This window comes from Lissotriton vulgaris, chromosome 1_1 (genome assembly GCF_964263255.1).
Source record: "Lissotriton vulgaris chromosome 1_1, aLisVul1.2, whole genome shotgun sequence".
In the NCBI taxonomy this organism is placed as follows: Eukaryota; Metazoa; Chordata; class Amphibia; order Caudata; family Salamandridae; genus Lissotriton; species Lissotriton vulgaris.
Window position 1 is genome coordinate 1540663799 of NC_141685.1, and position 72089 is coordinate 1540735887.

Here is a 72089-nt window from a genome sequence, read left to right on the forward strand (position 1 = left end):
GGGTGGTTCGTTTCGTATTTTGGTTGTGTGGCTCACTCATATGTGACGTTTTTACGGGGTTCACGTGGGCTTCGTCAAGGGGGGGTCGTTTCGCATTTGGTTGTGTGGCTTGCTCATACGTGATGTTTTTACGGGATTCGTGTGCCGTTCATTCAGGGGGTTTGTGTCGTATTTGATTGTGCGGCTCGCTCATGCGCAATGTTTTCCGTACAAATCGCTGTTCATACACAACGAAGTTTTCCCGTACAAATCGCGTTCTCGGTCCCCGGACTGGATCGTACTTGTCGGGTCGTACGGCATGTTTACGAATCTTACTGTTCACTTTCCGAGTCCGTATCATACGGATTTTCGCTTGTTTTTCATACGGTTCGCACGTATTTTTTGGTAACGGATCGTACTACACGGTTTTCTTTCCGAATCGGATTCGACCCCAAAATATAACAATATAAAAATATTAAATTACATAATATATAACGAAAACTTTTCAAATAAATAAATTAAACTATACATACTATACTATTAATTAGCATTTTCCTTATTTGGAAACTAACCATGCCAAATAAATGTAAAATATACAAACTAATCAATAAAAACACTTTACATTCAGATTGACCAATAATAAACTTCAAAAACACTATATAAACAGTTAAAGATCAAACACAATCCACACCCAAAAAATAAACTACTGGAGAGAAAACTCTGGATGACTTCAACTACATATAGAAGAAAATCAACATATAACAGAAAATAACTGCATTAAAAGTAAGTAATTAAATTAAACTAAATAGTAATAACAGCTAAAATGTATAAAAAGCACAAAAATTATGTAAATAGTAATGAATGTTTTCTTTTTATTATCTCTTTCTACTATCTACAAACAACCAACCAACAACAAGAAACCACAAAAAAGGATACAAATTAAGTATTTACCAAACCATTAGAAAACAATAGATAAAATCAACTACAGTTAAAAGTAAAATAAAAAAAGCTAACTGTCAACTATAAAATTATAAGAACAATTAATCCAAACAAATGTACTTTTATTTTTCAGAGAAAGAAAATACAGAACGATAATACAACAACTAAAAGAGAAATACCAGCAAATTCAAAAACAGAATTACCATCAATGTAAGTATATAATATAAAAATGTTTGCATATTTAAATTTAAATGCATATAACATTTTAAATAACTATAATATATATTTTTTATACAATAACATACAACAAAATGACTGAAGTAGCTGAATTCATAACAAGCCTTCAAATTGTTACTTTGTTATATGGGGTACACTTATACTAAAAAAAAACAATTTGGTTTAAAAGTGAACTGGAAATGTTGTAAATATTACTCAAACAAATGTTACGGAAGAGCAACAACTAGGGAAACAACTGTACTTTATACTAGGGAGCATAACCACCCACCAAACGTAACAGAAATTGAAGTGAGATCTGCTTTAGAAAATATAAAAGAAGCTAGCACAGGTTCCAAGAAACCAATAAGTGTCATTTTAAAAGAACAAATTCCCCAAATCCCAAAGAAAGCCGCCACACTAATGCCAAGTGTACCTTCAATATAAAGAACTATTTCACGAACTAAAAAAAACACTACCACTACCACTCCAATTCTCAGAACATATAGGGGTCGATTCGTATTCGGGAAACGAATCCGTTCGACGATTCGTATTCGTAGCTGTTTCCGTCCGAATCGTACGATTCCGTCCGAATCGTGTAGTACGATACGTTCTGAGAAAATACGTCCGAAACATTGTGAACCGTAAGAAAATGAAGGGTAAATCCGTACGACATCGACCCGCACAGTTAACCATACAATTCGTAAAATTTATAGAGTGCACTATCACCTTGCAGGCATCCTGACGCTAAGCAACTCAATGGCGGAAGTGAATCAAGGTCAAGAACCGGCCAGCTAGTTCTTGGGGAATAGCCAGGTTTTTACACATCTCCGGAAGGGAAGAAGTTCCCTGATTTGCCTGATCTCCCAGGGAAGTCTGTTGCACAGTCTTGCTGCTGCCACTCCGAAAGATCTACCCCCTGACATGACCTTCCTAAATCTTGGTACCTTCACCAGTCTAGCCGATAACGAGTGGAGCAGTCTTGAAGGGGTGCACCATTCAAATTTTTTACGCAAGAACACAGGTCCTATCCCATGAAGGGCTTTAAAAAACAGGCAGAGGGATTAGAAATGCACTCTCTGTCTCAGTGGGAGCCAGTGAAGTTTTGCCATAGCTGCACAAGCGGAGGACCTTCTAGGCAGCCCTAAAACTAATCTGGCTGCTGCTGACTGGATCCTTTGTAGTCTTTCAAGCAGGAAATTAGGGGAGTCAAGCAGGAGGGCGTTACAGTAGTCAAGCCTACCGAGGATGGTACACCTTGCCACTTGGGCGCGCACCTGAGAAGGTAGTAGCAGGACAACTTGCGAAGAGACCTAATGATCGTGAAAAAGGAAGCTGTTGCTTTTGTAACCTGGGCTTCTAGGGTAAGCTTGCTGTCAAACATAATGCCCAGGTTACGGACAACGGATCCTGTTAGCAGCACACAAGATCACCTCAGTCTTGCCTGCATTAAATTGTAAGGAGTTGACCTGAAGCAAGCGGGCCGTGTCCTGCAGGCATTTGTGAAATGCCTCCACAGACGTTGAGTCCTCTCCATCAAAGGAGAGGATCATCTGAGTGTCATCTGCATAATTAATAATATCAATATTATGAGTCTTAATGATCGCAATCAGAGGTTTGTAGTAAATTTTATATAAAATAAGACTGATTGCCGATCCCTGGGGTACACCAGGGATCGGGAATGTCGCGTATGAGCAATTCATACGGAGGGCAACACTATCACATACGCACCATACCCTAAAAATCAAGGGGTGCACGCACAGGGTATACGTACCATAAACCTACGACACTGGGGTGTATAAACCGTACCCCTACGGCCTGTACACCTACAATCATGGGGTGTACGTACGGGGACATACGCACCGTACCCCTGAAATCTAGGGATGTACGCACCGTACCCCGATGCACCGTACCCCTGCAACCATGAGGTGTACGCACCGTACCTGGGGGGGGTCCGTTTTCTTCGCATTTCGAGGGGAAATCTGCTTTTACGGATGTTTTAAGCTTCCGTAGAAAAAGAGTTGTACGGAGTGTTGTCGATATGATTCATACTTGCTGGGTCGGAAAATGCAGCTTCGATCCGTACGGACATCGCGTATTGCGAGCTCTGAATGCGATTTGTATGGATTAGTGAGTTGTATGGTCTTCGGTACGATTCGTATGGAGAACTGCTTTGGGTACACATCGTACTACATCATACATACGGGTATGGTTCTGCATATGATTCCTATGGGAAAAACGCTCCGTACAGCTATTCGGAGGGCATTTTACCGAATCGGAAACAACCACATAGTGAAGTCATTCTAAATCCTGAACAAAGTATAATCTTACACAAACAACCATTTGTCATTCATGATAAGGAAAGCAATGACAAAAAAGTAATAATATTTGGCACTACTAATAACATAATAAAATTAGAGGAAAGCCAACATTGGATGATGGATGAGACTTTTAATATTTGTCCTAAACCTTTTTTTCCAATTATATACAATACACGGCCTATATCAAAATTGCAACATACCATTACTTTACGCACTACTACAAAATAAAAATAACTCCACATAACCACAATAAAACAGAAAACAAATGACTATTCCCCTGAAAAAATAATATTGGATTTCGAACAATCAATGCTTAGTACAATATTAAAAGTACATTCCCACACCTGCATGCAGGGCTGTTGTTATCATTTTAACCAATACCTATGGAGAAATGTGCAGAAAACAACACTTAGGGCCCCATTAGGATGTCCGGTGGATTGCTACCGCCATGCAGGCGGTGGCGATCTGCCCAACATCTTTCCCCGCCCGCCACCCAATTCCTCCCCCCATATTACTCTGGCAGAGGGACTTTGGGGGATGGAAAGACCGTCCGCCACTTTTCCAACCGGGAAAAGGAGTTGACTGAGCGGAAAAGGGTTTCATATGGTGGCAGTAATCTGCCATCCATATTAGGGTGAAGGCGGGGACATGCTTTTTTGTGGGCCCCCTGAGTGAAGGAGAGATGGGGGGTGCACATGGGGGTATCGGTGGTACCCCCCTTCATTTGCATAAACAAAGCAGCAGGCTTTGTTTATGCAAATGCATTAATGCATATAGCATTGTGGCGGGCGGTGCAGAGCGCACCGCCCGCCACAATGCTATAAATGCAGGATGTGCCTGCCACTGTGGTGGGCACATCCTAATACCCCCAACGGGACCCCCGCCCTAATGACGGGCGGTCCCAAATTCCGACCGGATGGCAGGCGAACAAAGTCCACCCATCATCCTAATGAGCCCCTAAACACTATCAAACGAATCTCAAAATTAATATGAAACACACTTAAAACATATAAAACAAACCTTACCTTTAGCGATGTGAAGTGTCTCCCAACCGCGAGCTTCTCTTCAAACCAAATGACGCAGAACGACCTAACGCGGTTACAAAATAAAAGACCTAAACCATAATAAATAGGTTAACATAAAAAAAGATATCATTTAATTTCTTTAAATGTTACTTGACATGTAAAAAATACAATACTATGTTAATAAAATTGTATTCATTTTTGTACTAATATTTAACTATGTTTCAAAATATACCTATGTTGTAAAATTATAAAAATAAATATTATGAAAATAATAATATTTATTATTATAATTTACAAAAGGTGATACAAATGTACAAAAAAGAAATATTTTAAAAAGAATATATGATTAAAGATCTGTTAAAAATGTGTTGTCAAATGTAAATATTGTTAAAAAAATATTTATATTTAACATATTAATATCAATTTTTTAATGTAATATGTACACAAAGCATGTATTCAAAATTGAAAAATTTACATTTGAGTTAATAAAATAATACTTTCTTTTAAAAACTGTATACAATACCTAATACTGTATGACATATAATTTATTAATAAATTGTACAATTTAATTTGAATTAAAAAAAAAGTAAAAATTTTAACAATGATGAAAAGTGTACAATATATGTTTCTAAATACTTGCATACATATATTTGTATATAATAACAATGTTTTTTGTTTCATTCCACACATATTAAATAAAAACAATATAACAACTTCAAAAAAAATTGTATTAATGGTATGTATTTTATTTATTTTACATTAGATACAATATACATACATAATATAAACACTAATTAAATATAATATACTACTCGCACTCCAGTATACAATAAGGGGCCGATTCTGACTCGGTAAAATCCAGTCAGGTGCGTATATCCCCCTGCGTACCACCCATGAATGTCGGTGTACGGTGCGTAGGGGTACGATCCATACCCCACAAGGACGTAGGTGTACGGTGCGTTCACCCTGTGTGTGCACCCCTTGAATTCAGGGGTACAGTGCATATGTTATTGTGTGGCTCTCCGTATAAATTGCCTATACGTGGCATATACCGTACGAATCTCGTACACAGTCCACGGTCTGGATCGTACTTGGCAGGTCGAACGGCATGTTTACGAATCGGATTGTTTTTTTTTGCGTGAGACCTTTATTTACAACAGTCAGGTTACACAGCCACGAGCCTACAACCCAGGGGACGGCTAGCAACGTATTAGCAGATACTTAAGAAAGTACAGTGACAAATAAAAATTCAGTGTTAGCAATAGTCGGAACCACCCTAGCTAAACCTCTGTTCTTGCAGCTAGCATTTCAACATGAGTCTTACATTTTGTGATTTTATAGATAAGAACAGTAAGAGAACCCAACTTTAAGACCTGTCATCGGAACCAACTATTTCTGATCGTGCATTCCTATCCCCGGATCTGGTTCTCACCTTAGGACTATGAAAGAAACATGTACAGCCAATGCATAGTATCGTACCACCTTACCATTTAACGGCAAATATCTCACACTTCGACATCCTCCTCCAGTGATCTAATATAGTCAGTTAGAAAGCACCAATAGTCCTTTGGTCTCGATTTTGCGGGAAGATTCTCTTCGTATGTCAACAGTTTATCTCTGCATACGGACATGTCGTGTAACCATGTGGATGTTTTGGGTACCTTTCGACTATGCCAGCACTGCGCTACCTGCCGTTTAGCTAACAATAAAGCGATAGCGCAGAACTTTCGCTTCCGTCCACGGAATTGTGGGACAATACCAAGGAGACAGATCTGTATTGTGCATTGCACCTCCTCCTCCAGCATGATAGTGAGTGTGGAGGTAACGTCCACCCAATACTCTGATATCTTGGCGCAATACCAAGCAAGGTGTATGAAATCCGCCCCTTCCCTATTGCATCTCTTGCACCTATCCTCATCCTGTAATCCAAATTTTAGTAGTTTTGTGGGGGTATAGTATGCCTGATGGATGAATTTGTAGTGTATGATTCTCAGGTTACCGTTTGGTGTAAGAATCTGCGTTAGGGCACAGGTTTGTTGCCAGTCCTCATCTGTTAATGGGGCTTCCAGCTCCGAATCCCATCGCGCCTTAGCCTTTGTGGTATGCCGTGCCATCTCAGACTGCGCTGCCGCGTATAATCTAGATACCAAATGCGATAAGTCCTGCGTGGTAATTATGAGCTGGAGTGGCGCCAGAGAATCCGGCTCCACTGGAAATGTTGGGTAATGTTCCTTTAGTGCCCTTGTCAACCTGTAATACGTGAAGTGGAACATGGGGGTCTTATTTTGTATATATGTTAACTGGTCAATGTCCAGGAATGTGCCTTCCTTAAATAAGTCTCCCATCTTGTCTATGCCAGCTTTCTGCAGTAGAGACATACCCACCGTCTCCCCAGTGACTGATAGTGCGTGATGGTGATGCAAGGGCATTGCTGGCGCATATAATGGGAATTTGTGGGCCAGTTGTCCAAGTTTGCGCCAGGCTTTTACTGTGGTATCTATGGTGTTTATGTCTTTCGCATGTAGTGGCGATCGGTAGTGTGTTATTATCGCTGACAGGGGGACAGGATCTGCATCACTCTCCTCTATGGCTGTGTGAGTGAGATACGGTATTTCGTGATACCAATAAGCCGCATACTGCGCTTGGGCACAAAGGTAATACAGGAGAAAGTCTGGTACTCCGAAACCGCCTTGTGTATATGGAAGTGTTAAGGTCTGTAGATCTATTCAGGCTTGTTTGCCAGACCATATCAGCGATAGTACTAGCGACTTAATGCGGCGAAAAATTTCTCCGGAGGGCATGATGGGGATGTTATTAAAGAGGTACAGCAACTTGGGTAAAATATTCATTTTGACTATCGCGATCCTATCAGCTATGGATAGAGGCAAATGGATCCAGCGCTGGACTTTGTCCTCCAGTTTGGAGATCACAACCCCATAGTTGGCGCGCATGACTTCCTCTGGGTCCCTGTGATACATGACCCCTAAATAGCGAATTGGATCATGCTGCCACTCCAGCGGGTAGTCGATCTCAAAGGGAGTGGTAGTGTCTGTTAAAGGTATGAAGGAGGATTTGGACCAGTTGATTGCTAAACCTGAGTGACCCCCGAATCTGATGTATTCTCTGAGCAGATTGTTCAGATGGGTGTCTGGATCGCGTACATATAGCAGCATATCATCTGCATACAGAGAAATGTGTAGTGGTCTGGCCGCAAATTGCAAAGCTGAGGATTTGTAATTTTGTTAGTTCCATGCGGCCAGTGTTGGTAGTTTCTGGCACACCTGTAATGTGCACATTATTGCGCCTCAAGCGCACTTCCAAGTCCTCCTTCTTCGCCTTAATCACCTCCAGGATACGTTCCATACCCGTGCATTTAGTGGTGGAAGTGCGCGCTTCGTCTTCAACTGCAGATATTCGTGTTTCGGCCTCGCCCAATCGCTCACCGTGTTTCTCTTGTCTTGCAGCCATACCATCCATTCTGCATGTCAGATTATCCAGTTTACCATTAATGTCCTGTAACTTCGACTGGATGGCCAGCAATATTTTCTCCATGTTGCTGTTAGGCGTTAGTTCAGCTGAGCCGCTGACGTCCGCCATTTCCTCTGAGGTCTTGCTGGTCTTTTTGTTCTCAAACGAGAGCTTTGGCTGTTGTTTTTCCGGTTTCCCCATCGCCCCAGCCCGAGGTGTAGCAGCCCTAGAAGCGGGGCCCGATGCCCTCGTGACTCTCGCCGCCGTCGCCGTGGTGTCCTCGGGGGGACAGTCGCTATTCACACGCGTGGATGCTAGGCGGCGTTAATCTTGTAATCCGTGCGTGTTTGTTCGCCACTGCAGCCCCACGTGTAGTCTGGGGGGGTCCGGAACGTCTCCCGACGCTGCGCCAGCCGCCACAAGTCAATGGTACTCCCCGTAAGGCAACTGAGGCTGGGGGAAGGCAGCAGCTGCAGGGGGGCAGGTCCGCTCGGTGCTTTTGGTGGATTCTAGCCACAGCCCCCCCCCGCGCTCCACTCCGCTGCCCGGGCTGCCCTATACAAGTGCGTTCTGGCCGTGTTTCTCTGGTCTGCCTCCTCTCTTGTGTGTCGGCACAGAGCTGCGCAGTACTGCTTGGTGGCGGGTAGTCGCAGTGCCAGTGTCTGTGGCGCTGTGCCCCTCAGTGCAGCATTTGATGCCGGCAGGCCGCCACGGATAGTCCGGGTCCGCTCTCAGGAGCGCGAGGGCGCAGGCAACAACGCTGGCTTCACGTGCGCCGCCATTTTGTCAGGCGTGCGGTTCAGGACAGCGTTGAGAGCGGGTGGCGGGGCTTGCGTACAGGTGCGCCTTATCTCGTGGATTTGGGGCCGGGAGGACGTTCCTTACCCGCAGTGAGCCTGTCTATTCGCCGCATGCCTTTCCCTGATCAGACAGGCGCCGCTGTCTCCAGTCGATCACCGAGTCGGCAGTCCGCCATTTTGTCAGGCGAGCCGCGCTTCTCCGCGATTTTCGCCAATTATATCCTCCGCAGCGAGGGGAACGTGTCCTGCATTATTCCTGTGGGTGCACCCCACTTTCCCATGCACGAGGGGCCGTCTGGAAAGCAGTTTGGCGGGGTTTACGGCGGGGACAGCTCACATCGTTATTGATCGCCCGGCGGAGCTGTGAATCACACAGCCATTCCACTGTGCGCCCCCTAGCGCCTCCCCTACGAATCGTATGGTTCACTGTACGGGTGTATGTCGTACGGATTATCCCTTGTCTTTTGTACGGTTCGCAAGGATTCGGACAGAGTTTTGACCTACGGATCGTACTACGCGATTCGGACCGATTACTACGATTTGTATGGAAATGGCTACGAATACGAATTGTCATACGGATTTGTTTCCCGAATTGGAATCGGCCCCTAAATTGGGGTTGGTGCTGGACACTAATTAAAATTAATTTACTATTCCAACTTAAGTCTACATTAAATTGTGGTAGGTGCTGGACACTAATTAAAATTAATTAACTATTCCAACTCCAGTCTACATAAAATTGGGGTAGGTGCTGGAATTTAATTTAAATTAATTTACTATTCCACTCCATTCTACATAAAATTAAGGTAGGTGCTGGACACTAATTAAAAATAATTTACTATTCCAACTCCAACCTACATTTAATATGGAGAGGTGTTGGACTCTATCTAGAAAATAATACATTATATATATTTTTTTTAAATAATTTTCAAATTAGTATTACATATAAATTACATTTTTTTAAATATTTAAAAAAATAATATTTAAATTTAAATTGTTTAAAAAACACGCCACTCATAACACCTATAATCAAAAAATGTAACTCCTGATCTAAATTTCCAAAATATTTTAAAATATTTTATTTATTTTTTCAATTAACAAATTTTAAAAATGATTAGATTTTAAATTGTATTCATACATTTTTAAATAAATCACCACCCGTAACACATATAAACCCAACATACAACTCCTAAAATTAATTTTCAAATATTTTAGAAATAATTTAAAAAAATGTTTTTTAAATATTTATCAAATTAATTTAAAATATTAAATCTCAAATATTTATTTATTTATTTATTTTTTAAATTTATAAAGCGCGACGTATGCCCATGGGCGTCTTGGCGCTGAGACTCATTATGGCCTGGGGACTCAGTATGCTTTTTAATGGTGCAGCAAGGTGAAGGGCTTATTGGTTGAACAGCCACGTCTTCAACTGTTTTCTAAACTGTAGCAGTGTGGGAGAGGATCTAATTTCTAGTGGTAGTGTATTCCAAAGTCTGGCTGCGGGTATGGTAAAAGATCTGTCTCCCCAAGTGACTGTCTTTGTTCTAGGTACAGTGAGGCGGAGAGCATTCAATGACCTTAGTTGTCTGGTGGGGCGGTAGAGTATAAGCTTCTCCTTCAGGAACTTTGGCCCTAGCTGACGAGTGGCTTTGAAGGTGATACACAAAGTTTTAAACTTGATTCTGTTCGTCACCGTCAGCCAGTGATAGCTCCTGATAGCCTGTTTAATTGGTTGAAATTTAGGGGTGCCAGACAGCAGCCTAGCAGCCGCATTCTGGACCATTTGCATTTTAGCCACAACCCGGGCTTGAGCATTCAAGAACAGGCCATTGCAGTAATCTAAGGCGGACAATACTAGTGAGCTCACCACTGTTTTTCCTCCTTTGTCTGAAAGAAATGGGATGATTTTTCTAAGGAGTTTAAGTTTAAAAAAAGCTGTGGAGGCTACTTGATTAGCATGTTCGACAAAATTGAGTCTCTCATCAAAAATCACACCTAGATTTCTGACTTTCTGCACCGGGGATGGCAGTGCCCCTAGCAACGGAGGCCACCATATTGAGGACCAGATTGGGAAAAGTTTTCCAAAAATGATCACCTCAGTTTTCTCTGAATTCAACCTAAGGCAGTTACAAGCCATCCCCTCCTTGATGGCCAGCATGCCTTCCTGAAACCTGGCTGCCACCTCTTCGCCGTCGTCATTGATGGCTAGGACCAGCTGTGTATCATCCGCATAGGTGGTAAGGCTCATCCGGTAGGTATTGATGACCTTAGCTAAGTCCGCCACATAAATATTAAAAAGGGTCGGACTTAGGGATGAGCCTTGTGGCACTCCACATGGGAGAGCCAGGTCAGTTGATCGAAAAGGCCCCAAGGTTACTGCTTGGGTTCTTCCTGACAGGAAGGAAGCGAGCAAAGCTCTGGCCATGGCCTGGACGCCCAGCTCTTCGAAACGGTCAATCAATATAGAGTGATTGACCGTGTCGAAGGCCGCCGATAGATCCAGCATGATCAGAACCGCCGTGCCACCTTGATCTTTAATGGCCCTGATATCATCAGCGGCCTTGATGAGCGCAGTTTCGGTTCCATGCAGCTTCCGAAAGCCAAACTGCGACTCATCCAGCAAGTCGTTTTGATCAATATATTCCGAAAGCTGGGCGTTCATGACCTTTTCCACCACTTTTGCTACAAAGGGTAAACTTGCAATAGGCCTGTAGTTTTTTAATAACTCTTTATCTAGGCCTGGTTTCTTCAATAGTGGTTTTAATAGTGTAGTCTTCAGTTTATCTGGAAAAACCCCTGAGGTGAACATGGTGTTACAAATTTGCTTTACAAACGCACTGATCAGGCCCATCACTGGAGGAAAAGTCTTGGGTGGACAAGAGTCAAGAGCGGAGCCTGATTTAATCGATTTGATAATGTCTGTTATTTGATCCTCTGTAGCCTCTTTAAATTGGGTAAGTGAACATGTAATTTGTTTATCAATTATCGTAGGTACCGAATTACTTGGTGAATTGATCGTGGAAAACTCGGCATAGATATCGTTCACTTTGGAATAGAAAAAATTTGCTAAGGCGTCACAGAAAGTCTGCGAGGGAGGGGGGGCCAATTCAGGTTGATTTCCAGTTAATGACTTCACTACCTCATACAGTTGTCTGCTAGAATTTTTTGCGCCATTAATTTGTTCCTCATAAAAGGTTTTTTTGGCCTCCAAGATATATATTTTTTAACACTCCCCACCCTTATCCCCTATTAACTCAACACCCTGCACCTAAAATTGTTTTTCAATATTTTTTAATTTTAAATTAAATTGTAAAATGTATTATAATTTCTAAAAAATAATACATTTAAAATATATATTTTAAAAAATATCCCCTATAATCACAAAATCCCGCACCTAAAATTATTTTTCAAATTGTTTTTTATTTTTTTTAATTTGAATGAAATTGTAAAATGTATTAACATTTTTAAAAAATAATACATTTAAAATATATATTTTTAAAACCCTCCCAACCCTTATCCCCTATAAACCCAACATCCCGCTCCTAAAAATATATATGAAATTTAAAAAACATATACAAATTTCCAAAAATGTACAATACATATTTTCAAAACATTTAATTATACATATAAATACACTTACAAAAATATTACATATTATACTAAAACTGACAAAATAATACATATTATCAACAATTTTACACAACGATATTTTGTTTTTCGATATTTTTTACATTGATATTAATACACATATATCTAAAATAATATTATGACCATCGATATTTTAAAAATCGATATTTTTTACTATCGATAATAAAACTTCGATATTATGTCATTTCGATATAACAAATTCGATATTTTGACTACTCACCATATTTAATACCAGCCCTGTATTATATTTATTGAGATTGTAGATTGCAACTTGTGTGGACTAGGATTTGGAATTGAGGGCAGGAAAGACCTTGGCCTTTATTGAAATGGCCATGTTGCAGATATGCATAGCCCCAGCTTGGCTGGACAAGCAGGCACCTCTTTTTGTCATTGGCAAGAGAGGTTTCTCTCCATCTCTATTTTAGAGTCTGCACTTTGTAAGTGTAAGGGGAAAGGACCAAAGGAAAGGTGTTAGAAATGAGGGGCTCTAGTTGGCAATGGTTTGCACCTTTGTCCATGTAAGGACCCTTCTTCCTAGTCAGGGTAAGGGGATACACTTCTATAATAACCCCTCCTTCTCACCTCCTTGGTAGCTAGGCATGAGTAGACAGGATTATCTCAGAGGTAGTGTGTAAAGCATTTGTGCACACTTACAGGAATACAGTATGAATTTCATAGCGCGCACTGCATCGCATTTTGCGATGCAGGGCGGCCTACGAAATTAATTTTATTTATTAAATTGTTTACTTACCTCCCTACCCCACCCTGCCTCTCCCCACCCCGCCTTCCTGCCCCACCGTAACTCCCTTCACGGGCCGTGGCTGCCCACATGTAAGAAAAGGGAAGGCTAGGTCCTGGCAAGTGGGTGCACTTGCCAGGTCCACATGGCAGTACTGAACTGCACACAGACACTGCAATGACAGATCTGAGAACCTTTTGCAAGGCTGCTTGTGGGGGTGGCAAAATCAGTGCTGCAAACCCACTAGCAGCATTTGATTTACAGGCCCTGGGCACACACAGTGCACTGCACTAGGGACTTACAAGTAAATCAAATATGCCAATCATAGAAACTCCAATACATAATCCATACTAATATTATAAATAGAGAGCCCAAACTTTTGAGGCGGGTAAGCTCAGGAACTACAGCGCCAATCGGGACACCCAATACAGCATTGCAAAACACAGTATCAGCAGATGGACATAGGCTATACAGCAGCTCAACATATACATTCGAAGGGGAAAAGAACGTTTTGTGCAAAGTAGTCCGTTGTGGGCGTGTGCGTAGTGCTGTAAAGCGATGGACGCGGCATATGGCAAAAGCATGGATAATTATACCGCTTGCGAGAAGCATTCTGTGTGGGAAAAGCATTCCACTATGAGTGGGCGTGTCCTTTAGCATTGTTCTTCGCGTTGGACGTTGACGCGATGTTGTGCGTCTAAGTGGCGTAGGCTGGAGCGGACAAACACGTTCGGGGATGGAGCGAACACACACGTTCGCATATTGCAGTGGCGTCGGCTCGAGCGGACAACCACGTTCGCTGCTGGGGCGGACACAGTTCGCATTTTGCAGTGGCGTCGGCTACAGCGGACAAACACGTTTGCGGCTGGAGCGTGTTAAGGTACATATTGCAGTGGTGTCGGCTACAGCGGATAAACATGTTCGCAGCTGGAGCATGTTAAGGTACATATTGCAGTGGCGTCGGCTACAGCGGACAGACAGGTTCGCGGCTGGAGCGTGTTAAGGTTTTAAAATAACGTCGGCTACAGCGGACAAACACGTTCGCGGCTGGAGCGTGTAATGGTTTTAAAATAAATTAGTATTACCTCCTCGAACCATTAAAGACATTCTGTTTTTATGCTAGGACAACTTCGAGAGAGCATATGCACTTTAGCACTAATCAGCATTGGTAAAGTGTCCAGAGACATAAAACCAACAAAAACAGGTCAGAAAGAGAAGGCCAAAAAGCAAAAATTCTAGGGATAAACCCGCTGGACAAGCCAGGTCTAACATAAGGGTAAAAGGATTTGGGCCCCCTTGATCAGTGGATATATTCTCAAAGAAATTATCGTTGCACACTCACTTCATCTAGCCCTGTTTTCTCTGTATCATAAATGTTATGAACATAGAGTTAGATGTATTGTGTGCTTGTGATTGTAATTGTATGACCTTTATAGCCAATGCAAATGTAAAGCTATTTGATCTTTCTGTGACCTGGATTTATACTGTTTCTTTAACCGTACCAAATTTGTATGGAAAAAAATAAGAAATTCAAATACATTTAAAAAAGATAGAAATAAAGATAGAGATAGAGACAGATGTAGCAATAAATACAGAGTTAGAGACAGAGAGAAAGAGAAGGAGAACAAGAGGGAGGGGGAAGGGGGAGATGAATGTATTATTAAAATGTTCAGGGTTTCCAATAGGTGTATCAAGCTATCTTGGACATATCTGACTGTTGGATAGAAGTAGTTTTGCCTTAGCAAAGGCTGTAGCTACAGGTATGGCCACTACTACCACGTCTACAAAAGAGATGACAGTATTTCATTGTCTGGAGGACTGCCAGAGAGAATATTCCCTAGTTATAGTCCCAGGATAAATCAAGAACTGATGCTAAAGGCTTGTGGTTGCTGTGGTTCAAGGATAAGACGGTAGACTGCTGAGTTCACCGTAACAGTTTTACAGGAACAGCAAGGGCCCAGTTCCACTAATACTGCCAGGAGGACTGCTGTTGTAGACCCAAGATTGACTGGAGACAGAAGATTACCAATCATTACACAACATGAAACTATAGCATTGCTATTTTCATCAAAAGAGGCAGGTGATCAATTGAAAACCTGAGCCACCATGTACAAGAGGAAGAAGTCAAGAAGCCTCCATGGTGAACCACCTTTGAGTGCAGCTTGCAAAGTGCTCTTCCTTCTTCTCTGACGGAAGTCTTTGTATTTGTGGCCCAAAGGCTGCCTGTATGGTCCTCAGCAATCTATGTTGGTATGGGTGTTCTGCCTCCTCGACTGTAAAGGTAAAAGCTCCCCTTCAAATCTGCACATTCCCCCACCTTCAACTGTGACCAGCAAGCGTGCTAGTCTCCAGGTGCCTGCGGACAGCAGCCTTAATTACTTCAAGCAACTAGAGACATCAAAAGACAACCATGCCCCTGCTACACTAAAGCTGCATCTGCCATCTATTCGACCACTACCAAAAGTAAGAGAGAAGCCAAGTATCTTCAACAGAGACTCAAACAAGCTGACACAAGCACCAAAGACACAATAAGACTAAAGTGCCTGCAAAAGCTTTCGGAGTTTTCTCTTGCAAACCACACATAAACCTAAACATATTTTTATGGTATTTATGAAGTTACAACACTGTAAGAAGATTGGATTTACTGTGCACCTTTCATGTGTTTTCTGTACGTGAGTCACATAACCTACATCACAGTCCAGGAGTAATTCTTGACTGTTTCACCGTCTACACACAGAGAATGTAATTTTAAAGGGGCGATTGTTGCCATCGCAGGGGCATTTGGTTTTAAGGCTCGAGGCACAACTGATAGAGTTGACCTGGTGACATGTATCTGATTACAAAATCCTAAATCACTATCTAAGAGAGTGTTCCAACATGGCTGGCTTGTTGTTTTTTATTTTGAAATACCATCAATAAAACAACACCTTGCATGAACCAAAAGGATGTCAATTACGATTTACGTATGGATTGTAACCTTTTTTTCTGCACTGATTACCCGGCATACCTTGTTATCTTTTATCCTTAGGAAATGTTGAACTGACTTGTACATTCATTTCATTTCAATAATCTTTATTCGGTTGCCATACTTTTTTAGGAAACCATAAAAGCACATAAAGAAAACATTTCATGATATAAAACATTAAAATGAGGGCAGAATCAATTATAAATATAAACGTTTGTACAGTGCAAAAATGTCATAATTCATAGAGTTACAGACTACTCAAAGTGCTAGTGCGTTGAAAATTAATCATAATTATGACGATATTTTATACAGGCCTATAAAAAACAAGCAATTGATTTGGCACAAAGTTCAGTATCAAGGAATTGTAGTGCAAGGAACGCGGGACGACAACATCGCAGACCCAGGAGTTTCAGCAAGGGAATAAACCATCTCCTTCGTGGAAATTCTTGGGGGCCCATTAGGATGTCGGGCGGATTGCCTCCGCCAAGGTAGCGGTGGCCACCGCCACCCTGGCGGAGGCAATCCGCCCGACATCCTTCCCTGCATTCCCCTCCCGCCATATTACGATGGCGGAGGGGACCGCAGCGGTGAGAAAGACCACCCGCCTGTTTTCCGCCCCGGTCGCATAGCGGCCGGGCGGAAAAGGGAGAACATGGTGGCGGTGTCTATTAGACACCGCCAGCCATATTAGAATAGGCATTTGTCAATGCCTTTCGGTGATGGCAATGCCGCCACGGAAAGGCATGCGGTGTTCACTCGGGGGGGCCCCTGTGGGCCCCCAGAGTGACAGGCAAAGGGGGGTGGCACATGGGGGGTACCTGTGGTACCCCCCTGAATTTGCATAATCGCAGCGGCAGGCACCGCGCGGTGCCTTCCGCCTTGGTTATGCAAATGCGTGCATTTTGTTTTGAACATTGTGGCGGGCGGTGCAGTGAGCACCGCCCGCCACAATATTAACTTGAGGAATGCGCCCGCCACTGTGGCGGGCGCATCCTAATGCCATTGTCGGGACCCCCGCCCTTTAGGCGGGCGGTCCTGATCTCCGTTAGGGTGGCGGGCGGACTGTTTCCTCCCGCCATCCTAATGGACCCCATAGTAACTGCAGAAAAATACTATATGCAATGTAGATTGTTCTGAGATTTCATCGCAGGGACACAGTAAAAGATTATTAGACCAGTCGCTCTGCTTCGGGAAAGTTATCAAACGATGATAGATGTTAAATTGGAACCGAGTCAGTATGTATTTCTCATAGCTGTTCAGCTTATACTGTAAATATGGTTGTACCCCAGAAGCGATCTGGATGGCTACGATCTGGCGATTGGATTTTTTACTGATTTCTTGGGTTAGTCATAGCTCTCGCAGATGGGATAGGCATAACATTTTCAAATTTTTCCTTGTTATTTCTACAATAGTTTTTGGATGGGAAAATAAGATGCTAAATATAGGTCTTTCAGAAAATTGCGCACATAAACCAACCACGGGATGTTGTTCCATTTATCCAACCCAAGACAGTCAATAATCAATGAACGTGTTAATTTACAGTGTTCTGTTTGCCAAACGCGGTGCCATAAGAGAATGGGCTGGATGCTGATAATATCTGTTATATAATCCAAGCCAAATTCAATGTGGCAACCGAAGGTCGGTGAGCTCTGTGGGACTGCCAACAGTGTCTTATAAAACCATTCTCTACCCTCTGTAGGGAATTTACAGCAACAAGGCCCCAGACCCCTGCGCCATATGATGCTACGCTGAGGCATTTCGCCTGATATATTTTGATCATTTCTTGGGGAGGGCACTTTCCTAGCTTTTGGGCAAATGCTACCAGAGTGGTGGTAGCTCTAGGAAATAGTAGCTTCCTTGCCAAAATAGCTTGTTGCCAGCAAAACTTTTTGTCAATTAGAATTCCCAGGTATGGATAGCAGTTGGTACATTCCAATTTGATGTTGTCGATAAAAATAGCTTTTGTCTTTTTTACACATTTGCCTGTATGCATTACATAGGTTTTCTTGATATTAACCATAAGGTCTAAACTTGCCATAAAATGGCAGTATCTGTCGAGGAGATATTGTAATTTAAGAGGTGTTCTGGCCATGATCACTGCGTCATCCGCGTAAAGTAACACGGGTATTGGACGGCGATCGATTTCGGGCAGGTCCTGACTCCCTTCCAACATTGCGGTTCTAAACCGTTGGTATAAAGATTAAAAAGGAAGGGAGCCAGGACACAACCCTGTCTGACCCCCTTTGCCACGGGGAATGAATCGGTAAGTTCCCCTCCTAGGCCATATCTAACTCTGGCTGAAGCCTCCAAGTATAGTTCTTGTATGAAGGAAACCAACAGGGGATCTACACCCATTTTCAGAAGGATTGACCACAGCTTTGAATAGGAGACATAGTAGGTGTCCATTCTTTGCACCAAAATATTTTCCCATTAACAGGGAGAGGTTTAGTGCTTGCTCTACGGTTTCCAGACCCTCACGGAACCCATATTGTAGGTCAGATATTATATGATTTTCAGTGGCCCAGTCCTGTAGTCGTTGAAGTACTAAACGGCCTGCCACTTTACCAACAGAGTCCAGGAGGGAAATGGGGCTGTAGCAAGCTGGGTTATTTAGATCTCCCTTTTTGAATATGGGAAGCAATATTGAGGTGGATCAAGATTTAACTAAACCTACCGTGGTTGCAGCCTCGAGGACCCGAGTAAGAACAGGGACCATAAGTCTAGGTTATGGATAAATATGTCCACCGGCACTCCATAAGGGCCTGGAGCTTTCCCACCTTTGTAGGCCATCAGGGCAATAATCACCTCGTCATGGTCAAACAATAAATGAATTGGGTAAATTGGGTGGTCATGACAAACACCCCTCTCAACTAAATCTTGCTAGTTTGTTTAACAACTATTGATGGGCCAAACATTTTTGAGAAGTAGTTGACCCAGGCACTTGCGTCCACTGCTACTTCTATTTTTGGGATAGATTTTGAATCTGTAAAAAAAGGAGCTTTGACAACACGTCAGAAGGTAGTACTGTCATTCTTACAACAGCTCAGATGGAGTTGATTCCATAGGCCATTTTTTATATCCAGCTTACGTTTTTTATGGCCAAATTGTACTCCTTTCGTACTTTTATGATTTCATCTTTCTCTCTAATAGTCTTGCGTAATGCAGCTTTTAATCGAGAATATGCCTTTATACATTCAGGTTTAAACCAACCCTTATTATTAGCCTTCTGCGTTCAAAATAGTTCTTCCTTAATAATATTTGTAATGCCCAAAAAACTGGACAATATTAGCTCATGTGGGGAGTCTACATTAAGGCAAGCTTCCAGTTTTGGGCGCGCTCGACTCACCACTTTAGCTGTTGTCTCAACCGGGTCTACTTTAGCCCACTTTATTGAGTACTCGTTTAGCCTATCCAGACTCAGTGCTTGTTGTATCAGTAAGCTGGGCGTGTTACACTTTTTAACTGCATTTGGCACTGCCATGGTGATACTGTTTGGAAAATGATCACTACAGGGATTGTCTCCTGTAATAAAACTACGCAAGAGATCTTTCATATTTTGGGAAATAAATATGAAATCAATTATACTAGAAAAGCCCCTTCCATTAAATGTCGGGGAAAACTCTACACCGGGGACTAAAAGTTAATTAGCAAATCCCATCTCCAGGGCAAAGAGGATCTCATTTAAATGTTTCCCAATGGTGGTATGTGAGAAATGAGTTAAGTTGCTCCCACCTTCATCCTGGAATTCGCATTTTATGGTGTTGTTATGTTTACAAAGTGTTAGGTTGAAATCACCTCCACAAATCAAATTAAATGATGTATTCATAAATTTGTTCCACATTTCCATTAAAAAATAAAAAATATTATTTAAAACGTGGATTAAGTCCTGAAGGGACAGGTTATTATAAAAATTAACTATAAAAATGTATTTGCCACTATTTTGAGAATTTGATAATTGGCATCCAGCTTCATCTCAACTATATCTTTAGCTGGGATCTCATTAGAAACATATATTAGCAGGTCTCCTTTGGCCCTTTCCGAGATAGAGTGTTGAGCGAATGAATTATAAGACTTGTACCCCTGTAGATGAATTGGGGAAGTTACCCAGGTCTCTTGGAGTCAAAAAATATTATGTTTCCTTATCAATTTTACCCAGGAATGTAATCATTCTAAAATAACATTGTGAGGTTCAGATTAGGATCTTTTGAAGCTCCTAAATTTGGGTGGTCGGGAAGTACATCAAAAACCGATTCTGGGTTGTGTACAGATACAGATACAGGGAGCTCTGCCAAACTTGATGACGGTCCACCAACAACTGGGGTACTGTCTAACATTAAAAGTAGGGGATCCAAAAGTGGATTAGAGTTATCTAAAGAATTGTCTAAGATTAATGTTTCGAGTTGGGTTGTAATCTTACTAGAAAAATAGCAGAGGGACCCCCCGATCTGAATTTCTGTTACTTTTATTCATTCGTTATCGTCCAACCCTGATAATGGATTAAATCTATTCTGGGTAAGATAAGTTTGAGGCTGAATATGGGTACCAAATTGGTTTCTCCAGATAGGTATATTCAGACGTTTCCTCACCGGGGGGTAGAAGAAGCCTAGTGGTAGAATGTTGATCCCTTGCAGATCTAAAGTGAAGGTTGCACCTAATTTCAGGATCTCTTTAACTAAAAGAGGGGAAGCAAAAGTCATTACTATACAAACACCCCTAAATATTTTCTCCCTTGATCCCACCCACTTGACTCGCCTAACCATCTTAAATTCCTGGAATAAGTGATTGTTCAGGCCTACCCTAGTACTCAACCAGTGAAATGATTTGTTTTGTAATGCAGCCCAGGATTCTTCATCAGGGCTGGTTGCATAAGGTGCATTTGCCAATATTATAACGTAGGGAGAAACTTCAGGTGGCAAATCTAGGTGTTGGTCTGCTCGGTTGTTTTTTTCCGACGGGTAAGAACAATTTGAGGGATATTGCGCTTGACCAGGGGCATTTGATAGTAATTGGGGAGGACTAACCTGAATACCTGGTAGCCTTCTATCAGAGGAGTTACCTTGGGGATCTAACTGGTGGTGCAGTCGTTTGTCAGAAATTAAGTGAACAGAGAAGGAGGTTCCCCGTGGGTATCTTAGGGATGTGGGCAGGTAGTATGGGGGAAGAAGCCAAAAATAGAAAAGGAGAGTACCCTGCCTCAAGATATATAGGCCCTAACTAGGGGGTCCTGACTGATATGTATGGAGGGGTGGTTAACCTAGGGGTTGACAGGACATAAAACAATCACATGGTCGAATCAAGAGGACTAAACAGTTCAATTTTAAGAAAATATATTTTTTATTTTTATTTTTATTTTCTGATACTAGGAATTAAAAAACTTTTCTTTGGGAACAATATATTTTTTCTGGGATATATCATAGGTACATATAAGTCATAAATAAGACAGACAGATATGGAAACAATAATGTCACACCAATTCGTCCTACCCAGTAGCAGCCTATATTAACACGCACATCATCATTCACTTCATCCCTACTCACACTCTCTCTCCTAATTTCATACACCAATCGCTCTATCATTCATTCTACTTTTCCTTGCAATTATAGCACATAGATGGTCAAGTCGGGATGTTCATCCGGGTAGTTGGTTTTAGCTACGGGTCCTGGTGTAATGAGGACAATAACTGTGTTCCAGGAGACATACGCCGACGCGCGTTTCGGTGACCGGCCAATGAGGCCGCACCTTCGTCAGGGCAAGGGGCAGTATACTGGGGCGGGCACAAAGGTAAAAACTCTGTTTCCTTATTGGGTTCTGCTGTTCAAGGGTAGTAGACTTTAGAAGACATCATAGGGTGCATGAGCGTCTACGCTGTAATTATTTCACGAGACAGGCTATTTACAGTTCGATTCCAGAATAGTTTGACTTCTCTGCGTTATATTTTATAGCACCTTCCGATTTTAGCGTTCATCTGGGTTCTAGATAGCAGTTCAAGATAGCAGTTGGCAGACACAGGGCCTTTCAGGGTTCGAAGCGGTGTTAACACTCTGGAATGCCACTCGTATTCAAGTATATGTGTTCTGTCTCTAAGTGGGTTCCGGGGGCATAGAGATGCAATATTCCGGTAGGCACCTATAAGCCTCTTTGCATGCGGGATGGATAGCGGTTTCACTATTATTCTGTTTCCCTGCTATTTGATAGAAGTGAACGCGTCTCGTAGTTCCGGGCCACTTTCGTGTGGAGCTGACTGCTACTTCGCCTTTATCCCGGACGCCAATGTCCTCAAGTTGGGGTTCCGCCGACTAAGTCTGTCGGCCAGTTGATCGCGATGACGAAGGTGCGGCCTCATTGGCCGGTCACCGAAACGCGCGTCGGCGTATGTCTCCTGGAACACAGTTATTGTCCTCATTACACCAGGACCCGTAGCTAAAACCAACTACCCGGATGAACATCCCGACTTGACCATCTATGTGCTATAATTGCAAGGAAAAGTAGAATGAATGATAGAGCGATTGGTGTATGAAATTAGGAGAGAGAGTGTGAGTAGGGATGAAGTGAATGATTATGTGCGTGTTAATATAGGCTGCTACTGGGTAGGACGAATTGTTGTGACATTATTGTTTCCATATCTGTCTGTCTTATTTATGACTTATATGTACCTATGATATATCCCAGAAAAAATATATTGTTCCCAAAGAAAAGTTTTTTAATTCCTAGTATCAGAAAATAAAAATAAAAATAAAAAATATATTTTCTTAAAATTGAACTGTTTAGTCCTCTTGATTCGACCATGTGATTGTTTTATGTCCTGTCAACCCCTAGGTTAACCACCCCTCCATACATATCAGTCAGGACCCCCTAGTTAGGGCCTATATATCTTGAGGCAGGGTACTCTCCTTTTCTATGTTTGTCAGAAATTATTCTTGTATTCGTTTTGTTAGGTGAGCTGCCCTTAGAGGTAACGAAGACCTCCTGGGTAGGTGGATTCTTCTTAGTAGGGGGATGTGAGGTCCCAGTACTACTACCCTTAGTAGTTATGGAATTTGAGTTACCTTTTGAATTATCAGTAGGGATAGTAGATTTGGTTAGCTTCTCGGTGATGAGTACCTCAATGTTATCCAGTCTAGATGTTATTTGGTCTAGCCTAACCCTTACATAAAGGTCCAATCGTTCAACAAGTGAGACCAGACTCTTCATGTCTGATTGCGGGTTGACATTGGTAATATTTGAGGGCTTTCTAGTAGTTTGAAATTTTCTCTGTACTGGTTGTTTTTTCGCTGTTAGTGGAGGTTTAACTACTTTTTGCGGGTCTGGCTGAACGTGTACGGGGGCTTGAGTTGTATTGCTACCAGTCTCGTGGGAAATACCTTCAATTACACTAGGGTTTTTTGGGCGTTTTTGGGGAGGTTGGGATGGAGAATCATTTACGAGAGAGATAATCCCGTCAAGACATGCCTGAATACAACCATTATGCTGTTGAACTAATAAAATCCCTTGTTCTATTTGCACCCTTTCAGGTTGGGAGGTAGAATCCTGGCTTAATCTGGACGATGTTCCCTCAATTGACTCCTCAACTGAGAGAATCTGCTTATCTAGTACTCCCACCGCCCCAGTTAAATTATTCAGTAGTGTCTGCTGGGAGATTGAGGTAACCCAATTTCCCTTTGCTGGTTTGGGGCTCATTTGCTTCCTCTTTCCCATAGTAACAATCAAAAAGTCAACTACAATAGATGAGTAATATAAAGTCCACGGGACACAAATTACAACGAGGGAGCAGGTATGCAAATTACTCGATAAATCAAACAACTGGGAATACGACCTGAATCTAACATAAGTACAGCCAAAAGGACCCAAGGCTCCCCACCACACTTACTCACTCAAACTGCCCCCCCCCCACATAGTATAGTCAGGGTACAAAGAATCCAAAATAAAATGGAAAAGAGACGCAAAGTTGAAGAAGAAATGAGATGGACAGATGGGAACCACCTCCAATTATGGGCTGAACGATTCAGTACGAAACTATGTTGGCAGTTCAAGCCCTACACAACATCTGACAGATTGAATAGATGTTACCAGGGGGTACAGTTGTTTTATTAAATTCCGAACAAGTCCTTTAGTTTTTGCGACCAAGGGACCTGGCCCAGCCCAGCCTCCTCTGGCCTCCGATGGCCCGCCCTTTGCCCGCGCGCGTCCTCGAGACGCGGGGCTCTGCTCAAATTTAAGCGCCTCCTGGCACAAGAATTGCGGTGGCGGCTTCCTGCCGCAAAGGCTTTTGGGGCTTGTGGTCCCCCCTCTCAGCGGCTGCGCTACAGTGGTGAGGAGCTGCGGTGGCGGGGGGTGACCAACAGCAGGACCAGGAACAGCAAGCTTGTGAGGTAAAATGCCCCCGAGAGAGTCAATAGAGCGCCCGCTCCAGCAGGGCTCTGCTCAAATTTAAGCGCCTCCTGGTGCAAGAATTGCGGTGGCGGCTTCCTGCCGCAAAGGCTTTTGGGGCTTGTGGCCCCCCCTCGCAGCGCCTGCGCTAAAGTGGTGAGGAGCTACGGCGGCGGGGGGGTGACCAACAGCAGGACCAGGAACAGCAAGCCAGTGAGGTAAAATGCCCTCGAGAGAGTCAATAGCGCTCCCGCTCCACCGGGGCTCTGCTCAAATTTAAGCGCCACCTGGCGCGAGAATTGCAGTGGCGGCTTCCTGTCGCAAAGGCTTTTGGGGCTTGTGGTCCCCCCTTCACAGCGGCCGTGCTACAGTGGTGAGGAGCTGCAGCGGCGGGGGGTGACCAACAGCAGGACCAGGAACAGCAAGCCAGTGAGGTAAATTGCCCCCGAGAGAGTCAATAGAGCGCCCGCTCCACTGGGGCTCTGCTCAAATTTAAGTGCCTCCTGGCGCGAGAATTGCAGTGGCGGCTTCCTGCCGCAAAGGCTTTTGGGGCTTGTGGTCCCCCCTCGCAGTTGCCGCGCTACAGTGGTGAGGAGCTGCGGTGGCGGGGGTGACCAACAGCAGGACCAGGAACAGCAAGCCAGTGAGGTAAAATGCCCATAGTAACAATCAAAAAGTCAACTACAATAGATGATTAATATGAAGTTCCACGGGACACAAATTACAACGAGGGAACAGGTATGCAAATTACTCGATAAATCAAACAACCGGGAATAAGACCTGAATCTAACATAAGTACAGCCAAAAGGACCCAAGGCTCCCCACCACACTTACTCACTCGAAGATCACTCAAACTGTCCCCCCCCCCCAAACGTAGTATAGTCAGGGTACAAAGAATCCAAAATAAAATGGAAAAGAGACGCAAAGTTGAAGAAGAAATGAGTTGGACAGATGGGAACCACCTCCAATTATGGGCTGAACGATTCAGTACGAAACAATGTTGGCAGTTCAAGCCCTACACAACATCTGACAGATTAAATAGATGTTACCTGGGGGGTACAGTTGTTTTATTAAATTCCGAACAAGTCCTTTATTCAATTCAATTCAAATGATCTTTATTCGGAATTTTGATACATCCATAAAAGAACATACAGAATGAAACACATTAAAAACACATAAAAACCTATATAAAAGTTAAAAACAAAATTGGGTTTTGAGCAGCATAAATATCGTAAAGTGCATAATGGCAAGGGGCGACCAATCGGTCCCCCCGAACGTATGGCAGAGTACCACGATCCCCCCGGGAAGCCATCTTGGGCGGGAGGCGAGTCTCGGCTGGTATGCCCGAAGCGGCGTAGCCGGGGTGCGCCTTTTCCCGCCCTAGAGTGGGTTGGCCTAGACACTGACGCGGCTGGCCACGCCCTTGGGGCAGGCAGGGGCGGGTTTACGCCCGACCTGAAGACGGATAAAAGGAGGAACAAGACCAGAAAGCATCCTCTTGTTCCTGTGCTCTGAAGCTGCACCTCCTCGCTGCACGTGAGCTCGAGACGGAACGAAGAGCCATTTTTGAGCGTTGTAATCTTTCTCGTTTGTTTTACAGATACTCTGTCGAAGAATGCCGAAGAAGGCGGGAAAACGAATGACTACCGAACAGATGCTGCGTGTTCTCATGAAGGAGATGGCCGACCTAAAGAGGCGGATGGATAAAAATGAGGAAGGGGGCCCGAAACGTCCTTTGGAGGGAACGGCCCCGGGAGGAAAAGGCAAGAGGCCCAGGAGAGGAGCAGCTGGGGGAGATACCCCGGGTCCCAGTGTCCCACTCGAAGCACCGACTCCTGTGCCGGAGGAAGGGAATCTGATTCCCGTGGTGGTCACCCCCGTGTCCGGGGAAGATATGCCGCCCGAGCTGGCAGCACAAGTAGCAGCGTGGTTGGGTAAAAGTAGCGAGGGCACCACGGCTGTCGACGCGCAGGTGTTAATGAAGCAACTGCGGGAAACTCGTGAAGCAGCGAAGGTATCCACGCCGGCTGTGGCCGTAGAGAAGCCACAGGGGACGGTTTTAGTCGTTTGTTTTACAGATACTCTGTCGAAGAATGCCGAAGAAGGCGGGAAAACGAATGACTACCGAACAGATGCTGCGTGTTCTCATGAAGGAGATGGCCGACCTAAAGAGGCGGATGGATAAAAATGAGGAAGGGGGCCCGAAACGTCCTTTGGAGGGAACGGCCCCGGGAGGAAAAGGCAAGAGGCCCAGGAGAGGAGCAGCTGGGGGAGATACCCCGGGTCCCAGTGTCCCACTCGAAGCACCGACTCCTGTGCCGGAGGAAGGGAATCCGATTCCCGTGGTGGTCACCCCCGTGTCCGGGGAAGATATGCCGCCCGAGCTGGCAGCACAAGTAGCAGCGTGGTTGGGTAAAAGTAGCGAGGGCGCCACGGCTGTCGACGCGCAGGTGTTAATGAAGCAACTGCGGGAAACTCGTGAAGCAGCGAAGGTATCCACGCCGGCTGTGGCCGTAGAGAAGCCACAGGGGACGGTTTTAGTCGCAGAGACGGCGTCCAGTTCAGGTAAGCGGCCATTGCCGGTTGCGAGGGAAGAGTCGGCACCCTCTCGAAGGGAAAGGTTGGGTCAGCATGTTCCTTTAGCTATTAAAGAAAGGATATGGGCAGGGGAATATGTAAACATCTTCTCGTTGCTTACTGATCATTATGAGATGGAGCATGTTAAAGGTCAGAAGGAGCTCATGCATCCGAGTGTTTGGCGCGCAAAGATGGCCGCCTTTAAGGTTAATGAAAACATTGGCAATTGGGGTAAGGCATGGGGAATTTTCACATCGATCTTGGGGGAACGGAGGCCCGAATTGCTACCCGAATTGCCGAGTTATCAGTCACGGATCATGGGGTACTCGGTATCACACGAGGGTAATCATTGGTTTTGCTATGATAATCTTTTTAGAAAAGCAAAAGAACATGATAAGAACTTAACTTGGGATTGTTATGATTCTGTGTCCTGGTCCAAAATGAAGGAGACTGGTATGTTGAAAGTGCCATTAGTAGGGAGTAATGTGGGCGAATCCTCCCGTCAGTATGCGGGGACGCCTTTTCGATCAGGTACGGGTACCGACAATCACTCAAGGCCTACCGGTAATACAGGTAAAAAGGGGGTTTGTTGGAATTTTAACAGGAGTAAATGTACTAGGCCCCAGGGATCGTGCAAATTTAAACACGAATGTAGTGGGTGTGGGCAATCATCCCATCCTGAGTCCACGTGCAGAGCCAAAACGGGTGATAACGGGGGTAGAGGAGGTGCCAAACAGGTCTAACATAGTCCGAGGGGCGCCTTTACCTACCCCGATTGATACCTTGGCAATGATTCCCTGGCTCAGTGAATACCCGGATCGTGCTTCTGCTGGGGTGTTGCGGAACGGGTTTTCATATGGTTTCCGCATCCCAGTGGGGGACTTTCAGGGTGTGGAAAAATGCAAAAATCAGATATCGGTCTTGCAGCATACGACCGTGGTACAGGAAAAGATCCGGAAGGAGGTTACTCGAGGTCGAGTCGCCGGTCCGTTTAGTGTACCCCCGGTGGCTAACTTTGTCTGTTCGCCTTTAGGAGTGGTCCCCAAGAAGGACCCGGGTGAGTTTCGGCTGATACATAATTTGTCAGCCCCACGTGGTCTTTCCGTAAACGAAGCGATAGACCCGGAAATATGTTCGGTACGGTACGCATCTTTCGATGAGGCCGTGGCCATTTTGAATCGCCTGGGGCCCGGGGCGCTGATGGCAAAATCTGATATCGAGTCAGCGTTCCGGTTGCTCCCGGTACATCCAGACGATCAGCGTTTACTGGGCTTCACGTTCGAGGGTCAGTATTATATGGATAAATGTATGCTGATGGGATGCTCAATTTCTTGTGCCTATTTCGAGAAATTCAGTAGTTTCCTACAATGGGTCTTCACAAAGAAGACGGGTTTTCAACATGTGATGCATTATCTTGATGATTTTTTGTTCCTGGGGGCAGCCGGGGATCCGGAATGTGGGCAAGCTTTGGCTGTATTTTGTGTTTTAATGAATCACTTTGGCGTGCCATTGGCACCGGGTAAGACGGTGGGTCCTTCGACTTGCCTCAAGTTTCTGGGGATCGAGTTAGACTCCGGAGAAGGTTGTTTCCGTTTACCAAGTGATAAAGTGTTAAAGTTCAGGGCATCCTTGCAAATGTGTTTGAGTGAAGCTAAGGTTAAGCTGCATCAGTTGCAGCAGTTAGTGGGCCAGTTGAATTTTGCCCTGAGAGTTATACCTATGGCCCGCCCCTTTTCCCGTTCGATCGCTCAAGCCATGGTCGGATTGAAGGAGGGCCATCATCGCACGAGGCTCTCGGCCGAGGTACGCCAGGACATGCGCATTTGGTTGGCATTTCTGGCTGATTTCAATGGTCGAGTCGTCTGGAATAAACCAGCCGTGTCCTCTGAGGAGCTGGGGCTGTGGACAGATTCGGCAGGGAGTATAGGTTTTGGTGCCATTTTCGGTGCTCGATGGTCTGCACAAAAATGGCCGGCATGGTGGCATAACAGTGGGCTGACAAGTAACATTGCCTTCCTGGAACTTTTCCCCATTTTCGTGGCCCTGAGAACGTGGCCCGAAGGGTTCAGAGATCACTCTGTGGTATTTTGGTCTGACAATATGACCGTGGTTGAGTGTATCAATAGTCAGGCAGCACGATGCAAATGGGTTTTGAGACTGCTCAAGGAAATCGTATTACTGTGTATGCAACTGAATGTGTTATTCAAAGCAAGACATGTCCCCGGGGTAATGAACCAGGCGGCTGATGCCCTTTCTCATTTTCGTATGCAGGCCTTCTGGGGTTTTCTGCCCACAGCGGACCCGGAGCCGGCACCATTTCCCGAAGCTCTTTGGTCTCTCGGTGCCCCGAACTTCGTAACCTCGTGGGAGAGAGTTTAGCACCCAGGACGAGGAAGGCATATGAAGGGGCGTTCCGGTCCTATTTAGCCTTTTTGGGGACTGCTGGAGAGGAGCTTTGGGGCCAGGAGGAAGGGGTTGTGAACTTTCTGATGTCATTACATCTGGCAGGGAAAACGGTGGCCACGGCCCAGAGGCATCGGGCTGCCATTTCCTTTGTTGCTAGGGCTCATGGGATCCAGGACCCGACAGCGTCTTTCGTTGTGCAAAAAGCGCTACGTGGGTGGCAACGCCTTGAGGGTCGCAGAGCGGATGAGAGGCGCCCGATAGGTTTGGATAGGTTGGCCCAGTTATTATCCAGACTCCCTACAACATGTTCGTCTCAGTTTGAGACAGTGTTATTCCGAGCCGCTTTTACGCTGGCATTTCATGGGGCTATGCGGGTGAGCGAATTAGTGGCAAGGAACAAGCAGGATGTGACGGGAGGACTGTGCGCAGAGCACGTTCAGATCAGAGGGGAGACGATGACTGTCTCATTTGTGAGGTCCAAAACCGACCAGAGTGGGATGGGTGAATGCATAATTATACGCAGGATTCCCGGGTCGTCCATGTGCCCAGTGAAGTGTTTAGAGGATTATTTAACACAAAGGGTGGCATCATGGGGGGGGACCTTGTTGAGACACGCGGACGCCACCCCACTGACAAGGTTTCAGTTTCAGCGGGTGCTTGCGATGTCGATTACAGCTGCGGGCTTGAACCCGGGCGAATTTGGGACCCATTCATTTCGGATAGGGGCTGCTACTGAGGCTACAGCCAGGGGTCTGAATGTGGAACAAGTTAAACGTGTGGGGCGTTGGTCCTCCAATTGTTATAAAAGGTATGTGCGTTTGCACATGTTGTGAAGCTGTAATGATGTACTCACGCTTCCTGTTTTTGTTTGGTTTTCAGTTACGCAAGCCTACGAGGCGGGGCGGACTATGCAGTCGACCCAACACCGGGCCAGCGGTCAGACATCACCGGCTGTTAAAAAGGAGGTGTGGGTCGTGGGCCACTCATACGTGAGGCGTGCCGCGGACGTATTCAAGGCAGGTGACATGGTGCACGTGGCTGGGGAATACGGGTACAGTGTGTCCTTCTACGGAAAGGGCGGTCTCTGTATTGACCAGTTTCAATCATTTTTCGAGGGTTTGCTAGGGCGGACGAGGTCACCGCCGTCTGTAGTCATAGTACATCTTGGGGGCAATGATTTGGTCACCACTGGTAGACGACTTCTCCTGGAGGCGATGCTTTCCACTGTAAGTTGGTTAGCAAGGAGAGTTCCAGGGTGCACGATTGCGTGGTCCCATATGATCCCACGAAGAGTGTGGCGGGGGGCTTTTTCGGTTTCTGCTTTAAATCATTCTGTGCGGAAAATTAATAACAAAGTAAGTAGGTTGTTCCGTTCCAATGCACTGCATTCTATCGCGCATGGATGTATTAATGATGACAGTATGTACTTGGGGGATGGTGTTCATTTGTCTCGGATGGGGAATGAGTTACTCATAGGGGACTTCATAGCTTGGCTGAAGACGTTAAACATGACCTTTAGGTAGGAGTGTGGTGGGGGGTCCGGATAGCCGGTCAACTATCCGGACCTGTGGCGGTAAGGTCATGATCGGTGAGCACTAATTGGAAGATCCCTAGGAGTGGGCGTCACCCATTACGGATGGGGGCGCTCGGGGGAGGTGGCCATTGGCCCCTCAACGGGGAGGCGGTCCCTTCTAAGGATGGGTCGCCGAAAGGAAATGGAAGGCGGTCAAGGCCCCTTCATGGATAGGAGGGGTTACAGCCCCCTCCTGGGGAATTTCCCGGGGCCAGTGCGTCTGCGACGGCAGATGTGGTAAGTTGTGTGGGGTTTGGGGGGGGGTCTACGCTACCTTCTAGATACCTCACACGAGTCCTCGTACGACCTTTAAGTGGCGTCGAGTTTTATTGGGGCCCCCGTCAAGTCAAGGGAAATTGGTAGATGCACTTGAGGTATGCCTCCGTGCCGCCCCTCTCAAGTGAGGGGGATATGTCTGGGTTAGGGATCTTGACACCGGTTACGACCTTGCCGTTGGCCCTTAAACGTTAGGATGTACAATTTCAAAAGTTAAGTAAATATTTGGTAGGATGTTAGTTCGGCTAGGAGAACCTTTGTACTAGAGGATATGTTAAGGTTAGCCAAACATCGCAATGTGGTAATGAAATTGTACATAATATGAAACTGTTTATTTTATGTTTTAATTTTGTTTCATATTTTAATAAATACGGCCCGGGAGGGTCACTCCCTCCCGTCTCCAAAAACTTCAGAACTGTTTCCGGTTTCCCATCCTTGGGGATTGTGTTGAGAGGGGGTGGCGGGTATCTCAGCCATATGGCAAGGGGCGACCAATCGGTCCCCCCGAACGTATGGCAGAGTACCACGATCCCCCCGGGAAGCCATCTTGGGCGGGAGGCGAGTCTCGGCTGGTATGCCCGAAGCGGCGTAGCCGGGGCGCGCCTTTTCCCGCCCTAGAGTGGGTTGGCCTAGACACTGACGCGGCTGGCCACGCCCTTGGGGCAGGCAGGGGCGGGTTTACACCCGACCTGAAGACGGATAAAAGGAGGAACAAGACCAGAAAGCATCCTCTTGTTCCTGTGCTCTGAAGCTGCACCTCCTCGCTGCACGTGAGCTCGAGACGGAACGAAGAGCCATTTTTGACCCACCCACCAGCCCCTGAAGACAGCGAGTGGTTTTAAATAAAGTTTGATTGATAATTCTGATTTTCGTTTACAGGTTGCGGTATTATCATGAATATTTTGAGTATGCAATAAAGAATGATCGTTTTGTGTTATGTTTTGCAAATAAAGTGATTCTGCTTTAGTGTTCATCAGTAGGCATGCTTTGAATAAAGTTGTTGTTGCTACTGTCTGTTATTTAGTCTTTAGTTATTTAGTTATCATTGTCGTATTTATTTTGGTCGGGCGGTAAGGTCATGATCGGTGAGCACTAATTGGAAGATCCCTAGGAGTGGGCGTCACCCATTACGGATGGGGGCGCTCGGGGGAGGTGGCCATTGGCCCCTCAACGGGGAGGCGGTCCCTTCTAAGGATGGGTCGCCGAAAGGAAATGGAAGGCGGTCAAGGCCCCTTCATGGATAGGAGGGGTTACAGCCCCCTCCTGGGGAATTTCCCGGGGCCAATGCGTCTGCGACGGCAGATGTGGTAAGTTGTGTGGGGTTTGGGGGGGGGTCTACGCTACCTTCTAGATACCTCACACGAGTCCTCGTACGACCTTTAAGTGGCGTCGAGTTTTATTGGGGCCCCCGTCAAGTCAAGGGAAATTGGTAGATGCACTTGAGGTATGCCTCCGTGCCGCCCCTCTCAAGTGAGGGGGATATGTCTGGGTTAGGGATCTTGACACCGGTTACGACCTTGCCGTTGGCCCTTAAACGTTAGGATGTACAATTTCAAAAGTTAAGTAAATATTTGGTAGGATGTTAGTTCGGCTAGGAGAACCTTTGTACTAGAGGATATGTTAAGGTTAGCCAAACATCGCAATGTGGTAATGAAATTGTACATAATATGAAACTGTTTATTTTATGTTTTAATTTTGTTTCATATTTTAATAAATACGGCCCGGGAGGGTCCCTCCCTCCCGTCTCCAAAAACTTCAGAACTGTTTCCGGTTTCCCATCCTTGGGGATTGTGTTGAGAGGGGGTGGCGGGTATCTCAGCCATATACATGTGAGGAAAAACATTGGTCCATTAGTATAATTTTTACCATGAATTTCAATTTATCTACTCCTAAAATAATCATACAGATCCAAACACACATATAGTTTTTTCTTTGTGCAAATTGTATTAGAATGGTAAAGTGCAGTGTGCGTTCAACTGAAAATAATTATACAGATCCAAACCCGCATATAAATGTTTCTTAATGCAAATTGTATCAAAGTGATAAAGTGCAATGTGCGTTCAAGTACAATACCATTATCCATTATGCTTGTTCCATACTTGCCCTTGATCTTACACAGACTTTTATAAAACAGCTTACAGTGTAAATGATCTCGTCTGTTGACAACATTTGTAGGAACCTCAATGCCGGATTAAAATCCCTTAAGTTGTGTTTGCGGAGAATCGGCATTAAATAATGACGTGTACATAATTTGTAATGGCCACAGAAAAAGAAATAATGCAGCAAACTTTGTTTCCCACCTACGGAGCAGGGACAATCCAGCTCTTGTAAGCTTTTGTTATAGCCAAGTGGGAAGCTTAGCAAGTTGACAATGCTTCCGTCCCGGAACCTAAACAAAAGGCTCCGGTTCCATCTTCCTTTTGGGGTTGTCAAATATCTGCAAGGCCTGATTAAGTTGTCATTGCCTGATTCTGTAAGTGGCAAATATTTAATAACAACGGGTTTTACAAATTCGGATCTCATTCGTTCCTCCTTGTATAAATCAAGTAATGCCCGTTTTACGCTGTTCTTGTGAGTGGGGGCAATGGTATTAGGGGAACTGAACAAGGAGCCATGTCCCACACTCAACAGGCTATTCTTAACAGCATTTAACCATGGTATATGGTGAGATCTTTCGTGTAATAAACAATCAGATATTATGCTGCGTGTTAAGGATGCTGCTGGGTTTGACCATATTTTTATCCAAAAAAGCGCGGGCCTTGATCTGATAAAAACAATAATATACGGCAACCTCAGTTCGCTGTGACAGATAAATGTGGGAGCACAGGGAACTCCCCCCAGCACCTTTCTACAGAATCTATTTTCTTCCGCTTGGAGAGACGTGATATTGCAGTATCCCCACACTTCTGCTCCATATGTCCCTGTAGGATGACATTGGGTACGATAAATATTGAGCAGGGGGGTAATAACGTCGGCCAATTTGGGTTGTCGGAGGGATAAAATTGAATTTATTGATTTGCCAATTTTATTCCTCGCATAGGCAGCGTGTGGCTGCCATGAGCCTGTATTAGAAAATAGTAACCCTAAATAAGGGAAAGTGCTAGTGCATTTTAATATATTGTCACCTGACTTAATTGAAGTAATATTATATTTTTTTGGTCCACAGTTCATGATAAAAGATTTTTTAAAATTGGTGTTTAGGCCCAGATCGGACATAAAATCAACAAACCCAGTAATTAAAGTGCGTAAGGCATTTGGGGTGCGCCCCATTAATACTGCGTCATCCGCATACAGTTGGGTAGTAATGGGGAAACCGTTTATAATTGGTACATCCTTAGTAGTCTTGCTCAAGGTGCAGCTCAACCCATTAATATATAGAATAAAAAGCAGTGGGGCGAGTACTCAGCCCTGTCTGACTCCTCTGCTAATTAAAATATCATCAGATAATTCGCCATCATTATTAATACGTACTCTCGCCTTTAAATCTCTATGTAAATACGAAAGAAAATATACGAGTGATTCATCCAAACCATAATCAAGCAAAAGTGACCACAACCTAGAACGATTAACAAAATCAAAAGCGGAACTCAAATCCATGAAACCTAAATAAAGCGGGGACTTTTTAACAATTGTATGTTTGGCCATGATCAAATTCAAATTAAGCAAACACAACAGGTGATGGACCGAATGTGGATCAATGTCACACACTCATCCCAGTCCAAAGATCTGGGCCCAAATCCATCGTTATTTTGCACTCCACACCACCCTGGGTTAGACAATGGCGATATGCAAATCAGCTCTGACCCTGTGCCCCATGGGAACAGTCCAGTCCGAACTACAAAAGCCATGTCCTTCCCAGAACGGAATCAAGCATCCGAGGACCGGACCGGTTTCGAGGTAACACCTCTCATCAGCCCGGCTAGCTTGACTCCAGTGGTGTGGAGTGCCTGGGACCCACGTCTGGGCATCCCCAGCGCACTTAGGGCGGAATATGCAAACACAACAGGTGATGGACCGAATGTGGATCAATGTCACACACTCATCCCAGTCCAAAGATCTGGGCCCAAATCCATCGTTATTTTGCACTCCACACCACCCTGGGTTAGACAATGGCGATATGCAAATCAGCTCTGACCCTGTGCCCCACGGGAACAGTCCAGTCCGAACTACAAAAGCCATGTCCTTCCCAGAACGGAATCAAGCATCCGAGGACCGGACCGGTTTCGAGGTAACACCTCTCATCAGCCCGGCTAGCTTGACTCCAGTGGTGTGGAGTGCCTGGGACCCACGTCTGGGCATCCCCAGCGCACTTAGGGCGGAATATGCAAACACAACAGGTGATGGACCGAATGTGGATCAATGTCACACACTCATCCCAGTCCAAAGATCTGGGCCCAAATCCATCGTTATTTTGCACTCCACACCACCCTGGGTTAGACAATGGCGAAAATTCAAATTAAGACATTGTTCGACAGTGCCCACATGGCTTCTAAATCCCAATTGACTGTAGTGTAAAACATTATTATCCTCAGCCCAATTCCTTATCCTTTTAAAAATTACTCTTCCAAGGACCTTTAGTGTATTATCGATCAGTGAGATCGGGCGGTAACAGGCAGGGTCTGCCCTGTCGCCTTTTTTAAAAATCGGTACGATGACACTGTTCGACCAAGATTCAGGAATGGAGCTGTCAGTCAAGTTGTTAAATAGGTTACATAATAAAGGGGCCCAGAAATTAATTTTGGATTTAATCTGATCAATAGAAAGGCCATCCGGGCCGGGAGCTTTATTACTAGCGCTCTCGAATATAGCATCCTCGACCTCAGTTAATAAGAAGTTCAGTCGTTCTGCTGTACTAGATAGAGAGACAGTATCTAGAGAAGTGGCTGATATAGCATAGATTTTAGAAAAATGCTCTGCCCACACCTCGCCAGTTATTTTACAATTGATTGGTTGGATGTTAGAGCCAAAAGATCTGAGGGACTTGACTTCTCTCCAGAAACCTGTCGTGTCTTTTAATGAGGCAGTACGTGTGAGAGTTTCCCAATGATTAATCACTAGGGTCTCAGATCTAGTGCGTAGCACGGATTTGTATTTTGATCTTAATTCTCTCACAAGCTGGGCGTCCCTAGGATTAGTTTTTAAGGCCGCCCTCAGGTCCCTATTAGCCTTGGAGCAGGAGGAGTCGAACCAGCGAAGGCCATGATCTATATTGGGCCTAGCTGGTTTAGAAGACTCTCTTTTAATAGTCCCACAGAGATTACCGAAGGCAACAACCACATCGTCGCCTGGGCTAGTGTACGACAGACAAGTCTCTACCGTCTTAGGGTGTTTTTTAATTACTCTAGCTAAAATATCTTTATTGTCCACCCCTTTCCATATTAATCTTAGTCTATCAGTAGATAATGACAGATTTTGTGCCCCAGTCTCTACTCTCACAGCAGCCTTCGGGTTCTGTGGATTGTCAATATATATTCTAAGCGGATAGTGGTCACTATATGCGGAACAGATGACTTCTGCTTTAAAAATTATGTCACTCAATATCGGACAAATAAAAATATAATCTATCGTGGAGGAGCAGCCCTGGCCTATATATGTAGGTGTTAGTATATTGTTTAGACTAGAACCAGCAATTTCCATTGCGTTTACTAGGTCACGGGAGGCTAGATGGTTTTTCAACTCTTCACCGTTTCTACATAAGGGGCTATCACGATACATGTGAGCATTAAAATCCCCTCCAATGCAAATGCCATCAAAGGGCCCATACTTCTGCCCCTCCATAATTTCGTCAATAAAGTTAAACAATAAGATAAAATTGTCATTAGGACGAGTAACAAAATCATTATTATGAAAGTTAATTATACATAGTTTCATCCTTTTAGTGTACTTCATAGCCATAAAACATTTACCCGGTGTAGGGATCAATTTTGTTTGTACCCCGGATTTTATTTTAGTCCAGATGGATAGACCCCCACTGGGACGACCCATAGGTGAGGGGGAAGCCTGTAAATTATAGCAACAAAAACCCTCCATTGTGGGTGTAGTAGTGCACCAAGTCCCTTGTAACATCAAAATGTCACAGTTGTTATTAACCCAGTCTGACCATTCTTTAATTTTCAATTTAGAGTTAAGACCCGCTATGTTCCAGCTCACGAGAGATATATCAGAATCCTGGAGCATTAGTCTTTGGTTCAAGGGTTTTTCTCTAACTACAGTCCGTTGCATGGGTTGTGAGACTTCCAAAGTTTCAATGATAGGTGCCAGTGATCATTCAACTGAATTAGACATTGTGGGTCAGTCTAGCATATCCAAATCTGACAAAGGGGCAAATCTATTAAACATGTTGAGTGGGAATGGAGCTGGTTGAAATTGCATAGGGGGTGGCTGAAAGTGCATAGGTGGTGGTTGAAACTGCATTAGGGGTGGCCGAGATTGCATTAACGGTTGTCTGTAAAAATAGCTCAAAGGTAACATAGTTGCAACAGTAGAGATAGCAGAGCAGTTACCATTTCTACTGAGTAGGTGTCTTACAGTTCCGGGGCTCTTAAAATTGAGAACTATGCAGTCACCTTCCTTGTCTTTGAGTAAGGGCCCAACCCAAGACACCCTGCGGGCCGATAGGATCTCTCTTGAGATGTCATATCCGACACCTTTGTGTTTAGTTAGCCAGTCTATGCATTTGTTTCGCAGTTGCACCCATGATTCCCCCTGTTCCTCCCTCAACGGTGGTACTCCTGCAAGGACCAGGACAAAAGGACAAGCGTCCGGTGGCAGATGTAATACAGGCCCTTGATGTTTAAAAGGCCTGATTGTCCCTGCCTCCCCAGTACCTTTATTGCTAGCAGCAGTTGATCTTATTGCTGTAGTAGGTTGGGTCGGAACGTTGTGGTTGGTAGTGTTTTTATTAGTAATAACAGGAGGGGCGGTTTTTCTAGGTGCAGGTGTTGGAACAGATTTTGGGGGTAAATTAGATTTTGCCGAGTTCTTCCCTTCATTGGCGGGTCGAGGTTGAGTTGTAGGTGGTACAGTAGACTGTAGGGTTACTTATGCTCCCACCCGGTAAGGAGGAAGTTTCCTGTTTCTTTAGTGACAGTGTGTTGCTTACAGATTCAAGTTCTTTTAAGAGACGGTCAGCTCTGATTTGATCCAAGATAACAGACCCCTTTCTTTTTGCTTCTTCGTTTTTAACCAGGTTATCTAGTCTATCAAGTCTTTTAAAAACATTATTAAACTGGTTGATCATTTGTTTCTCTAGTCGATTAAAAATAGTGTCAACTATGGTTTCTATCAAATTCCCATTCTGTTTCGTGAGATAATAATTGTCTCCCATTAATGTTGTTTGGGTCCATATCGTGTTGGAAGTCCCATTTGAATTGGTAGTAGTTACGGTAGGGATATCATCTGCATCCAGTCTTTATCCACAGCAACAGTTTGTGCCCCAGTAGGTTTTTGTTTATTCCACAGACTCTGAGGCGTGGGCTGATTCTTGCTAATTAGTGGTTGCTTCCTTTTATTGGCACTTGGCTTAGCGATGCCTCTTTTGCGTTTTTCCCCTCCCTGTTTATTACCAGTTTCCATAGATCCCGGGATAGTAGCTTCATCCTGGGAGGCAATTGTAATAGTGGGAGCAGTTTCAGGCAACAGGGGCAGGGGAGGTTTTAGTACCAATGCCGGTTTTGTAATGACAACAGCTGGAGATAGTGGAATACCAGGACTATTTGACAGTGATATAGGCTGTGCAACATTATTGGTACAACTCATAGACATTCTTCTTTCAGTGTCAGCTATTTCATTTGAAACCAAGGTCAGTGCGTTTTCAAGTAGGGACTCAAAATGTAGTGGGAGGAAAAGGGAAATCAACCTGTGTAACACCAATGTTAGCAGACTCCATACTAGGAGAGGAAAGTAGGAAAGGAAGGTAGACTGACCACGGGCGAGTTGAAAATTTTAGAGGGGTGGCCCGACCGACCACTGCAGTCCACTGACGGCCACAGACGGCCTGCCCTCTGCCCGGGCTCCGCCCGGCGCCGCCCGCGCGCGTCCGCGATGCGGAGGAGGCTGTCTGATTTTATGCGCCTCCGTTCGCGCCAACCAGGAAGTGGGCGGTGATCTCCCAGGGCAGGCTGGGAGCTGTAGTCTCGACCCCGCTCCGCGGCCGAGCGATGTCAGCAGCTCGCCGTTGGGGAGACCACAGCGTCAGGAGCCCAGCTGTGCCAAGATGCCCAGTATGTCCGGTGAAGCAGGTGAGCAGGTAAGCTGCGAGCCCCCTCGCAGCGCGTCCTTAAAGGTCTTTAATTCGGCGTTCCCGCTCCTCTGTGGGGGCTGTCTGATTTTATGCGCCTCCGTTCGCGCCAACCAGGAAGTGGGTGGTGATCTCCCAGGGCAGGCTGGGAGCTGTAGTCTCGACCCCGCTCCATGGCCGAGCGATGTCAGCAGCTCGCCGTCGGGGGAGACCACAGCGTCAGGAGCCCAGCTGTGCCAAGATGCCCAGTATGTCCGGTGAAGCAGGTGAGCAGGTAAGCTGCGAGCCCCCTCGCAGCGCGTCCTTACAGGTCTTTAATTCGGCGTTCCCGCTCCTCTGTGGGGGCTGTCTGATTTTATGCGCCTCCGTTCGCGCCAACCAGGAAGTGGGCGGTGATCTCCCAGGGCAGTCTGGGAGCTATAGTCTCGACCCCGCTCCGCGGCCGAGCGATGTCAGCAGCTCGCCGTCGGGGGAGACCACAGCGTCAGGAGCCCAGCTGTGCCAAGATGCCCAGTATGTCCGGTGAAGCAGGTGAGCAGGTAAGCTGCGAGCCCCCTCGCAGCGCGTCCTTACAGGTCTTTAATTCGGCGTTCCCGCTCCTCTGTGGGGGCTGTCTGATTTTATGCGCCTCCGTTCGCGCCAACCAGGAAGTGGGCGGTGATCTCCCAGGGCAGGCTGGGAGCTGTAGTCTCGACCCCGCTCCGTGGCCGAGCGATGTCAGCAGCTCGCCGTCGGGGGAGACCACAGCGTCAAGAGCCCAGCTGTGCCAAGATGCCCAGTATGTCCGGTGAAGCAGGTGAGCAGGTAATCTGCGAGCCCCCTCGCAGCACGTCCTTACAGGTCTTTAATTCGGCGTTCCCGCTCCTCTGTGGGAGCTGTCTGATTTTATGCGCCTCCGTTCGCGCCAACCAGGAAGTGGGCGGTGATCTCCCAGGGCAGGCTGGGAGCTGTAGTCTCGACCCCGCTCCGCGGCCGAGCGATGTCAGCAGCTCGCCGTCGGGGGAGACCACAGCGTCAGGAGCCCAGCTGTGCCAAGATGCCCAGTATGTCCGGTGAAGCAGGTGAGCAGGTAAGCTGCGAGCCCCCTCGCAGCGCGGTCTTACAGGTCTTCAATTCGGCGTTCCCACTCCTCTGTGGGGGCTGTCTGATTTTATGCGCCTCCGTTCGCGCCAACCAGGAAGTGGGCGGTGATCTCCCAGGGCAGGCTGGGAGCTGTAGTCTCGACCCCGCTCCGCGGCCGAGCGATGTCAGCAGCTCGCCGTCGGGGGAGACCACAGCGTCAGGAGCCCAGCTGTGCCAAGATGCCCAGTATGTCCGGTGAAGCAGGTGAGCAGGTAAGCTGCGAGCCCCCTCGCAGCGCGTCCTTACAGGTCTTTAATTTGGCGTTCCCGCTCCTCTGTGGGGGCTGTCTGATTTTATGCGCCTCCGTTCACGCCAACCAGGAAGTGGGCGGTGATCTCCCAGGGCAGGCTGGGAGCTGTAGTCTCGACCCCGCTCCGCGGCCGAGCGATGTCAGCAGCTCGCCGTCGGGGAGACCACAGCGTCAGGAGCCCAGCTGTGCCAAGATGCCCAGTATGTCCGGTGAAGCAGGTGAGCAGGTAAGCTGCGAGCCCCCTCGCAGCGCGTCCTTAAAGGTCTTTAATTCGGCGTTCCCGCTCCTCTGTGGGGGCTGTCTGATTTTATGCGCCTCCGTTCGCGCCAACCAGGAAGTGGGCGGTGATCTCCCAGGGCAGGCTGGGAGCTGTAGTCTCGACCCCGCTCCGCGGCCGAGCGATGTCTGCAGCTCGCCGTCGGGGGAGACCACAGCGTCAGGAGCCCAGCTGTGCCAAGATGCCCAGTATGTCCGGTGAAGCAGGTGAGCAGGTAAGCTGCGAGCCCCCTCGCAGCGCGTCCTTACAGGTCTTTAATTCAGCGTCCTTTAGTTTTTGCAACCAAGGGACCTGGCCCAGCCCAGCCTCCTCTGGCCTCCGATGGCCCGCCCTTTGCCCGCGCGCGTCCCCGAGACGCGGGGGCTCTGCTCAAATGTAATCGCCTCCTGGCACGAGAATTGCGGTGGCGGCTTCCTGCCGCAAAGGCTTTCGGGGCTTGTGGTCCCCCCTCGCAGCGGCTGCGCTACAGTGGTGAGGAGCTGCCGTGGCGGGGGGGACCAACAGCAGGACCAGGAACAGCAAGCTAGTGAGGTAAAATGCCCCCGAGAGAGTCAGTAGAGCGCCTGCTCCAGCAGGGGTCTGCTCAAATTTAAGCGCCTCCTGGCGCAAGAATTGCGGTGGCGGCTTCCTGCCACAAAGGCTTTTGGGGCTTGTGGCCCCCCCTCGCAGCGGCTGCGCTACAGTGGTGAGGAGCTGCGGCGGCGGGGGGTGACCAACAGCAGGACCAGGAACAGCAAGCCAGTGAGGTAAATTGCCCCCGAGAGAGTCAATAGAGCGCCCGCTCCACTGGGGCTCTGCTCAAATTAAAGCACCTCCTGGCGCTAGAATTGCGGTGGCGGCTTCCTGTCGCAAAGGCTTTTGGGGCTTGTGGTCCCCCCTTGCAGCGGCCGCGTTACAGTGGTGAGGAGCTGCGGTGGCGGGGGGTGACCAACAGCAGGACCAGGAACAGTAAGCCAGTGAGGTAAAATGCCCCGGAGAGAGTCTATAGACTGCCCCCTCGTACATTCAATATTTTTCATTTTGAACTTTGGTGTAATTTATGTATTTATTTACTATTTATATGGTTTTATTTATTGTTACTGCGAATTCTTTTTTTTTCAATAAGCTTCTTTTGAACTGATAAAAGGATGTCAATTTGCACTCTATTTTGCCCAATAGCACATGATGCACAAGTAGCTCTTCCTAATTAATTCCATGTTCTGTTTACTTACCAGAAAGAAGTTTGCATGTCGTGAGAAGAGAGTAGGAATACATTTTTCAAACATATTTTTATTGAGTTTCATACATATGCTTACAAAGATAGTGCATCAATAACATTCTGTGATGCCCCCGCCTTGTTCCCAAACTAGTGTCCCATCTATGGAAAGATTTTTGGCAGGGACAAGAGGGTTTCATTATCGGTAAGTTCCTAAGGAGATAGTAGAGGTTACATTATGTATTCCAAAAGTAGGTGGTTCAGAAGGTTAGCACTGTCCAGTACCACAAGTAGATTCTCAAGTGTAAACAGTAACTTATAAAAAAAACTTAACTAAATTATCGACCGAATGGAGTCAGAGTAGGGAAGAGGTTCATTCTTTCCAGAGACCAGGTGTGGTGCAAATCGCTTTAGACGTTCCAGAATGCATATTGAGAGGGGTAAGAGAGAGTCGCAATGGGTAGGGGGGAGGCATCATGGTGTGGAGTTACTTGTGGAAATAGAGGGCCGTAATATCAATCTGATTCATCCACAGAACTTCCCAAGGCTGATAGAAGGGTGCCGGACTTGTTTATGTGGGGGCAGACCAGAAGAATGACATCCCATGCCTGTGCATGCTTCAGTGATTGGAGCCTTTGTGTAGGTTTGCACCCTTGAATTCTGTCTACTTGAGGACCTTTGCACACCAGTACATAATGTTTGGTTGCCTATGAGTTTTCCAGGGCATCACCAGGTGTTGACACAGTAGGACCAGGACTAAATCTGGAGAACAGAAGTGGTAATCAGTAAGTCAAGGATTTAAGCAGCGACGGCTCGTGGAGGGAGTTACGGTGGGGCAGGAGGGCGGGGAGGGGGAGGGGCAGGGTGGAGGTTGCTAAAAACCGGCATATGGATAATTGCAGGTAAGTAAACAATTTAATTAATAAAACGAATTTCGTAGTGCGCCTTGCATCGCAAAATGCAATGCAGTGCGAGCTACGAAATTCGTTTTATTAATTAAATTGTTTACTTACCTGCAATTATCCATATGCCGGTTTTTAGCAACCTCCGCCCTGCCCCTCCCCCTCCCCACCCTCCTGCCCCACCGTAACTCCCTCCACGAGCTGTCGCTGGATTTAAGCATATGTTGTACTGTGGCCTTAGTAACGTAGCATGTGATAGTGTGACAGTAGGAATGGAGTGCCGTGCAGGCACATACAATGTGGAAAAATCTGCTCCCTCCTCTGCACATTTGGGGCACGACATGTGTGCCTCCGTGAACATTGCGTTAATCCTCTTCAGTGTAAGGTAGGCTCTGGGGAGGAAAGACCATTTGATAAGCTTGAACCTAGCATTTCTGGAGACACGTGGTTTGGTGTCCTGAATGCTTTCCCAGTCTTTACAGATAATAGGGATGGTAACGTCTTCCATCCAGCTGCAGCAGAGTTCCCGCATGTGCATCTTGGCTTGCTGTACCAGTGCATTATACTGACTTTACCCAAAGTCGTATACACAAGCTGTAGGGTGGCATGCACCAGGGGCTCAGTAGTTCCAAGTCTCCAGTGGGCCCGAATTGTGGTCCTAGCAGAGCCATGGTAGAGGAAGTAGTGGGGTGAAACATTGAATGTATCTACAAAGACCCGAAGGTCTTTAAACATGTCATTCTCATGAAAGTCCCTCAAGGTAAGGATTCCTACCCCCTCCACTCCCTCAACCTAGTGGTTGATGATTGCCAGAGTCATCAGCGGTAATTGGCAGGTGTAAGGAAGTTTGCAATGTGTCTGCTGTAGGGCCTGGGACCAGGTGAATCCGAGTGCTTTGAGTGGTATGCTTTCTGTCCCGCCATGTCACCTCCCCGATGGAAATAGAATTAGCTGGATCAAGGCATCCCGGACAGAGGTCTCTGCTGATGTGGCTTCTGGGTCTCCCATGGGTGACTCCCACCAGCAAGCCACCCAGACTATGGGGCCGATTAGGATGGTGGACGGATTGCCACCACCTGGCTGGCGGTAGCCACCGCCGGCCCGGCGGGGGCAATCCGTCCACCATCCTCAAAGAAATTCCCCCCGCCACATTAGGATGGCGGGGGAGTCTGCGGCGGATGGCGAGAATTGCGGTGGCGGCTTCCTGCCGCAAAGGCTTTTGGGGCTTGTGGTCCCCCCTCGCAGCGGCTGCGCTACAGTGGTGAGGGGCTGCGGTGGCGGGGGGTGACCAACAGCAGGACCAGGAACAGCAAGCCAGTGAGGTAAAATGCCCCCGAGAGAGTCAATAGAGCGCCCCCTCGTACATTCAATATTTTTCATTTTGAACTTTGGTGCAATTTATGTATTTATTTACTATTTATATGGTTTTATTTATTGTTACTGCGAATTCTTTTTTTTTCAATAAGCTTCTTTTGAACCGATAAAAGGATGTCAATTTGAACTCTATTTTGCCCAATAGCACATGATGCACAAGTAGCCCTTCCTATTAATTCCATGTTCTGTTTACTTACCAGGAAGAAGTTTGCATGTCGTGAGAAGAGAGTAGGAATACATTTTTCAAACATATTTTTATTGAGTTTCATACATATGCTTACAAAGATAGTGCATCAATAACATTCTGTGATGCCCCCTCCTTGTTCCCAAACTAGTGTCCCATCTATGGAAAGATTTTATGGCAGGGACAAGAGGGTTTCATTATCGGTAAGTTCCTAAGGAGATAGTAGAGGTTACATTATGTATTCCAAAAGTAGGTGGTTCAGAAGGTTAGCACTGTCCAGTACCACAAGTAGATTCTCAAGTGTAAACGGTAACTTATAAAAAAAACGTAACTAAATTATCGACCGAATGGAGTCAGAGTAGGGAAGAGGTTCATTCTTTCCACAGACCTGGTGTGGTGCAAATCGCTTTAGACGTTCCAGAATGCATATTGAGAGGGGTAAGAGAGAGTCGCAATGGGTAGGGAGAGGCATCATGGTGTGGAGTTACGTGTGGAAATAGAGGGCCGTAATATCAATCTGATTCATCCACAGCACTTCCTGGGGCTGATAGAAGGGTGCCGGACTTGTTTATGTGGGGGCAGACCAAAAGAATGACATCCCATGCCTGTGCATTCTTCAGTGATTGGAGCCCTTGTGTAGGTTTGCACCCTTGAATTCTGTCTACTTGAGGACCTTTGCACACCAGTACATAATGTTTGGTTGCCTATGAGTTTTCCAGGGCATCACCAGGTGTTGACACAGTAGGACCAGGGCTAAATCTGGAGAACAGAAGTGGTAATCAGTAAGTCAAGGATTTAAGCATATGTTGTACTGTAGCCTTAGCAACGTAGCATGTGATAGTGTGACAGTAGGAATGGAGTGCCGAGCAAGCACATACAATGTGTGAAGAATCTGCTCCCTCCTCTGCACATTTGGGGCACGACATGTGCGCCTCCGTGAACATTGCGTTAATCCTCTTCAGTGTAAGGTAGGCTCTGGGGAGGAAAGACCATTTGATAAGCTTGAACCTAGCATTTCTGGAGGCACGTGGTTTGGTGTCCTGAATGCTTTCCCAGTCTTTACAGATAATAGGGATGGTAACGTCTTCCATCCAGCTGCAGCAGAGTTCCCGCATGTGCATCTTGGCTTGCTGTACCAGTGCATTATACTGACTTTTTCCCAAAGTCGTATACACAAGCTGTAGGGTGGCATGCACCAGGGGCTGAGTAGTTCCAAGTCTCCAGTGGGCCCGAATTGTGGTCCTAGCAGAGCCATGGTAGAGGAAGTAGTGGGGTGAAACATTTAATGTATCTACGAAGACCTGAAGGTCTTTAAACATGTCATTCTCATGAAAGTCCCTCAAGGTAAGGATTCCTACCCCCTCCACTCCCTCAACCTAGTGGTTGATGATTGCCAGAGTCATCAGCGGTAAATGACAGGTGTAAGGAAGTTTGCAATGTGTCTGCTGTAGGGCCTGGGACCAGGTGTATACGAGTGCTTTGAGTGGTATGCTTTCTGTCCCGCCATGTCACCTCCCCGATGGAAATAGAATTAGCTGGATCAAGGCATCCCGGACAGAGGTCTCTGCTGATGTGGCTTCTGGGTCTCCTATGGGTGACTCCCGCAAGCAAGCCACCCAGACTATGGGGCCGATTAGGATGGTGGACGGATTGCCCCCACCTGGCTGACGGTAGCCACCGCCGGCCCGGCGGGGGCAATCCGTCCGCCATCCTCACAGAAATTCCCCTCGCCACATTAGGATGGCGGGGGAGTACGCGGCGGACGGTAAGATCGTCCACCGGTTTTCCGCCCCTCGCCTTCACGACCAGCGGAAAAATGTGCTTACATATGGTGGCGGTGTCTGCGAGACACCGCCAGCCATATTATGATGCTGGCGGTCCTATGCCTTTCCACGGCGGCAATGCCGCATTGGAAAGGCGTACAGTATTTGCTTTGGGGGCCCGTTGCGGTCCCCCACGGTGAAATGGGGTGTGGGGGGTGCACATGGGGGGTACCTATGGTTCCCCCCTGTGTTTCAAAGTACAACATGGCAGGCACCGCTCGGTGCCTGTCATGTTGTGCTTTGAAACGCACAACATGCATTTTTAGCATTGCGGCAGACGGTGCTTTCAGCACTGCTCGCCGCAATGTTAAAAATGCGGGATGCACCCGCCACTGTGGTGGGTGCATCCTAATTCGACGCACTGGACCTCCGCCCCTGTGGCGGACGTTCCCTTCCTACAACAGGATAGCGGACGGACAAAGTCCATCTGCCATGCTAATCGGCCCCTAAATGTGCAGCCAGATAATAAAGAGCATAATTGGGGACAGCTAGACCATCTTTGATGGCCAGCAGCCGGAGTTTGCCGAAAGAAACCCCCACATCGTTTAAAAGTCTCCTGAACGTCAATTATTGTCCAAAATGCAAAAGCCCACTAGTAGTTGGTATTTCTATTTCCACTTCATTTTCAGTCTTCATGTGCCCCCAAACAATTCCAGCAGATCGTGTCGCTAACTCGTGTTTCGCCATTTTATAAATCATCAGGGCTCTTGAAATCCGAAGTAAATTCCCAAATATCACATCTAGTATATAATGCTAATATTTGACAAAATCTAAATCCTGGCATGTAACTGCAGAAGTGTATATATAGGTAAGTCTCCACTCTCAAATCTGTAGTATTATTGGCTGCAAGATCTCCTGGAATCGTTTGAACGCATGAAGTGGAAATAGAAATACCATCTACTAGTGGACTTTGGAATTTTGGACAATAATTCATGCTCAGGAAAATGTTTAATGTTTATTTGGAGGCAGCTTGTCTTCAAAAATAAGAGTGTTTTGTGGCCGCCTCTCATCCTTGGAGCACCTCAGCTACTTAACAGATCAAATACTTTGGAACACACGATTGTGTGCACTAAATAACTCAGCCACGTCCTCTTAAATATCACTCATGTTGTTTGTTGTGACAGAGAAGGGTAAACAATAATTTGGCCATTTCCCAGAAAACAGTCCAGTAGATTTGGATGGGTAAAATGGTGAACAAATGCATTAATCGTGGGAGATCAACCATGTTCGCAAGTGTAATGCTGCTGATGATGGACGGGGTAATGTGTGCCAAAAGGTGATAGAATGCCTCAGGGAGGTGAGCATTGCCTGTGTGTTGCTCTCAATCAATTTGGCTTTGTATCAGTAAAATGTGAATCCAGTATTTGTAAAGCGAACAGCTACCCGGAGGCTTCCCGGCGCTGGGGGCTGTCGGGAAAATTAAGCGAGTTATTGCCCAGATTCACATGGTGCTAGGCTGACCTGCCACCGGTGCTGGGGACCAAACCATGGGCCCCAGCGTCCGGTGTCAGTGGCCCTGGCTGCAGCGCCACACCTCTTCCAGTAGATTTGTACTCCTATGTAGTGGCGGGTGTGCGGTTCCCAGTGTATTACCTCTCCCAGTTCCGGCAACCTGTCCTCCGATTCCAGAGAGTACATAGCGGGGGTGATAGATTTACTCCGGTTCACTCCAAGCCCAGACACACCTGCAAAATCAGCAAGGGCCACATAGGTGCCTAATATGTCGGAGCATTCCTCCCGGAGGTACAGAAAAATATCATCTGCATAAAGAGATAACTATAGGGGAGTACTTCCCAGGTACAGCCCATGGAAGTAGGTACCCCGTTAATGTGTGGTTGCTATTGGCTCCACCGCCATGGCAAATATCATGGGGGAGAGGGGACATCTCTGTATGGTACCCATTCCTACTCCACAGGGTTCCAAGATAAGCAAACCAGTTTTGACAGGTGCAGTGGAGGTGATATATAGAGTTTCTTCCTAGTAAGGAATCCCCTACCCATACCATGATGATATATAAGACCTGATGAAGGGAGTCAAAGGCTTTCTCTATATCAACTTCCAGGATTGTTCCCTTGGGTAGTCACACAACTGTGAGTGTCTTGATGTGAATAAGTCTTCAGATGTTATGGACCGTGCAAAATGTTGTGATGAACACAAACAGATCCTGTTTTAGAGCCTGGATTTGGGGTGTGAGCTGGGTGACCAATATCTTACTCAAGATTTTATAGTCAAGATTAAAGATTGATGACTGAAAGTGTTCTGTATGAGAAAGCCTGGTCTTCCTCTTTGCCCAGTTTGAGCAGAGGTAGAGGTAGGGCTGCACACATTGTGTGTGGGAGAGACCTGCACTCCCTTATGGCATTATGGAGTTTAGTCAGAGGTGGGGCCAGTATGTCCAGGAAGATTGAATAACATTCTACCAGCAGCCCATCTATGATTGGTACTTTTCCCTGTACTAGATATTTTATTGCCTCTTTGACCTTCTGAACTTGGAATTCTCCACCAATCAGGGCAGGTATATTGTGTGTCTTTCTTTTGGTTGCAGCAGTCATAACATAGGAGTGACGTTTTTATCTACTAGTGCGAGGTGTAGTGGAGTATAGGTCGATGCACTAATTGCGAAAAACTTTGTTAATAGCAGCTAGTGAGTGCATCTTCTGGTCAGTATGATCTACCAAGGATAATATTTGTGTGTGGTGTCTATGTAGGCTAGTGATCCATGCGGGTAAGCATCCAGATTTATCGTGGTCATTATGCACCCTAATGTGATATTGTTGGTGGCTATGTGTTGGTGGTCCTGCCCCTGAAATCGTTCAATTAGTACCAGGAGTTTTACCTCTCTGTTACAACCTATCCACATGCCTCAGGGTCATGGGCCCTACCTTATTCAAGGTGTCTATCACTCAGTCCCTTTAAGTAATTTCACTAAGTAGTTACGTTCGGATCGCCAATGATGTAGTTTTGAAATGTCCCATGATCAGTTCCTTGAGTGCCTCACATTGGATCAGAGAGGCGGAGGTAGGGCCTACCTTTGCAGCTAGCTAATTGCAGCGAGAGCAGTTGCTAGGGAGTCCTACAAGGCCAGATTCTCATAGGTGGCCATTTCTATTTTCCACGTTGGGATTGGTGGTCTGAGGGCATCCCAAAACATGGTCAGTAAGAAGGGGTTGATGTCGAGTGGGTCTTAGTTATGTAAACAAAATGGATCACTCAACCACAAGAGAGTTTGTTGCAGAGCAGCCTGTCAAGTCATTCAAATAGGTCATGTAACCTTCAAATTAAATTTATTTTCTCAGAGTAGTGGATAATGCTGACTCAGTCCTGCATCCACCCATGGAGGAATTTGGCTGTAGCATGGGTTGAGACAGAAGGTAATGGTGGGTGTAACCTGTCCATGTTTGTTTATGGAATACAATTAAAGACGCTCCCTCTAATGAACCATCACTGCTTTAGCCACCCTCTTTAGTAGCTCTTTTAAAAATGGCTCAGGCCTGCCATTGCAGCCTGTGTGTGCAGTTTTAAACTGCCATTTCAACCTGGCAAAAAAATGTTTTCCCAAGCCAAAACCTTCATTTTTGTTTTTAACACATAAAATTCACCCCTAGTTTAGGCCACAGGGTAGGGTGCAGTGTATTCAAAATATTGGATAGGTAGTTTTAAGTTTTACATGTTTTGGTAGTGAAAAACTCTTAAATGTATTTTTCACTACTGTACGGTCTGCCTCTTCCAAAGTATAACAGTGGAGTTTCCTTAATTCCTTTAAGAAGTTGTAACTTCCAATTAGAAACAGGCAGACAGATTGAGTTTCGTGTGTCAAAAATTGTAATTACAAGCCCTCTTTCATGGTAAAGTTAGATTTTTAATCACAATTCCGAAAATGCCACTTTTAGAAGGTTGCCATTGTCTCATCCTAACCATTTGGTACCTGCAGCTTGATCCTCTGTCATATGACTAGGTGTGGCTTGCAGTAACTCTTTGACATGAGACAAAGAGAAGGTGGGTGTTGGCAAGGTGGGCCACTCTGAGTTCACAATAGAAAATAACTGTCAACTACCACACTTGCACTCTCACAAAGTAATTGTTCCTATTCTTTCTTGTCTCAGATAAGCTTGGGCCAGGACAGTGAGGATGGAGATGTCTAACACCTCATGGGGTTGGAAACCCCTAGAAGCTACCTCCACTTCAAAGTGGGCAATAGACATAACTGTTAGACCCCTAGAGTCAACTACTCTGTATGTTTCTGGACCTGTGGGAGATTTTGCCAGGAGGAAGGACCACTGTGCTGCTCAAAGGGCTGCCACCCTGATGAACTGCTTTCCCGAAGGGCTGCTCCCCTACTGTGCTGACCAGCTGCCTTACTTCCCTCTTGCTTGGTTGAGGAGAACTGGACCTGCATCTCTCTACCCAGGACCAAAGAGTGAGTCAAAGAGCATGTAGGCTAGCCCCTTGATCAGAAGCCTCAAGGACAGAACAGGCTTCCAACAACCTTCAAACCAGCACTAGGACTCTGCAATCTGTGAGTCCTGACCTGCCCAGTTGTGCCACCCCAGTCCTGAAACCTTGGAAGTAGTCCTGAAGGCGCCTTGTCAGCCATTCTGTAGATTTAGCAGCACTAACACATTTCATCTGTGGTGCGGCACATCTCGTGCAGAACCAGTGCAACACCCCTCTGCTCGACACACTGCCCTCATAACTGATACATCGCCTCTGCTCCGTCGAATTCCCTCACACAAGGACTTTACATCGTCCATTGCAGGCCATCTGAACGACCCCATAGTGATATATTTCCACACTTGAACATCCTATAGGAACCCCACTCTGTGATGCATCTCCATACAAGGTCATCATGTCACACTTAGCTGCTCTCCTGAACTTTGCTGTAATCTGCATACCTAAGTGGGTCCATGTAGCTGGCCTCTGCTGCATTATGGGCACCTTAAATCTATGACTTCTACCCAGACTCACATGACCAGACTCCTGCAAGTTACGGTTTGTGCTTTTTGATGCTATTTTCACTTAAATCTTTAAAATTGCAGATCTGCAGTTCTGCTAATTGGAATGTTGTTATTTTGGCCTTGATTTATTTAATAAAATGCACTCCTTTTTTTAAAATTGTTGTGGAACTTTTCTTGTGCAGTGTTTTTACTTTATTACTGTATGAAGTACTGCATCAATACTTTACATATTGCCTCTAAGTTAAATCTGACTGATCCTTGCCAAGCTACCAGAAGGTTAAGCATAGGCAATTTGGAGTTTTCCTGTGCCTTCACCCTGACAAGGATTATGGTTCCTGCTTGAGAAGGCTTTCACCCCCTCAACCAGTACCCGACTTCTTACAGTTATGCTTAGAAAATTGTTTTAAAATTCCTCGCATTGTGTGTGTGGTGGAGCACAGATGCAATGTTTGAAATATTAGGAGAGATAAAAACATTTCTCGGGCTTTACACTTGCCTCAAGAAGGCACAATTTTCTGTGCAAAGCCTGGTCTGGCAATCTTTGTTTATCCGGCTTTGCCTCACAAACCATGGTTGACAGCGCTGAAATGCCAAATAACCACCTGCTGTCTGTGCACTAGTGCAATGTAGCACAAAACAGCTCAAATCGCTATTTGCTCCCCAAAAAGGGAAACCTTCAAGAGACTAAAAAGGTTTCGCTGGTATGTAAATACTTTATCAAGACTTTGTGCCACTTTGCAGTACATTATGGCAGCATACATTCTTGATAAGTCTTCTCTTTGAATACCGGCTCCAAATCCTACCCATGATTCCTATTCTGAACATGTTTTCAATCAAAGTAGTTACTAGTTGATTATGGTTCTCTGAGTAAATATAAAAGAGCAATAAAACTGTTTCCTATGTCGACTATCACGCATCATTGTCTCTTTGCTGCTGTCGCACTGACATCTAAATGAGTGCTTAAGGAGCGGCGGCTCCTCAGCTAAGGCAGTGGAGCATGGCCACACTGCATTTTGAGCAGTGGATTACATGAAAAAAATGATAATAACACTATGTTATTATCATTTTATTTTTCAGGTTTACAGGGCGGTGCTTGGCTGTGTCACAGCCAGCGAGTTGAGGAGTGTTGGGCACTTAAGTGGGCATGACTGCTTGGCCGGCCGCCTTTGTTCGGTCAGTCATGCACACTTTGCAGGTTCCCTACCAGGCTGTAATGCAAAGTCTGATGAGGAACATGCATAGGCTCCCACTGCCTGTCTGAGCTCAGATCAATCTGTGATTGGCTGGGGGCGCCTGTTTCTGTTTCCAGCTTCATCCGGGAACAGACGAGGACAACGTGAGACGAGGCTGTGGTCAGGGAGCAAGGTCAAGTCAAGTCAAGTCAAGTCAGAATTTATATAGCACACTACATACCCAGAGGGTCTCAAGGCGCTTGAGGAAGGGGGGGAGGTTTACCTATCGAATATCCAGGTTTTAATCTGTTTTCTGAAGGCTAGGTGGTTTTGGGTAATGCGGAGGTGGATGGGAAGGGAATTCCAGGTTTTGGCCGCTAAGTAGGAGAAGGATCTTCCCCCCATGGTGGCCTTGTGGATGCGCGGCACAGCGGCAAGGGATTGGTTGGACGAACGCAGTTGGCGGGTGGGAGTGTAGAAGGAAAGGCGCGTGTTGAGGCAATCAGGTCCAAGTTTGTAGAGGGCTTTGTGTGCGTGGGTGAGGAGGCGGAACGTTATCCTTTTGTTTCTTAAATAATGTTTTCCTTTGCCTCACCTGTTCTACTTGGTGGCAGCTGCCACTGGCCATAAGATGACTAGAAAGCAGAAAATGAAAGATTTATGCTCAAATACATCAGAATTAGTAACAGAACAGGCACAACCAATAGTCTCTCTATTTGTCAAGGTTCACATTTCAACTTTGCAATGTCGGGGCATGTTCGTACTTGACCCGTTATAAACCCAACAAACGAGAAAAGCAATATTCACATCAGCACAGTATTAGCATTTCACAACAAGTTTGTGTGCGCGTCTGAATAACGGCAACTTTAATTTCTGCCTTTAGAGACTCTTAAAACATGATTTAAATGTATTTGTTTATTTGAGCAAATCACGTGTAGAGCTGGATATAGTTAAATAATACTAAATATCCCCCCTCAAGCCTGTTAAAAGATCATGGACGAAGGTTATTATACAAAGGTAGGTTGTTTGAAGGATTATTTACATATTTGAATATCTGCCTATGTGTTTCTACTTTAATTACACCCAATTCAACTTTAGATACATGATTAGCCCTTAAATGTTCGGTAGCGTACAGATGAAAAAATAGTAATACCCATGCATATTTAGGTTAAAAACAAATGTAGCCGAACTTAATGCATAAGAGAGGGAAAAACACTTTGAAAAGGTGCTTCAAAGATAGGCATGTTACCAAGAAAATCGTATTTTAGTGCTAGCCTTATCATTAATGTTTTTGTTCTTTGTTAATACAATGTGCCATTTGCTTACCAAAATGGAGAAATGTGGCCTAGCCTATGGAGCTACTGACTTTGGCAACTGGGGTCAAAGGTCACATATGGAAATCAAAGGCAGTTTTCAAAATGTAGGTGCATAATTTGTAACCACTTTTTATGACCTGTCTCTCAGCGCATGAGGTGCATAAGCATTTGCTGTAAAATTGTACTGTGTGAGCATGGGAATACAGTGTACAAACAAAATTCACACATCTGTTAAAGCGGGCTCATCTTCAGCATTCCACAGTTTGTGCAATCATTGTTTATGAATATATGTCATGAGTCGTAATACAAGCAAGAATAAGCACTGGCAAATTCAAAAGATGTAGGACGGCAAATACCGGTCAGTAACGGCCGATTTCGGCCGTTACCGACCGGTATTTGCAGATGGAAATGTAGGGGCCTGAAAATGTAACAAATCGGTATATTTACCGAATCTGTAAATTTACCGATTCGGTAAAATACCGAATCGGTATATTTACCGAATCGGAAAATCTACATGTAGTTGGCACTGTAATCAGTGCCACAGGCCGATACCGATTCGTTATTTACCACCAAATACTATTTGGTGATAAATAACGAATTCTTGTGTACATGCACATTTGTGCATGTGCACCTGTGCCACACATACATGCCCTAAGGGCATTTATGTGTGTCACATGGCACACAAGCCAGAATCTGGGGTGCAACAGGGTGTCAAAGTGACACCCTATCCCCCTTGCAAATTCGGTATTTTTGCCTCAAGGCCCATAGGAATCAATGACAATTACCGAATCGGTAAATACCGATTTAGTAATTACCGAATCCTACAGAATCGGTAAAAAAATATTTAACTACATCTCATTTACCGAATCGGTAAAATTCGGTATTCTAGAGTCGGTAAATGAGAATCACCCACATCTAGCCCCTTGTAATTTATAACGGCAATAGCTCTGACAAATGTGATACCTATTGCATTGCAAATGCTTGTTTTTTATGCCGGTGCAGTTGTCTCTGTCCCTGGGATATATCACAGTTTCACAGCTTCAGCAAAGTACAGGCAGGCAAACTGCTTGTAGTGTGAACCTGGAACCCTTTGTCCTTGTTGGTCAGTATGAGGTTACCGTTGCTAACGCTCAGAGGACCAAAGCTGGGGACTCCTTACCAACATCCTTCAAAGTGCAAATGTGTATTCGTCAAGGAAGGTAGTCTGCCCTCTTCTTATTTCTATTCAGCTCTCTCCCTTGGATTGAATTGCACGCCACTTGGAAATAAAGCGTGAACTCATCTGTGATTGTGTTAGTCCATAAGAAAATTAAGTCAAAGTTCTAGAGCATTATCTCCCTAACTATTACCACAGCATGACTTAATACGTGTCTTTCAAGACTGCTTCATTCCGTGCTGGTTTTCAAAATGACAGAACTAAGTATGAATTGCAGTCCTTCCTCCTACTCTGCTAGCTCCTCTGAAAGCCTGCCCACACCAGCCCCTAACAGGGTTAAAGTAAAAGCCCAAACCGTCTGGGCAACCCTGCTCCTATCCATGGTAACCATGGTATTCAGAGGCTCCTTGAAGTCCGCCTTGGCCCTTGCTCCGAGAGCAAAAGGGTGTTCTTGAATCTATTAATCAGAAGTTGCCATTTAAGGAGAAGCTTTGTACAGGAAAGGCATTGAAGTGAGTCAATTATTCAACTCTCCAGAGAGTAGACGAGTGTAAAAAAGAACCAATGCTTCTGAGCCACACGAGCCCCATCTGCTGGAGGTAAGGGTTGATGCCACAAGTTCAAGCTTATTAAACCTTTAAGCAGGAATTTGGCGTTTCAAAGGCAACATCGGCACTCTAGGTAGTTAAAAGGAATGAGATTTGTTTTGTTCCATTTGCTCTGACAATTGAAGTTTAATCTAGTTTCTGAAAATAGTATTGAAACTGAAAATGTCAGTTTATAACCTCTACTTAAAGTATCCTGAATTAGACAGCCCCTTAACTTTTTAGTTCGAAGTAGAGTTAACATTTAACTGTCCAGAGGTATGCCAAACTTGTAATGCGTACTTCCAACTTATTTACTACAATATACAATCTGGCATTTTTAGCTCAAAAACGGGTTTGCTGTCACCTTTGATGTCCAGGTCTAGCCGGGGCTGTCACAGGGCTGTGAACAACCGGGTTTCAGTTTGTTTACTACGAATGGAAAAAGCTTACTCTGTAGGCTTCTGTTTAGGATTTGACTTTTAAGCAGGCTGCACTGTCCGTGGACACATTACGGCTGATTTACAAAACGTTAAATATGCCATTTTATTTCTACAAATATTTTAATTTTAAGGGAAGGGCACATGTAGTTGAGAGGTTTAGTATCCCACAATTGCTCGAAGGCCAAAATGCCAACAAGTCAGACCACGCAATGGAGTAAATCATACAATGGATACATTTTCTGGAATATTTTTCACTTACCGTTCCTGTGATTTACATCTCGCATAGTTCAAAAGTGCCGTCCTCATTTCATAATGTAGCTATTCCATTCTATCTGCTGACCCCCAAAATTATTTTGTCTCTTTGGTCTTCCCTTGAAATCAGCCAAAGGTTTTGACCCTGTGCACACTTGTCAGAATCCTGTGTTATTTGTGCAAATAAAATCTATGTCTTTAGTATGAAATTGTTAAATAGAACATGAAATGTCTGCCTCTATCAGGAAATCATGAAGACTAAGGGTTGTGGCGTGACACAAAATGAGTCCATGTGCTATTTTACCGAGAACAGAAATCTAAAAGTCTTCCTTAAATGAAGAATGAAGGCCTTAGTTTGTAACTTAGTACCTAAGCTTGATTGGTTGCAAAATTATTTTTTTCAAAGTCTGGCTGATAGAGAGTATAGTGTGTCTACTGAGAAAGCCGACCTCGTTTTAAAATGTTCAAAACCGACCAGGCTTTGTTATCACAAACATAGTAACTATGAATGATTCTTACAGGCAAACAATATACGTTGCCTTTGTGGAAGGAGAGGTCTTTACCTAGAAACATTAAGGCCTGATTGCTAGTTACACTGTACGGACGCAGTGTTATATCTGCACCCATAAACCTCAGTACTACTGGGTAACACCCCTCCTTGTTATGTAATTTCGAGTTAAAACCCACCAAATGTGGAATAAGTATGTTAAAAAAGATTCTGCATTGGACTCCGTTTTCCATGTGGTTTAACATCTAAATTTACCACCTGCACTATGCAGACAGTAAATGTGTGCATATGAAGTAGTTTAAGGTGGGGGTGAAGAGAAGGGCATTGGGACGGTGGGGGAGGGAATGGCAGTATATTGGCTGTCAAATGGGAGTATAACAGCCCTTCCCCGATGTGTTTTCCTAGCCAAATTTCCATCTGGGAACATTAGGTCCGTTGCTCCTGTACCTGGTAAATCCCGGTATGAAATCAACAGCCCAGTCATGATGTAGCAAAGCAAAATTGTACATAATCAGCACCTGAATATTCTGGCACTTGCAAAGAGCCTTGAATCAACGGTGTCACCCACGTGTCACATGTATTTACATAAAGCCAAGAAGGACCAGGGTCGGTCAATCCTTTTCTAAATTCTCTCTTGGGTGCACAAATGTTTCCAGCAGCCAACAGGATCTTCTATTTGGAGAGAAGGAAGACAAATCCTATACAATTGGCATTTTCTCTTACTGTCTAAAATGTTGGGGGTCGCTTCATACATATCAAATTCCGATAGTTGAGATAAACTGTTTCAATTATATTATCCAGGATGAGCTGCTTCACTAGACATTCTTTGTGCCCAGACCCAACATTAGCTTAAATGTGTCTTACTTGTTAAAAGTTACAGCAGAACTGAATACCACTTCCAGGGGTAGACTGCAGAACCATCACTCATATCCTAGGCCACTGGGTTACATCTGCTTTACCTTTTAGGATGTAGATCATTCTTGGTTGCAGAAAAAGGTCCCTGGATGTCGTACATTGCACATTTGGTGTCTGAAACAAACTCACTAAATTAATTAGTGTTATTTTAGGAGAGAGGTAGTCAGAGGAGCTCCAATACATCCTGGGCTGTTGGATGTAAGTTAGAACAAGGGACAGGAACGCTTTGACAATGCTTTTTCATGTCTGCAAATGATTTCCCCTATATTTCCTGTCCATGGGTACAGAATTTCCTGTACAATACTCTTTGGGAATATATAACCACTGACAGGACAAGGCCAGCTTTTATAGATATGTATTGATGAGAATAACTGATTCTTGCTCTTTGGGTCAAAAACCAGACAATTCAATTTTTGGTTGCTTTTGATTCAATATATTATTTTGAATACACTCCTTGTTTGAATGGCTATACAACCAATCGTTCATCTGACTGTATCTGTTTCAGATGGGTATATTCTTTCCCGTAAAGGAGTCTTCTACAATTTGAGTTTGATGTCTTTTCTGTTGTGAAGCTTTGATTGAGCATTTCCCAATTTATTTTTGAGGTGCAAGTATAATTGATTAGTACTCTTTTTCAAAATAAAACCTGTGGTAGCACTGCTCCTTTGTTACTAACAATATTTGTTTATTCAGAGGCATATGCTTTTTAAAACATATGAAAAAGTTCATACAGAACACTCAGTACAATTTACAAAACCTTTGTGGACTAGGTGAAGAAGGTGACATTTTGTTGCACACTCCCGGCATGCCTGCTACAGTAATTTCATTCCTCATACAAGCAGCTAACTAATAAATGCAAGGGCAATGTAACTCCCATCTCTTTGTTCACCTCTGCCAATGTCTGCTACCAATAATAGGATCAAGGCGATGGAACTCTATTCAAACAGCATGTATGACACTTAAACAATCATTCCCTGCAGCACAGGCACACTTGCACTATGGAGCAAGAGTGCCTGTTTTGGAGATAGGCAGCAATTTTCAGCACTAGTGCAAGAAAAAAATCAGGGGTGCGCCATATTGTTGTAAATATGGCACAGCCCTGCATTTTTTAAAGGACTCAGCTCAGCACAGCAAAATTTGCCACAGTGCAACGCTGCTCCATTTCTTTGTAGATGTGACCCTATCTAATCTAACGTTTTTATTTAAAGAATCTTGTTGCTCAGTAAATGAGTAATAACCACACAGAATATAATTAAAACAGCAATAACGCATGTTACTAATCACAAGTATAATATGAATATTTCTTGAATGGTTGGAATGTCTTTGGCAATCTAACACCCTGAAGACTATTTCTATGTGCTACATTATGAGAGCATAGAGTAGCGGACTTGCTTATAAAGTTTTTTAGTATTCAGCACACTGCATAACTGTTCACAGAGGAGAAGCTGTGGTTATCAGACTTTGTCAGGAGAGAGTGTTCCATCTGGAGGAAAACAAATATCAGCTGCACTCAGCTCCTCTCCTCTCCTCTCTGTTTCGGCTCTCAGCACAGGAATAGATGATGTGGCAGTCTGCCAGGATCTCTTGTGATAGCCTAGGGTGAAGACCTCTGAATGAGACCTCTGGGGAGAGGATGTTGCCTTACAGCTAGTGCGGTGGACCTCAAAGCTGGGGAACCACATTCGAGTTTCGGCAATGATGCTCAACATCCTGTGAATCTGGGCAAATCACATAATCTCCCCGTGCCTAACAAAAATGAATGTTTCCCTCTGTAACAAAACTGGTACTCATGTAAAGCTCTCTGATACCCGATGTCTCGGGACTAGTTTGCGCTATATAAAACTCTAAAAAAAATCAAAAAAATCAGTGGTCACTTCATGTGGTTTTATAGAGTTGACCACTGGCTTTTACCCTACATTAGGGGACAGTCCATTTAGTTCAAGGCATAACTAGAATGACAAAAATATGTAAATTCAGACTACATGTTTATTTTCCACATTCACTGTTCAACCTTGAAATGCACATATCAGAGAACTTGCAACATACTTATGTCACCTTAGGTGTTTATCAAAGTTTCTGTGTGGCTGATTTGATACTTTCACAAGTTCCGCAAAATATAATGATTTTGAGAAAGATAATGACATGTAACATATGGACCAAAGTCAGACATGCTAACTTAATGTGTTCAAAATGGAATCTGGCCTTGGGGTATTCTTGACAATACCATGATGCAAATAATATACTTCAGGATTCACAACCGGGCGTTAGGTTCCATAGAGGCAACAACACAAATGTATTAAACATTCAGTAATACATTCTAGAGTCCAATGTTTGTTTCGGAAACCATCCTTCTTATTAAACTGTGGGATTAATCCACAGTGTCTCAAGCACTGCCAAGGTCAGAACATTGACTAGGTCCTCTCTATGTACCCTAGGTTTGTGTGGGTCATTTATCATCTCATGAAATATATCTGGTACTATCCTGGGCTCTTGTTTGTCTCTATTGCTTTCAACATACATGTTCAACTATTGCATTAACTTATAGTGAGCCTGGCGATATACTTTCACCATCATGCTGGATATTTTCAAATAATATATAAAATGTCTAGTTGTCCAGAACGAGGTCTGCTGCTTACTAAATCTGTATTGTTGGGACTCAGTCCTATATGAATTAGAAACTACTGAGTTTAAATAACTCTATTTAAGATGGCATCTTGTTAGATTTGGGCGTTTCTTGTTGGCAGAGGTAGATACCTTTGACGAATAGGGACCCTTGCGTCTAGTCAATGTAAGGGGGTGCACTCCTAAAATAACCCCTGTTCACACCCTTGGAAGCTTGGCACGAGCAGACAGGCTTATCTCAGAGGCAGTGTGTAAAGCATTTGTGAACACATACAGTAACCCAGTGACAACACTACAGATGGACACCACACAAGTTGTAGTATAAAAATAATTATTTTTATATAGACTTAACGCAAGAGCACAAACGACAAAAATCCACAATACTGTACTTTAAAAATGGCAGAAATAGCTTAGTTCTCTTAAGAGGAACACTTTCAGTTCAATGTACCTTAGGATGCTTAGCTCTATATAACGAAAGTGTTGCAGGGAAGATGATGCTTCGGTTCCTTACACACAAGAACAGTGATGCGTCGGGTCCCTACTGATGCGTAGGGGATGCTCGGTTCTTCCCTGCGAGACGAGGTGATGCGTCAGTTTCTTACTGTGCTTCCGTGGCGATGCGGCCCGCAATGCCGTGATGCGATGAAGTTCCGGTGCAACGAAACAAAGATGCCGTCTTCTCTCGGATGCTATACACAAAGTGGGAGACCCAATATACCCTTGAGGGCTTGTGCTATGTAAATGATAGGGTAGGGGTTGCCTCCAAGGGATTTTTTTGGCCAAAATATTTCACAAGTTATTTATAAGAAATAAATCATAAGCCCGAATACTTTTGGCCCAAGCTAAGCAATAATACACAATGAGACCCAATCCAAATAGCGAGCAAATGTATCAGTGACACCTGGGGGGTCAAAAACATCCTACTCCCCACTACTCTCTTATCCACATTATAATGAGATAGTGCACTGTGCTCCGCCCTGTTTAAAATATCTGTTCTCCAAGACAACACAGCAGAACGAAACGCTCAAAGTGACCCAAATCGTAGTGGTTCACAACAGTCCACACCACACATTGGACCTTACTCTAAATAGAGGAAAAATGTGCGAGGAGCAAGTGACCCCTCACGGAAACACCACCAAGCGGGGTAACTGGTATGCAATTTCCAGACAGGCCCCTGTCTCATCATCGGTGGTCACTCGCTCCTCGGGAAAATAAAGATGAAAGGAAAGAAGACGTGTCCAAAACAAACAACGTATAAAGTGCTACAGTGAAGTGCAGAAAACTCTGCTAGTGGCAAACACACACAAACATAATGGTAGAGTGCCTAAAACCACACACAACATACCAATCCCTTATCCACTTTTATTCATAGGGTGGTGATCGCGTGCTCTTGATTATTAAAAAGGCTGGTAGCTAGTCATGCATACCATTACCTACAGTGCCGACATGTTTCACTGCTGTATAGCGTAGAGCAGTTTCATCAGGGCTGCACTCAAGTGCTGCCACTTCACTTTTTTTGGACACTCAGTTCTGTAACGTGCTGTCAAAGGAGAACAGGTACGTAATTAAGTTAAAAACATGTAGACTCAGGCTGGCCAAAGGCATGCTATGAAGGTATGTACAGAGAGGTAGTGTGAGGAATATTTACCCAGGAGCAGCAAAGCTTTGCATACCAGCCACTCCGGTATCAGATGGGGACCCTAGCAACTTCAGACGTAAGTGTGCCCCTTGGTTTGTAATAAAAAAAAATTCTGCGAATGGAAGAAACAAATACACAATTGTAGTTTCCCTTGTGCTGTTGTACCCCGTAGCACCCCATATATATTACACCTGTACTTCAGACTGAGCACAAAGTGACATACACGCTAAACGCTGATCTCACAAACTACTGTCAGGGGTTAGTGCCCCATAGTAAAGGTACAACACTTGGGCGCTGGTTGTAAATACCATTGTACAGCGCACCAAACACATCGACCCACAGGTCAACAACAATACAGCCAGGGTGATCGGAACGTTCCTAGTCACGATCGTGACCTGCTACGATCTGAGCATGTGAAGCTGCGCGGAGCCGGCGGGCTCAAACATACTGTATTTAGCCTAAAGTGCAAAAGTCAAAAGCATACTTCCCTGGCGCTTGATTCAAGGTCCCCGTCTCACCGTGACAAGCTAGGAAGACGCCTTTCCTCAGCCGTGTCGGCAGCCCCCACCCGAAGCACTGAAAAGCGCAGCGCCGACGGAGCCACGCCCCTCGCGTCACATCACGTGATCGCGTGTCCATGCGTGGCGGCCATCTTAGCCTAGTCAAAGGGCTTTAATCACTCTAAAGGTATACAATGACACAGCCATAACTTGGAAGCAAGGTGCTATACCACTGCAACGATCACCTGGCAAGGAATCTAGATAATAGAACAAGGCTTGGAGTTCAGGGACAAAATGCTCAGAAATGCCTGTGGATCGACCCTATGCATAGAGAGTGCAGTGAGACCCAAAAAATTACTCCGGTTAATCATCATGAAAGGGAATGCTGAGCTGGATACGGACCTGTCCAGATACATCATATTTTAAGCAATTCACCCCCTATGTATAATGAAAGTAGTGTAGTGAGATCTAAGGTAACTCCAAAATATCACAGAGCCAGGGAGTGCTGTACTGGTTAAGGACCTAACCATCAGGAGGCATCTAATATAGCATCTATAGAGTCTAGATTATGGGCACAGATTGAGCACACATAAAAAGAAACACTCCTCAATTAGCCTGGGAGATAGTGAACCCAAGTGTTGCCAAGAGGCATGATCCATAGGCATAGAGGGCCAAGGCAGGCGGAATGGAAATTTATACCAGCATAGGACCCTGGTTCACAATTTAATCCTGTTCCATTCAATGATTTCGTTGAGCCCAACTCTATCAGTTTTCTCATTATAGATCCAGCGTGATTCTTTAGCTAACAAGATCTCATCAATGTTCTGGGGGGAGCCTGTGATCTTCTCAAGCACTGTCCACTGGAAGGTGTGTTTTTCAGTAGAACAGTGCTGAACAAGCTTAGTTGTTAATTTACCTGCCCTGATTGTGCTCAGATGTTCCTGTATACGCACTTTGATCTTGCGCGAAGTCAGACCTATATACTGCAAGCCACACTGGCACGTTAACCTATATACCACTTGTGTGGAGTTACAGTTACTAAACTGATTTTGGAACCACTCCTTCCCTGATGTGAGACTCACACTTTTGCTTTTCTTAGTGAGTGGACATACCGAGCATGTCCCACACGGAAAGTGGCCTTTGGGAACAGTGGAATTATGATCAGGTAGTGTCTGGGGGGCCCTTGAATGTACAAGTTTATCCTTCAAGTTGGTCGCCCTCTTAAATGCAAATCTCGGGGGTGGCATGCGGAAATCGCTATTGGACAGAATGGACCAATGCTTGCGGATGGACTGGCGGATTTTGGTGGCCATAGGATCAAACGTCATGACCACAGGTATACAGTCGTCCCTCTTCTTGATAACCTTTTCTAGAAGAGCACTCCTAGGGGTGTTGAGCGCTCTCTTTTTGGCTTGTTTTACTACCTTCATAGGGTAGTTCCTATTGGTCAGCTTAGATGTCAGACCTTCAGATTGTTCCAGGAAGGTACTGGTGTTTGAACAGTTGCGTCTATACCTTAGGAACTGCCCTACGGGCAAGTTGTCCCTCAAAGCTCTAGGGTGAAAGGAGTCGTATGAGAGCAAGAAATTTCTGTCTGTGGGCTTTTGATGTACACAGGTGTTAATGGTGCCCATGCTGTATTCAATGTCGAGGTCAAGGTACACTGCTTTGTGTCTGTCATATATCCAAGTGAACTTCAGGTTGTCATCTTGTGCATTCAGCCAGTTAAGGAATTCCAACAGGCGTTCCTCCGTTCCTGACCAGATGCAAAGGTTAAAGAGGCGGAGTTCCTTGTAAACACCAGCCCTAGGACTCCGTCATTTTACATCCTCCCAAAAATCCATAAGCCCACTCGTCCACCTCCGGGGCGCCCTATTGTGGCTGGTATCCAATCCATTCTGGAACCGCTATCCCAATACGCGGATTACTTTCTTAGAGAGTCTGGGGTCACCCAAAAGTCATTTGTCAAAGACACGACAGACATCTTAAATGTACTTGAAGACATCCATTATGACCCTGCAAATGAATTCTTTGTCACTATTGACATCGAATCCCTGTACACTTGCATTCCCCAGGACGCGGCGCTGGTGGCAGCGGCCCGCGCCCTGGGTGACCAGGAATGGTTCTATGACATTACACAGACATTCGTGCTGCAGTGTATTGAGTTAGCCCTTACTAAGAACTACTTCTGCTATAAAGACCAGCTTTATCTCCAGGTGTCTGGCACCTCTATGGGGGCTACTATGGCACCTAGCATAGCTTGTATCTATGTTGGACAATTCGAAGAGCACGTCATCTATCATAACAACAACCCCTTCCAGAGCCAGATCCGGCTCTGGAAGAGATATATAGATGACGTGCTTTGCATCTGGTCAGGAACGGAGGAACGCCTGTTGGAATTCCTTAACTGGCTGAATGCACAAGATGAGAACCTGAAGTTCACTTGGATATATGACAGACACAAAGCAGTGTACCTTGACCTCGACATTGAATACAGCATGGGCACCATTAACACCTGTGTACATCAAAAGCCCACAGACAGGAATTCCTTGCTCTCATACGACTCCTTTCACCCTAGAGCTTTGAGGGACAACTTGCCCGTAGGGCAGTTCCTAAGGTATAGACGCAACTGTTCCAACACCAGTACCTTCCTGGAACAATCTGAAGGTCTGACATCTAAGCTGACCAATAGCAACTACCCTATGAAGGTAGTAAAACAAGCCAAAAAGAGAGCACTCAACACCCCTAGGAGTGCTCTTCTAGAAAAGGTTATCAAGAAGAGGGATGACTGTATACCTGTGGTCATGACGTTTGATCCTATGGCCACCAAAATCCGCCAGTCCATCCGCAAGCATTGGTCCATTCTGTCCAATAGCGATTTCCGCATGCCACCCCCGAGATTTGCATTTAAGAGGGCGACCAACTTGAAGGATAAACTTGTACATTCAAGGGCCCCCCAGACACTACCTGATCATAATTCCACTGTTCCCAAAGGCCACTTTCCATGTGGGACATGCTCGGTATGTCCACTCACTAAGAAAAGCAAAAGTGTGAGTCTCACATCAGGGAAGGAGTGGTTCCAAAATCAGTTTAGTAACTGTAACTCCACACAAGTGGTATATAGGTTAACGTGCCAGTGTGGATTGCAGTATATAGGTCTGACTTCGTGCAAGATCAAAGTGCGTATACAGGAACATCTGAGCACAATCAGGGCAGGTAAATTAACAACTAAGCTTGTTCAGCACTGTTCTACTGAAAAACACACCTTCCAGTGGACAGTGCTTGAGAAGATCACAGGCTCCCCCCAGAACATTGATGAGATCTTGTTAGCTAAAGAATCACGCTGGATCTATAATCAGAAAACTGATAGAGTTGGGCTCAACAAAATCATTGAATGGAACAGGATTAAATTGTGAACCAGGGTCCTATGCTGGTATAAATTTCCATTCCGCCTGCCTTGGCCCTCTATGCCTATGGATCATGCCTCTTGGCAACACTTGGGTTCACTATCTCCCAGGCTAATTGAGGAGTGTTTCTTTTTACGTGTACTCAATCTGTGCCCATAATCTAGACTCTATAGATGCTATATTAGATGCCTCCTGATGGTTAGGTCCTTAACCAGTACAGCACTCCCTGGCTCTGTGATATTTTGGAGTTACCTTAGATCTCACTACACTACTTTCATTATACATAGGGGGTGAATTGCTTAAAATATGATGTATCTGGACAGGTCCATATCCAGCTCAACATTCCCTTTCATGGTGATTAACCAGAGTAATTTTTTGGGTCTCACTGCACTCTCTATGCATAGGGTCGATCCACAGGCATTTCTGAGCATTTTGTCCCTGAACTCCAAGCCTTGTTCTATTATCTTGATTCCTTGCCAGGTGATCGTTGCAGTGGTATAGCACCTTGCTTCCAAGTTATGGCTGTGTCATTGTATACCTTTAGAGTGATTAAAGCCCTTTGACTAGGCTAAGATGGCCGCCACGCATGGACACGCGATCATGTGATGTGACGCGATGGGCGTGGCTCCGTCGGCGCTGCGCTTTTCAGTGCTTCGGGTGGGGGCTGCCGACACGGCTGAGGAAAGGCGTCTTCCTAGCTTGTCACGGTGAGACGGGGACCTTGAATCAAGCGCCAGGGAAGTATGCTTTTGACTTTTGCACTTTAGGCTAAATACAGTATGTTTGAGCCCGCCGGCTCCGCGCAGCTTCACATGCTCAGATCGTAGCAGGTCACGATCGTGACTAGGAACGTTCCGAATACCCTGGCTGTATTGTTGTTGACCTGTTGGTCGATGTGTTTGGTGCGCTGTACAATGGTATTTACAAACAGCGCCCAAGTGTTGTACCTTTACTATGGGGCACTAACCCCTGACAGTAGTTTGTGAGATCAGCGTTTAGCGTGTATATCACTTTGTGCTCAGTCTGAAGTACAGGTGTAATATATATGAGGTGCTACGGGGTACATACCAGGACGGGTTCCCTAAGCAAGCGCCGGGAAACCCTTTGTGGGTAGCTGTGCGCTATATAAGCTCAAATACATTTACATTTACATTTACAACAGCACAAGGGAAACTACAATTGTGTATTTGTTTCTTCCATTCGCAGAATTTTTTTTTATTACAAACCAAGGGGCACACTTACGTCTGAAGTTGCTAGGGTCCCCATCTGATACCGGAGTGGCTGGTATGCAAAGCTTTGCTGCTCCTGGGTAAATATTCCTCACACTACCTCTCTGTACATACCTTCATAGCATGCCTTTGGCCAGCCTGAGTCTACATGTTTTTAACTTAATTACGTACCTGTTCTCCTTTGACAGCACGTTACAGAACTGAGTGTCCAAAAAAAGTGAAGTGGCAGCACTTGAGTGCAGCCCTGATGAAACTGCTCTACGCTATACAGCAGTGAAACATGTCGGCACTGTAGGTAATGGTATGCATGACTAGCTACCAGCCTTTTTAATAATCAAGAGCACGCGATCACCACCCTATGAATAAAAGTGGATAAGGGATTGGTGTGTTGTGTGTGGTTTTAGGCACTCTACCATTATGTTTGTGTGTGTTTGCCACTAGCAGAGTTTTCTGCACTTCACTGTAGCACTTTATACGTTGTTTGTTTTGGACACGTCTTCTTTCCTTTCATCTTTATTTTCCCGAGGAGCGAGTGACCACCGATGATGAGACAGGGGCCTGTCTGGAAATTGCATACCAGTTACCCCGCTTGGCGGTGTTTCCGTGAGGGGTCACTTGCTCCTCGCACATTTTTCCTCTATTTAGAGTAAGGTCCAATGTGTGGTGTGGACTGTTGTGAACCACTACGATTTGGGTCACTTTGAGCGTTTCGTTCTGCTATGTTGTCTTGGAGAACAGATATTTTAAACAGGGCGGAGCACAGTGCATTATCTCATTATAATGTGGATAAGAGAGTAGTGGGGAGTAGGATGTTTTTGACCCCCCAGGTGTCACTGATACATTTGCTCGCTATTTGGATTGGGTCTCATTGTGTATTATTGACTGTGAGTGGAGGGCGACCCTTTCCGTATTCCCTCTGAGCTCCATTATTGTTCCAAGCTAAGCAATAACAAATCACCATATAAATTTGTAGTGACTTTTTTGATTTGAATAAAGCACTAAACATTACATAAAGAAAATACATAAAGAATGGAAGAGCACAGAAAATGGTGTATACCATTTTTTTTCTTTATAATTGTATTTTAAAGAGGGTACTAGATGTATATGAACAATGTAACAAGAAGGGAAACAATACACACTAAAGACACCTTCACTGTAACATTGTGTAACGCTTTTCTTCTTTGTTAAAATTGAAAACAAACAAATGATGAAAGAAAAAGCGTGGGTCCATGCTGTGCTGACTCACCATGTCTCCTGGAATCCCCAGGCCCTGTCACTCAAACTCCAGACAAGGAATACACAACCTAGCAGAGGCAGGATTGGATGGTTAGACAAGAAAATACCTGCTTTCTAAAAGTGGTATTTTCAAACACAACCTTCACTAAAAGATGCATTTTATCATTCTGAGTTCAGGCATACTAAATTCAAATGTTTTCCTAGTTCCTTGAGTCAGTTAGGATTATAGGATGTCATATTCAAACTGCCCATTCTGGCATATGGGGAACAGGTAGCCTTGCAATAATGAAAAACAACAATGGCTGTAATTCACTATTAGTACATGCCACACACTTCAGGGCTTGTCCAACCTTTTACCTACAATGCACCCTACCCTTGGGCCTACCATAGGGGTGACTAATATGCAGAAAAAGGAAGGTTTAGGGACTGGCAAGAGGGTGCACCTGCCCAGTCAACATGGCCGTACCAGACTGCACACAGGCTCAGCAATGGCAGACCTAAGACACACTTTTACAGGCTGTTTCTGTGGGTGACACAACCAGTGCTGCAAGCCCACCAGCAGCATTTGGTTTACAAGCCCTGGGCACACTTGGTGCACTGTACTAGGGTCTGACAAGTAAACCCAATCAGCCAATAATGGAGTCACTAATTCATACATCAAGGTATAATAGGGAGAGCATATGCACTATAGCACTGATCATCAGTGGTAAAGTGCCCAGAGTCATAGAACCAACAAAAAAAGGTTCTACACAATACAGGAGGAAGGCAACAAGTTCAGGGATGACCCTGCAAAAGAGGCCAAGTCCAACACATCTGCTGTAATATTAGGCATCTTCAACATATTTAAAAGACCACTGAGATATATGATATCACTATTTGTCCTATTGTGAGTTAAAAACTCTACAAGTCATATTTGACAAAAAATTTCAATGGATAGAGATTAATACAAGGTGACATTTGAAATATTGTTTTCTGGGCTGATCTCGAGCAGAAGGGGTCTATTTGCTTCCTTTTATGGGGCCTTCTGTGCATATATTAACTTAAGAAATCTCCAAGTAAATACATGTTTTTGCTGACAGCATAGCTCTGAATCACATAGCAGTAACAGCCTATTTGTGTTTCCGAACTCTGCTGTAAGCAAAAGTTGCACTGACTCAGAGTTCTTTCGAGTTAATGTATGAACAAAAAACCCCCCACAGGTTATTTCTGAACCAGCAACCTGCAGATAAACGGTTCATGATTTGGTCCCTTATAGCACCTTCATGCTCACATTGTCTAAAATTACTCTGCAGGATTCTTTTCATCAGGAGCCCACAGGGCCACTCCTGCTTGGGTCATTGATAATGCTCAAATCTATTATAGTAACATTTAACTGATTGGCACCAACAATATTCAAAAGTTGCAAGTTCTAAAAGCACTCAAGGGCATTTTGGGTTAAGAAAATAGTGCTAAATGCAACAGAACATGAAAAGCAGAATCCAGCAGCCGCTGGGCTTGCTACTTTTGTTATTCTTGTGCTCCTGCAGTAGGATTTTTGTTTCAATTTACTCATTATAAAATTAACTGGCATAATCACGTCATTTTCAGTAAATTTGCATCAAAAGAGTAACATGAAATGACCCTTATTTACTCCGGCGTAATTACAATTTTGGCCATCTCCTCAGTGCTGCTGCTCGTGCTCTTTGTCTGTGGGGTCACGGTCCACCTCCCACCCTGGTGCTGAATCCTGGAGCTGCCGTTAGTCTCTTTGGCTGCACTAAAAGATGCAGTCACAGACCTGCGCAGGCCTTTGAGCAGGCTGTCCACAATTTGAGCACTTCACTGGGGCCACTAAATTCTTTCTGGCCCACAAGATTGTGCTAACACTTCTGCCTCATAGCTCGCTTCTCTCGCTAGTGCAGTATCGATAATGAAGTGGATTTATATGGGTTATTAATATATTTGGAGCCGTGCAGCAATGCGGCCATCTTAGCCTGTGGCAGTAATTTGTCTCATTCTGTTTCCTCTCTGTCTGTCAGAATCATGCATTCCTGCCATCGGTGGTGGCACTACTTGAAGACCTTCTGCAAGCCTGCTGCCATCAGAAATACTAGTTTGAAACCTATGCTGACCTTCAGTATTCAAACCATGCTAGAAATCAGGTCCACTCCAGATTCCATTACAGGGATTATTTATCAACCAATAATACATTGTGGTATGTGTATGGCTTCCCTTACATTGAGAGCTGGAGAAGAGACTTTTGGTGAATCATCTTCTATGGATGTATGACATTACCAGGCGATCAAAATGATTTTACCATGCAAGTCGTTACCACGACTTGCGCTGTAGGGTGCTGGATTTAGGAATAGTAAAATTTACTATTCCAACTCCAGCCTACGTACAGTAGGGAAGGTGTTGGAATAGTAAATCTACTATTCCTTAGTCTAGAGCGCCCTCCAGAGCAAGTCGTGGTAACGACTTGCTTTGTAAAAGCTGTGTTGTGAATGTATTGCTGTGTTTTTACTGCATTGTAAAGGTTGTTTACCTATTCTACTTGGAACTCTGTCTTACTTATTTGATCATGTCCATGTACCCCTGTGCATGAAAGTTGGTCATGTTACAAAACTAGACCCGATCCATGTTCCACTCATTCTGCCTACTGGTTGCTTCATGGAATCTCTGTTCACTTCTTCAAGGCATAAACCTGAAATCAATCAATCAATCAATCAATGCATTTATAGAGCGCGCTACTCGCCGGTGAGGGTCTCAAGGCGCTGAAGGGAGGGGGGTGCTGCTTCTGCTCGAATAGCCAGGTCTTGAGGTGTTTCCTGAAGGTGAGGTGTCCTGGGTCATTCGTAGGTGGGCAGGGAAAGAGTTCCAAGTCTTGGCGTCCAGTAGGAGAACGATCTTCTTCTGGTGGTGGTTCTGCGAATCCGTGGGATGGTGGCGAGGGCGAGGCTGGCGGAGCGGAGCTGGTGGGTCGGAGTGTAGAAGGTGAGGCGGTTGTTGAGGTATTCGGGGCCCATGTCATGTAGCGCTTTGTGTGCGTGGGTGAGGAGTCAGAACGTGATCCTTTTGCTGATGGGGAGACAGTGCAGGTTTCTCATGTGGGTAGATATGTGGCTGTGGCGAGGGATGTCGAGGATGAGTTGTGCAGAGGCGTTCTGTATGCACTGAAGTTGTTTCTAAAGTTTGGCTGTGGTTCCTGCGTATAGGGCGTTCCCGTAGTCCAGACGGCTGGTGACGAGGGCCCATTGTGCTTTATGTGTTTCTCTTGTTTGTTAGCCTGGCCCTACTTGCTGCCTATCCTTTCTAGCCTGAAATCCTGATTTCTGTGTTTTCCAATTGGGCTTCTGACCACGTATTCACTGAGTTGGCAGTGGTTCCCTTTATTTCCTTGATCCAAATATCTGTGTAGTCCTTGTTCTGAATTCCTGTGTTTTTCCCATGTATTAGCAGGGCATAACTTATTTCAGTACCTGTTCGGCTCGGCTCATCCTCGAGATCCTTGCTC